At 43.1% G+C, this 72,089-nt stretch overlaps 3 protein-coding genes across 4 annotated transcripts; all 3 read left to right on the forward strand.

Moving 5' to 3' along the window:
- The first annotated feature begins 6,813 nt into the window (after positions 1 to 6,813).
- On the forward strand, positions 6,814 to 17,283 carry atp6ap1.2.S (ATPase, H+ transporting, lysosomal accessory protein 1, gene 2 S homeolog). 2 transcript variants are annotated; one of them, XM_018231902.2, is made up of 10 exons: positions 6,814 to 7,046; positions 8,356 to 8,482; positions 9,803 to 9,877; positions 11,216 to 11,409; positions 11,785 to 11,825; positions 12,352 to 12,437; positions 13,192 to 13,433; positions 14,577 to 14,627; positions 15,208 to 15,451; positions 16,450 to 17,283. In XM_018231902.2, exons 2-10 carry the CDS (start codon positions 8,441 to 8,443, stop codon positions 16,657 to 16,659), a joined length of 1,185 nt encoding a protein of 394 aa, XP_018087391.1. In that variant the 5' UTR covers positions 6,814 to 7,046; positions 8,356 to 8,440; the 3' UTR covers positions 16,660 to 17,283.
- Positions 17,284 to 18,585: 1,302 nt separating this feature from the next.
- gdi1.S (GDP dissociation inhibitor 1 S homeolog) lies at positions 18,586 to 29,094 on the forward strand. The gene is given in 11 exon segments (NM_001094284.1): positions 18,586 to 18,670; positions 23,721 to 23,828; positions 24,668 to 24,767; positions 24,931 to 25,065; positions 25,327 to 25,525; positions 25,641 to 25,772; positions 25,928 to 26,027; positions 26,569 to 26,740; positions 27,415 to 27,559; positions 27,755 to 27,809; positions 27,970 to 29,094. Coding segments are annotated over 11 exon segments (1,344 nt in total). The 5' UTR covers positions 18,586 to 18,625; the 3' UTR covers positions 28,123 to 29,094.
- Positions 29,095 to 39,786: 10,692 nt separating this feature from the next.
- On the forward strand, positions 39,787 to 58,365 carry fam50a.S (family with sequence similarity 50 member A S homeolog). The gene is given in 13 exon segments (NM_001096104.1): positions 39,787 to 39,950; positions 44,241 to 44,325; positions 44,604 to 44,703; positions 45,123 to 45,274; positions 45,748 to 45,833; positions 46,949 to 47,015; positions 47,299 to 47,360; positions 48,801 to 48,877; positions 49,089 to 49,143; positions 49,843 to 49,891; positions 52,115 to 52,185; positions 52,514 to 52,624; positions 57,073 to 58,365. Coding segments are annotated over 13 exon segments (1,035 nt in total). The 5' UTR covers positions 39,787 to 39,839; the 3' UTR covers positions 57,082 to 58,365.
- Positions 58,366 to 72,089: the final 13,724 nt, after the last annotated feature.

Here is a 72,089-nt window from a genome sequence, read left to right on the forward strand (position 1 = left end):
TTTTTTTAAAAATCCTTGGATAATTAGCTTGGAATAACCTGCTATATTCAGGAGTGATTTGAACTCTCAGGTATTTGATGCTCTTGGGTTGCCATTGAAATTCAAAATTTATCTTCAGTAATTTTTGGATGTGGGATGGGAATTTGATGGTTAGAGCTTCAGATTTCTGGGAATTAACTATTAGGCTGGAGATGGAGCCATAATCTGTGAACATTTTGTACAGGTTTGGGAGGGATGGCATGGGTTTGGTAGGTCCAGGACAATAAAAGGATTTATTTTCCTGTTCCTTCACATGGCAGTGGGCACCATTGGGTTAATCCCCAGTCACGTGATCTGACAGGATATGACAAGCAATCAATAAATGTTGGCTCCCTGCCCCGCCCTTCCATCCTCATTTCCTGTCACGAAGTTGAACTCACCCCAACTACCAGCGGGGTCTTAGGCCTCTACCTGCTGAAGCTCAGGGACCGGGTATTACTACCTATGTGCGTCCTTTGAGGGTCTGATCCAGACCATGGCCATCCGCTGCCTCACATCGCAATAAGCCGCAAAGCCATTTGGCACATGCGCAGTAAGTCAATGTTTGCATTTTGGGAGAAAAGTAACTCCGCATACAAGAGGGTAATGTATAGAGGGCTCTCCTCACTGTGCACTCTGTGGGATAGCATTGAACTGGAGATATTTGGACTGTTACTTGTAAGCTATCTGACTATATGGGCTTGATGCCCCATAGTGCTTTGTGGATTAACTCCCCTGATAGTGATATTGGGAGGAGAAGTGGGTGAGTTGCAGGAAATTCAGAGTGCCTAAATTCAGCAGTTTTCAATATTGCTCAGTTCAGGTAAGTAGTTAACAGAATCATCCCTTAAAGGGAGAAAGCAATGTCTTTCCATCATGTTATTAAGCACTTTCTGTGACTGGAAGCTTCTTTAACCATATAAGTCTTATGCTATATAAATGCACTATTATGGAGAAGCGTCTATGCTTGTGGCTGCAAGCTAGTGGTACTATTCTATTAAGGAATAACTCCGCATACAAGAGGCTTGTGCAACTAATTGCCATACAGCTGGGAGCTATCTGTGGCAAGGATCGAATAACTGTGGTCTTAAAGGAGCGAGAATGGAGAATCAGGTAAATAGTCTTATTTTTCATTTTAGGAAAAAATTCCTTTTATAATAGAAGCTTAACTACCTTCCAGCCTTTATGGCTTTATTAAAGACAGCTGTGGCTGAAGGATCGAGTACCCAAACTCGTTTGCTGTAAGCACACAAGCCTGGAGAAGCAGCTTATACCTCGAGAGAGACTTTATTGGAGCATCAGTATCCTACAAATATATGGCTGTTATATGGCGCTTACAGCAAATTGCCTGGATTCCCCCCTGAGGGCGTGGGTTTCAAGCCTTGGCTGGTACCTTTTGGCGTAAGTCGCCTTTAAATTATGTGCCCAAGTATGCAATTATTGAATGCATTTGAAACTTGCAAGGATGGTATATGTTTTTTCTTGCTGTAGTCAGAATACTGTTTGAAAAGCCATTGGTCTAAGTTAAGATAATAGTGCATGATGCACGTTTGCTGTCTTAACAAGAGGAATTTACTTATTTTGTCAGGACTCTGTATTACACAGTTATAATAATCAGGTGGAGTTTGCCTTGTAACATTATTAACATACTGCTACTATTCACTGTATTATACTATGCATTTATGCAGTCATAATTACCTTAAATGTGGTATATTCATAAATTAATTTGCCGTATCACATCATGTGACATATGTGCAATTATTCCTAAATTATATTGTGCACCTGTTCAGTATTTTATACTGTTTGCATTGGCAGTATATTGTTTAACCAGAGCATCTTTCCAGTGCAGCTCCTTTTCAGGTCACATCTTGCCAGAAATTATAGGTGTGTATGCCATCATCAATTTTACAGTAATACATTAATTACGTATCTTATACATGGTTCAGCATATTATCATGTTCAAAAGACATATATTAACAGTCTTTCTGTCAAGTTAAAATTCTAGGCTGCAACCCGGGAAGTCCTGGGGAACAAACTCCTATGTGGTAAGGGCATGGACTTAAAGAATCAACATGTTTCCAGCCATTAAGCATGCAATTATATGATGCATCAGGTAAATGATCAGCCTGCTGTGTATTTTGGTTTTACCAACTGCCTGATATATTAAATATTCAATCTGATATACAAGTAGTGGACAAAGTTACCAATATATATATATATATCTCCTTAAGCTTGCTGCGGCAAATCTGGCACAACTAACCAAATCAATAGTGGGGTTGCATTAAAGAGGTTTTCCTGTGTCCCTATTTATTATCTTAAGTCATTAAAATGAAATGCATAATCTTGCTGTATTACTACGTTCTTACAGTTGGTACTTGGTATACTTGTGCCTACATTAATCCACTCGTATATTACAGGTTGTTACTTTCAGTACAAACCTGTGGCATTTATAATCTCCTAACAGGTAATTTGGGGAGTACGTTCTCAATTTTATTGGTCTGTTCAGTGTAACTAGATGTTCCTGGGTCCCACAGCAAATTAATTTAGGGCCCCCAACATATCCAGAAGTTCCTGGTTTATCAAGAGAGGTTGCAATTGAGCCTCATGGGGCCCCTATACCTCCTGGGCCCCCCTGCAGCTGCAGGGTCTGCTTCCTCTGTAGTTACGCCCATGGTCCTGTTTCAACACAATTTTGAGCAAATCCATGCAGATTATCAGTAATCATTCTAAATGGTTATGGCTAAATGATTATGGCCACAAGCAGGATGTTATGTTTAGTGGTATTTGTGTAGTTTTTTCTTCATATTAATCTTAGTTCGAGGATATGAATGGGCTCTCACTCACTGGAACGTAGTGGGGTATTGCTAGACTCCACGGCAGATTTTTTCGGGGTCCCAAGGTGTCTAGGCACCTTTTTTGCCAACGTTTGTTGGATTATGTATGGATCAGTGTCTCCTGGGGCCTCTGTACCTCCTGGGCCCCCCTGCGGACATGGGTTCTGTTTCTTCTGTGATTATGCTAGAACTGTTTTGAAAGGCAGGTTCTGAAACTGAAGTCAAGCAAGGTTGTCTGGCTATTCAACATATTGCTAATTCCATTTCTGTGGGTTATTTTACACTTCAGTACAATACTTTGTGTATTTCTACATCAGGTTGTTGCTAAATGCTGTGTTTTAATAGCCGAGGATGGGCAGAGTATAACAGTGCTTTATTAACAGGCTCATGCAGCCATTACACAACAGTAACTTAAACTCTAGCACCTTAAGCAGCAGTGTATGCACAGGATAACTCTTGTGCACAGTGACATCTACAGGCCAGTGTATTAACACCACAGTAGGCACTAAGTTTGTATAATTATGCTTGTCTTCTATGGGCTGCTCACCATTTTAATGCTGCGGTCTCAATGCTACTTAGCTAATTTATGAAACTTCAGCAGAACATGGTGTTATTGCTTGGTCATCACTACCTTGCAGGTAGTTCTACCTATAAAGATGGTGCCTTGTAAATTACATCAATACATTATGGTACTGTATGAATAACTACTTTGTGTCTGAGGGGCTTCCTGTGGGAAATTGTACAGGGAACCTGGCAGTCTTGCTGTTTTCTCGGCACTACCTGTTATAATTGAAGTGTACTTAGTTCCAGGTGCTCTGTTCCTGCAACTGGGGTTCCTTTGATGTCTGCTACCTGTTCCTGTCCCATGGGAGACTCCTGGTTCTGACGCTGGCTGGTCATCCGGCTTTCAGTTTGCCTCAAGATTTTGATCCTGTTATCTGTTTTTGACCAGGACTATTACAAAAAATCCAAAAAGTTTCACGAGCGGCATAAATCTTAATGTATCATTAGGATAAGCTTACAGCTTTCCCAGTTGGGTCCGGGTGCACATGCCCCAGACCTTCAGCATAGGGGACTACTTCACAACAAATCACATTAGGCAGGCACCAATCCGGAACATCCAACGAAAGTAGATTCCAAGAGCCGGAAATTGTATGTGGGATATGGTACTTTATTTTACATCACATCTAAAAAAGGTGTGATGTGGGGTAGAGTATTGTATTTTATATGTAATTTTTGACCAGGACTAGTCTGTCTATTCACTGACTATTCATTAGGGCACTCTTGTGGCCCTGGTGGGAGGTGCTGGAGTCTCACACAATAAGTCCTGGCAGTACTCGATTAACCAAGGCTGGACACAAAAAAGAGTTTTTACAGGCAGATCAGTTTGCCAAGATAGGAATCCAGGCACTCCCTGGTGTTTAGATTGCCATATATGACAGTCTATATGGTTACTCTATCTAATGCATTATCTTTTCTAGTCTGCTCACAATTTGATTTGGTGTATTGCCTGCAATTTTAACAGTTATGAATTTATCTTGCAGCAGTTGAAAGTTCATTTACTCTGTTCTGCACTTCAAACTGTAAGTATACTTGTTCATTTCCTTCAATATTCTACTTCAAGAGTGCAGTTGAAAGTTATTTTATACATGCTGTACCTCAAGCTGTAAGTATACTCGTTCATTTTGGCTGAAACCTATAATACTTAAGGAATGCAATTGAAAGTTATTTAATACAGTTTCTGCATCTTAAACTGTGAGCATATTCGTTCATTCCTTTATTTAGTGTTGAACACTGTAATACTTCAAGAGTGGTGAGTATTGACATTTGGGTCAATATCATGATAAGATCAATTGTGATCCTCATTAGTTGGATTCTACTTTTCACTCTGCAATTGCAATAGGGTGTTTAAGGAACTTCTGTTCTTCATTGATTACAGTATATCGTCTGTGGTAGGGGGAGTATGCAGTTTACCTTAGCCTCAAATAAAAAGGCTGCTATTGCTCCTAGGTGCTGCTCTGATTAATAGGGGGCAATAGTCTGTATGAGGCTTAGCTTATTTTTCCCTCCCTATATGTAGATGTACTGCTTGGGAAGGTCCCAACGGTGCCCACTGCCATGTGAAGGAACAGGAAATAGGAAAATCATATCCTACTTACAGAGATTTTCTTTTCCTGGACTGTAACATGGCAGTGGGCACAGGTTCCCAGCCCTATGTGGGGAGAGCTCTCACCTTACAGTAAATGAGGATGGAGGGGCGGGGCAGGGAGCCAACATTTATTGATTGCTTGTCATATCCTGTCAGATCACGTGACTGGGGATTAACCCAACGGTGCCCACTGCCATGTTACAGTCCAGGAAAAGAAAATCTCTGTAAGTATGATATGATTTTCCTATTTGTAACAGAGTATAGCAAAGAATACAATGAAATTTGTAGAGTACTGAAAAAATATCTCCCGATCTTGTGTGGTGATGGAAAACTGGACAAAGTACTGACCTCCAATAAGATAAAATTTGTATCCAAAAGAGCCCCCACTTTGAGTAATATATTGATACCGAGTATGGTTTCCTCGCCCGTATAGGGGTGACTGGCTTTCTACCAAAGGCAATTACAAGTGCGGATCTACTAAATGCAAAACTTGCGGATACGGATAGTATATCTATTGGAATGTAAAGGTTGCAGAGAACAATATGTAGGGCGCTCCATACGATGTCTGAAAGACAGGATAAGAGAGTATATGAGAGCAATCGAAAAAAAGAGATGAAAAGACACGTATAGGTAAACATTTTCTAGTGGACACACAGGATCTGGGCATGCAAATCATCGAACAGGTTAAGACCCCCGTGAGAGGGGGGGTACCCTATGCCCCTTGAATCTTAGAGAAGCACACTGGATCCTGGAATGAGACACTAGAACACCAAAAGGCCTAAACACAAGACATGAGTTGATGTATCTTTATTAATAAAAGAGATAGGAACAAAGGGAACCTAAAAAATCTTTAGCTAAAAAAATATCCTTAGTCAAAATGACCATATGCTATACGTTAATTTAATTTATGCCAACATTGGGAAAAATAATATGGCTATAACATACCCCTAGTTATTTTACCCTGGGCTAATAATCATGGTGGAATGTGGCAGCCCTTATGTATGTCTTGCAGCAGGACCGGGTGGATTCCAAGAAGGAATTATTTGGATTCCAAGAAGGAATTATTTGACGCTAAAGCAGCTGTGAATACGTTTTTAGGCCAATAATGTATAGAATATTTATATGAACTCATTTTCAGTGGTTGTTGGTAACCCTGACAGATGTAAGAGGGCAGCTGTGATTTTCTACAATAAAGAGAGACTGTGCCTTGTGCTCTCAGTTCTGCACTTTATTCTATGAGGGTAAGAAGAGAGGGACAGAGCTAATGGCTACACATGTCTCTCAGTGTATTAATATGAGGGTAAGAAGAGAGGGACAGAGCTAATGGCTACACATGTCTCTCAGTCACATCGAGATTTACATCATCCTGAGCCTGTGCCACTTGCCATCAGGTCTCTTCTTATCCCTCATCATCATCATCATCACAAACCCCTCAGTCTGGCCCTGGGGCTGCTTCTCCTCACAGACCATCAAGTTGCCTAAATGGGAGCAGCAAAAATGGATGTGACGTTTCCTTTAGGGCAGAGTCAGGAGATTTGGGTCCCCGCTTAGTGAATAAATACACGTGGGAGGAGCCGAGGAAGAAGCAGCGTTTAGCTAATGAGCGTTGCTCCTGATTGTGCAGAGACTAAAGTGTGAGGTGATTGTGAGACTGTGTCGGCTTCCTGAAGCCTCACTGAGCCCAACAAGCAAAGCCGGCGGCAAATGAGTGAGACACTGCGGCGGGTACAACACAATTATGAGGCGAATGTGGGACCCGGCGCATGCGCTTCTCTCCCAGCGGAAATACAACCGTGTCACATGGGGGCGGGATCATTTCTTACAGCTGATATAAACGACATTGTTTTGTACTTTAGCCCTAGAAGGTCTCCGCTGCTTGAGCTTAATCCTACGGACTCCATTTCACTCTCCGTTTAATCCCCGCATGGAGGAACCCAGGCCTTATCACACTCACTGCCGGCCTTTCCAATACAGCATTTCCGCTTCTGTAAAGCTGACGACACAGGAGTTCCTGCCAATCAGCGGCTAGATCTGGCTTTTTGACAGTGAGTGGCGTTTTTAGCAACCAACCAGTTTGTGAGCTGTACCAGGGTCATGTGAGCCCAGTTGTGGGTGTCACATGACTCTTACAGAGATGGCAGCGATGGCGGAATGGGCTCTTCTCTCTCTTCTGTTCTTGGCGGGCCCCTTTCCTGCCGCCCCGTCCCAGCAAGTGCCCGTGCTGCTGTGGTCTAGCGAGAGGTGAGGCCAGTATTTCTACACACGTCTGTCTGCTGAACTATGGTGGGAGGCATTATGAAGGGGAATATGTGGGAAGGCGGGGCAGTTTGTCAGTGGGTGAGGGTTACTGGGCAGGAGTCAGACTACACTTCAGTACAGCTCAGGGCACAACCTATACACATACTAATATATATATATATATAATACACAAAAGCCATGAATATCCTGTAAATTATATCCTTATAAACGGTGAGTAGTGATGTCATCAGTTATAAACGGTGAGTAGTGATGTCATTTCTGTCACGACTCACTAAAATTTGTGTATTATAATAAATAAAGTACCCCCAGTTGTAAAATATGAGGATATTAGAAGTTACCTCGGAGTTCCATGACCTGTATAACTCGGCCTTCGGCCTCGTACTTTTATATGGTCATGAAACTCCTCGGTAACGTATAATATCCTTATATTTTACAAGAGGGGGTACTTTATTCACTATATATATATATATCTATCATACACAAAAGCCACCAATATCTTCTAAATGATATCCTTATAAACGGTGAGTTCTGATGTAATTTCTGTCACATGACTCAATGAAATTTGTGTATTATAATAAAGTACCCCAATTGCAAACGAGGCTTCATAAAGGACCAGTGGGATAAGCGGATCCTCTGAGGGAGAGAACAATTCCAGCTTCTTTCTTTGCGGCCCCTCCCACTTTATCATTGTGCAGCTTCCTCATATAGAGGATCATGTGATTCACACTGCAAACCTCCCAACGGTCCCTTTTTCTGGGGGTCACTCCCCATTTTGACAGCTCAGCCCACAGTCCCGGGTTTCTTACTGAAATGTCCCAACTTTCTAATTGTATCTTTTTACAATTGTAATTATTTAAAATAAGCAGGTCTCTTGGGAGAACTGAGACTTGCATCTTAAAGGGCAATCCACTTTCATTAGCAAAACTGATATAACACAAAAGATTGCATTAAAGTTCCCAGAAATGTGTTCAAATTTTCATAATCTGCCAAATTTTGTAATTGGTAATTAGGGGGTGTGGCCAGGAGGGAGGGGTTGGGGCAGTTGCAGGAAGGGATATGCTGTGTTTATATTGTGCTTTCTTTCTATATTGACAGCTCCCTGTGGAATTTCCAGCCTAGTATACACAGTGGACACATTACTACAGATATTCAGCTTGGACACTACCTTGACCCAGCTCTCATGAAGGGTCCCAGAAATATTCTGTTATTCCTCCAGGATAAGGTATCCACAATGTCTGTCAGCTGCTGCCTACATTGCACTGTATGGGGATAGTAGAGTGGGCTGGTGGCACAGATGTTCTGTCTGGATACATTGCTACAGAACGTGACTATAAAGATTTTAATTCATCTAGGTCATGGTATATCTAGTATAAGTAATGCTAAAACAACTGGTCTGTTCCAGTTTTTGCCTCAGTGTGTTGCCAGGTTGGACAAACACAGGGACGTGGTGGTGAAAATCCTCTGACACTCCAGCTACATATGGGATGACTATGTTTCACCTACTATGTGTCTCTGGGCAGTTGTTTCTTTTGGTGTTCCTGTTGGGCTTGGTTGCTATTGTTTTGCAAAGACCCAGTCTGGGTAGCCACACACTTTCAAAGCTGCTCAGAGATGTTCATGCTCCTTGTCCTTGGAAACAGAAGTATACAGGAAACCCACTCATACAGATCAATAGCTGTTGTTTGATTCCCACCATCCGCTGGAACACAAACTGTGAGTCATTAGAATGCTGCATGGCGGAGAATGTGACAACCGATACAGAGTCCAAGGACAAGGAGTGTTTTTCAATCCTGGCCACACACTGAGGCAAAAACTGGTACACCCAAAGGATCCAACACCTAAAGAAAAACAAAGCAATGTAGTATACGCAGTCTAGTGTAGCGAGAAGTGAACAGATCTATACATTGGGGAGACAAAACAACTACTCGCCAAGCGAATGGCTCGGCATAGGAGGGCACATTCTACAGGGCAAAACCCAGCTCTCTTTCTACACCAAAAAGACAAGGGACACTCCTTTGAAAATAACAATGTCCAAATCAAAAGGCGATTCATGTCAAGGTGGAGAAACCATCTCTGAACAGAGGAGGGGGCCTTCAACACCACCTGTCTGCTACATACAATGCTGTTCTAACATCTGTACCCCGGCAGTACACTTCACACATCCATTCATGCAACTCTCACAAGTAACACCTGTTTGTAGCAGTTGCATGACACATTGGTAATCCTATAACAGTAACTACACAGAATCAACACCTCTGTGAGTTTCCGATGTCACCTCTCTGAAGTGCTACAAAGTGCCGCTGTGATTGGATTAGTGGAAGAGTTTATATGCCGAGAATTTCCCACATCAGGCAGTTGAACTGAAGTAGCTGCTCGGATGAGATTACTCAGCAAGTCCAATGGTTTTAGAATTACTTATACTAGATATTGATAGGGAATATTATTGTTAGAGTTAATTGGTTTTGTATACGTCTATTTACATGGCTATTGTTAGGGAAACAGTTCTGTCTATGGAAATATCTTGTGCAACTTTGTCTTTCAGTTAAGTATCGAAGACTTTACAGCATTTGGGGGTGTCTATGGCAACAAACAAGACAGTGCATTTCCTAATCTACAGGTAAATCTTTCCCCCCACTGTATATTCCGTACTGACACTCTGCCTTTTACCCTTCTTAGTTTTACATAGTTACATAGTTAAATTGGGTTGAAAAAAGTCCATCAAGTTCAACCCCTCCAAATGAAAACCCAGCATCCATACACACACCCCTCCCTACTTTTAATTAAAATTCTATATACCTATACTAACTATAGAGTTTAGTATCGCAATAGCCTTTGATATTATGTCTGTCCAAAAAATCATCCAAGCCATTCTTAAAGTCATTAACTGAATCAGCCATCACAACATCACCCGGCAGTGCATTCCACAACCTCACTGTCCTGACTGTGAAGAACCCTCTACGTTGCTTCAAATGAAAGTTCTTTTCTTCTAGTCTAAAGGGGTGGCCTCTGGTACAGTGATCCACTTTATGGGTAAAAAGGTCCCCTGCCATTTGTCTATAATGTCCTCTAATGTACTTGTAAAGTGTAATCATGTCCTCTCGCAAGCGCCTTTTTTCCAGAGAAAACAACCCTCATAATTTAAGTCTTCCGTCCCTCTAACCAGTTTAGTTGCACTTAGTCTCTGCACTCTCTCCAGCTCATTTATATCCCTCTTAAGGACTGGAGTCCAAAACTGAACTGCATACTCCAGATGAGGCCTCACCAGGGACCTATAAAGAGACACAATTATGTTTCATCCCTTGAGTTAATGCCCTTTTTTATACAAGAACTTTATTTGCTTTAGTAGCCACAGAATGACACTGCCCAGAATTAGACAACTCGTTATCTACAAAAACCCCCAAATCCTTCTCATTTAAGGAAACTCCCAACACACTGCCATTTAGTGTATAACTTGCATTTATATTATTTTTGCCAAAGTGCATAACCTTGCATTTATCAACGTTGAACCTCATTTTCCAGTTTGCTGCCCAGTTTTCCAGTTTAGACAGATCACTTTGCAAAGTGGCAGCATCCTGCATGGAACCTATAGTTCTGCACAATTTAGTATCATCTGCAAAAATAGAAACAGTACTTTCAAGGCCCACCTCCAGGTCATTAATAAACAAGTTGAAAAGCAAGGGACCTAGTACAGAGCCCTGCGGTACTCCACTAACAACACTACTCCATAACTACTTCTCCTTTACTATTTTGATGGTGCAAAATAGTTTAGACTGACTATTCGTGGCAATTCAGGCTAAAATCATTTGAACCTTCAAGGCATTAATTACATTGCGTTCATTTAATTGTACAAATCTCAATTTAATCACTAAATATAGGAAATTAGCATTGTGAGAAAGTTGGGAATCATTTTTAATTCACATTTAGAACCCCTTTCATGAGAGTTTTGTACTTACAGAGCATTGTGGAGTCATCCCCTTCCTCCCTGGTTCTGCCTGCAGTGGACTGGTACGCTGCTAACATATTGCCCACATACCTGAAGGAGAAGCTTGGAGTCAGCCCCCTGCATGTAGACCAGTCCACTCTCCTGGAGCTGAAGCTGAATGAAAGTGTCCCCTCTCTGCTCGTTGTCCGGTTGCCTTATGCAAGCAGGTAAAATAATAACCTTTAGTTATTGCAGCAGACTGGGAGCTTATTAACTCAATATGCTGTTCTAGAATAATATGTCCTTTCCCTAGTACTGACAGTGGCTAGTGTATCTTATGGTTATATAGTAATGTGTCCTTTCCCTAGTACTGACCGTCACTAGTGTATCTAATATTTATACAGTATTATGTCCTTTTCCTAGTACTGACAGTCACTAGTGTATCTAATGGTTATACAGTAATGTGTCCCTTCCCTAGTACTGACAGTCGCTAGTGTATATAATGGTTATACAGTAACATGTCCTTTCCCTAGTACTGGCAGTCAGTAGTATAGATACAGGTTGTACAGTAACATTTCATGTCCCTGTGTGCTTTCTTGTAGTACTGGTTTGCTGGCAGCTAAAGATGTTCTGAGAGCTAATGGTAAGTTGTGCCCTCATGTAATAGTAACCAGATGGGCGTGGGTATATTTGAAGAAGGCCTATAACGAGCACCAGGAATGGCTCTATAATCCTGTTTAAAAGATCTAAAGAACATTTGGAGCAAATGTGATTATTACATAGCAACATAACATACCCTGGGCACTGAGCAGTGGATTTGGGACGAATACAAACAGTATGACAACCTAGAACATTCATAGCTTGTATACCGTCTCCTTCTCAGCTCATTTCCAATTTGTCCATCCCTCCCAATTTATGTCCTCACCCATCCACTATATATTTAACTTGTACTGATCCCGTCTTTGGACAGTACAGGTGCTGACCCCTCCTTCCTTATGACTCCATATGATGACCCATCCCTAGCTCATTACTCATATATTGGCTTCTTCCTTAATGGTTAGTGGGAGGAGCAGCACCACATGTGATCTTAAGAGGTGCCATGTTGAATATATTTAAGTTCATATATGTGTTTGGAACCGTCTGCAATCAGTCTGTCTTTCTCCCCACAGACCAAGCAATTGGACAAGTTCTGAGCACATTAAAGTCAGAGGGTGTGCCCTATACTGCTTTGCTGACTGCACTACGTCCCTCACGGGTAAGTGAAAGACACGCAGACATCATGTATAGCCAGTATGGAAGGCAAGCCGATGGTATAACAGTAGTGTCAATGTGGCACAAGCCATTACACTATTCCACTGCTACGTACCCTTCAGCTCCTGAGCCCATTGGCAAACTGTCAGGGGTGGTTATAGAGGCCAGAAAACCCTTCAGACAGACTAAATGTTTCTTAATAAGGTTAGGCGGTGGCCCACAGGACTTGTTCACTGAGGGACCATATCACTGGCCAACTTCATCTCCTTATATTTATGTAGGAAGCCTTTCACGTTTGTATGGACCAGTCCATCTTTGTCAACACTCAGATCTGGCTGTGCCTGTGGGCTGAACCTTCTCACTAGTTCTAGTAACTACTTTTGCTCTGGGAAAGATAGAAGACTTGGAGTGTTTGTGAGAAGTAATGGATTTAAAAGGATAGCAGCCTGTTACAGAGCTTCAGCTGTATTTCCGGACTGGTCGCCGTGTTTTGCAATTATATGTCTATTATTAGGGATTTTCTCTTCTTGTGGCGACTGAGCCCTCTCGAACCAGACTTGGAGACTGTATGGCAGCTCCTGTGAATAGGACCATGCAGGCTTGCTGTGCAGGTAGTAGCTGTACCTTTGGTTAATATTTTCCCTCATAAGTGAATTCCTTAGTAAGGGACAGTTAGTTTGCAGATAATAGGTGAAGTGGTGAGTGTGAATTGCACATCTTTGTATTGACCAAGACTTTGTTCTTCCATGTCTCTCCAGGTTATCAAAGAGGCCTCATTTGCTGTGGGAAACCTTGGGCGCCAGTTACTTGCCACTGAGCAGCCTATGCCAAGCTATCCTCCCGTGGCCTATAACAGTAGCCAGAACAGACCATGCATCCTATTTTGGGCCACCAATGTCTCTGTAACAGTGGATGACGTGCAGGTGGATCTAACTAGCCAAACCTTTACGGGCAGCGACCTCAATCTGACTGGGTCTCTCTGTAACAACCTCAATGCAGTGTGAGTGTTCAGCATGAAATGAAACCAAACTTGCACTATGTATGCACTAGGTGCCCTGATTTCATACAGTTGAACTGAGGGTGCTGCCAGCTTATCGTTCTCTCATGTGACATTTATCCAACGTGTGCTGTGTATAGTTGCTTTTTGTTTTCACTAATGGCATGAGGGTGTATGGCATATTATACTTATATCATCATGACATTTGAGCAGTATTTTATCCTAATATTTCCCCACCCCCTGTTTGAGCTGGGATGTAGGGCACAGGCACAGGCTGGCAGTCCAGTGAGGCTCACTGCAATGTTGTTCCTGCCTTGAACTTCCTAAGGCCACACTTGTGTACCCATTGTGTACCGAGGAGCAGGGCACTGGGAATCACTCTGTGGCTTATCTTTCTATCTTTGTGCTTCTGATAACATTGACATGCTGGTAAGGGGCCAACTGAGAACTAGTATTTGTGCTCATGTACATCCACAACTTAAACGGGTCGTTCACTTTCTAAACACTTTTTTCAGTTTGTTTTAATTTGTTCATCAGAAATAGGCTTTTTTTCAAATGCTTTCCATCCTTTATTTTTTTCCAGATGAAAGTTTAAAGTTGAATGTTCCTGTCTGTGGTTTGTGAGTTTGGCAGCTCAGTGATCTAGACACAGATTCTGTTACAATTTGCTCTTATTAGTTATTGTTTGTTCTGTGGGGGAATATTAGCAACTATTGTATCAAGTGTAACAGCTGCCTTTAATGAAGTTCCAGTGTATTCTGCTCAGCAGGGACAAACATAACAAATGGATCAACTAAATGTATCAATTTAGAGCAGTTTATAGAGTTGATGACCCCCTCTCAGAGGTGCAAAAGGAAACTTAAATATTAGAAAAACTGTCACAAATAGAAAGTAAATGAGAAAAAATCTTTAATTTTGAAAACAACTGAACTGAAAAAAAAAAGCGTTTTAAGGTGAACAACCCCTATAACTATATAAGTGGCAGTGGGGCTCCAATGCTAAAAGTTTAATTGCCCGGGGGAGCATCAGGGTTGCTGTCCCATGATCGCTTCTGATAACTGAAGTCGGTTATACCCATCTTAAAAGTTGATTCTGCTTATGTTTCTTTTTTGTGAGTAATAATCTCCTGTATATTGTGTGCCCTAGACTGGCGCTAACGTACAAAGATGCAGTGAAAGGACTGCCCCTGACTTTGCGGTAAGTGCAGGCTCCAGAGCACTAAGCACATTGTGTTTGGCCCTAAGAAACAAAGGGCCACTATATATTATTTTTTCTTTTCCCTTGCATCAACATAATGCAACTGTATCAATATTTTTCCTGTAATTCCACTCTAATTTCTTTGCAGCTTCAGCCTGTCCTAAATCGACATTGTTCTGGGCCAGCTTTCATCCCCTAATGTGATAAACTCATAGCAGTGCTCTGAGCTGATAATCTGATGCACAAATTAGTGTGGCCGGTTAAAAGAAAAGATGACACATTTAGATTGTAAAATGTTGTGAGTTGGGCCCTGTGATAGTATTTTTACTCTGTAAACCTTGTTTGTTGTATTATTGCAAGATCCCTGTTTGTTATAAATTAAAGTAAAGAACTTACTGGCTCTAAATAAATGATGATTATCATGATACACAAAGGGAATTGATCCCAGGTTTAGTTCCCTAGCCAGCAGCATCTTGGGTGGGGGGGGGTCCTTCTTTATTGACAAGATCTTAGCCCTGGGAATTGGTCTGATCTTGGTGAATTAAGATGGTCTGTATTAACTGGCACTGTCTGTGTGCAGGTTCCTCCTTCAGCGAAGATTTTACCCTGTCTCTGGCCGCTTCTGGTTCATTCTGAGCCACGTGGAGATGATCCACGGTCAAAACACGGCTGTTTTTCTTGCTCCTCAAGTGAATGCTCCCAGCAACTACTCCTTCCACTGCCAGTACATCAGTAGTTGGCAGACCTTTGGTTCTCTTCTTGTGAGCAACACCAGCAAGGATTTGCCCTCCTCTCGATGGCAGCTTCACATTGCTGACTTCCAGGTAGGCACTGTCCCTGCAGCAGAGTACTTGACAAGTGTATTGTGTCCTGGAGGGGCCAGAATAGATAAACACCCTTTATTTTATTTCCAAGGGTATGACCTGGGTTATTTATACAACAAGGCTTCTTATTCTAGGACAGTGCTGTCTAACCCAACTTTTTTTCTGGCCTCAGTGGTCGAAGGCCAATAATGGAAGTCAGTGTTGACCACTCCCCTTTTGTTAATTCACACCTACATTAAATCACACCTATGTTATCACAAGAAACATTAAGTCAATACCCACATTGATGGTGGTAGCACACCAAAAAAACAAATGTTTGGTGCCCACTGCAGGGATATAGCCCAGCACTCCTATGTGTGGATAGGACAGCAAACCCCCAACACATGATCAAACATCTTGGGGATCCCCTATTAAGTATTTGCAAATGCCAGCCATAACCCTAATAAACCAGGTTCACTCCCTGCAGACCGGGTCAGGCACAGGCAGGGTAAGAGACAGGGAGACTTATCAGGACCACTCTTAGATGAACAGTAGGTGCAGTATTATGTATAGTGATACACTGCCAGTACTTCTTTACAATCTGTCAGATGAGTGAACAGGGGAACAATGTGGGCACGGACAGTCTTGAGTCTGAGGTGTGATCAATGCAGGTCCTTACAGGTGGGAACAATGCAGGTCCTTACAGGTGGGAACAATGCAGGGCTTTTACAGCCTGAATGAGGTGTGAACAGTGCAGGGGCCAGGTGATCTCAGTTCTTTACCTTTAGTACCTTTTGAAGCCTACACAAGGTAAGCATACATTGCAGCTAAGCTTCAATGGAAGACCACACAAGAGGGACCACCAGTTGGACAACACTGTACTAGAAGATGGATAGACATTATAGAGTGGTACCTGTCTATGACTTGTGCCACTTTGGATAGGCAGCTGGCATTGATTACAGGATGACTTGCTGTGTTGGCATACAATCCTTAATAACTGTACCTTTTTCCATTTCCAGATCCAGGGTTTCAATGTGACTGGGATGGCATTTTCATACGCCAGTGACTGTGCAGGCTTCTTCTCCCCGGGCATCTGGATGGGGCTCATCACCACCTTGCTCTTTGTCTTTATCCTGACCTATGGACTGCACATGGTTATGAGCCTGAAGACTATGGATCGTTTTGATGATCCCAAGGGCCCAAGCATTGCTGTGCCCCAGACAGAGTGATTGGCATAGGGCAGTTTCCAAACATTGTTGTGCCCCAGACAGCAGTTAAAGTAGGGACAATTCTCTGATCTGTGATCAAGTACAGCAGTGATTATGTGTATGTGTTCCTGGAAAATAAATGGAGCCAGATTAGTAGGTGGCTTAATCCCGTGTCCATACCCAGACGCCATTGTGTTCTGGGTACAGGCTTAGGCCTCCACTGTACAGTTCCATCTGGAACCCCTAATTTATGCCCTTTCATGTGTGTTGAGTTGTCAGTTCACTGGATATTGATTCCTTTCTATTTCCGTAGCCTGAATTCATTCCTTTGCTTTGCATGCAGTCCCCACAAGGGAGGCCTTATGTCCATAGGTCCAGTACCCAGGCTGGCTGGAGGGGGCAGCAATCCATGTGATGTATATTTCTCTCTGCGTATATAGTACCAGGCCAATGGCTTGTATTTATTTCTTGTTGTGTGATGTCCAGCTAGAGCTCATGAATGTAAAGTCAGTGTATTTGCCCAAGCACTGTAGCTCATTACCCTCCAGGGCAGTGGGTTCAGCCAGCATCTCCAGGGATAGCAAATAAATGTTGCTGTGTAACCTTTCACTGTATAACCGCAAATAAAGTGTTTATGTGCTTTAAGTTTCTCTTCTGTGGACCCATTTATTTCCAATCAATTCTTTAACCTGTTGCCTGCGCACAACATAGAATGTGTGCCATTGGTGGGAGAGCCTTGTGGATAAATGGCAATGCATGCCCCTAACTGGCAGCGAAAGAGACACATGGATTGTTCTTCTTAAAGTTAACTTGTAGCCATTTCTACTTATTTGTCATATTTAACTTTTTTTGTTCTGCTCATGATAATACACTGGCTCTTCAGTAATCTGGTTGCTGAGGTTCCACTGACCTTCGCATCAGGTTCATGATAGACAAACATTAGAACCAATCAGTACTGAGTTTGTGACCGTAGCGCAACATGCACAAACCAATCAGGTACTTGCTTTCACTCAGGAAGTACAAGTTACCTCTCATGGGTCGTTATCAGCAGCAAATGTGCTTTGTCACTACCTAATCAGTGATCCCCAACCCCTTGGATGTTGCTCCTAGTGGCCTCAAAACAGGGGCTTATTTTTTATATTTCTGGCTTGGAGGCAAGTTTTGGTGCATAAAAACCAGGTGTACTGCCAAACAGAGTCTCTTGTAGCTGCCAGTCCACATAGGGGCTATCAATAGCCAATCACAGCCCTTATTTGGCACCTCCAGCAGCTTTGGAGGTAACTATTGGGGGTAATTGGGAAGATAGACAGGACTCCCAGTGAATAGGGGTCGTTGGGCAGGTAACAGGCAGGACCCCCAATGAGAAAGGACAATTGGACAGAGATGGCTCCAAATGAGAAGGGGTAATTGGGCAGATAGACAGGACTCCCAGTGAATAGGGGTCATTGGGCAGGTAACAGGCAGGACCCCCAATGAGAAGGGGTAATTGGGCAGATAACAAAGAAGGCTCCCAACAAGAAGGGGTAATTGGGCAGATAGACAGGACTCCCAATGAGAAGGGGCAATAGGGTAGTTAAAAGACAGGGGTAAAAAGGGTTGAAAAGTGCCAGAAGTCCATAATGGAAACGGGGCAATTAGACAGAGAACAGGCAGTGCCCCACCCTCCATCCTGCCCCTCCGGTTTCTCTGTAGTTGGGAAGATGCAGACGCGGAAGGATCTATTTTCACAGCCGCACAACTAAGGTCACACCCTCTACAGTAAAATCCCTCTGTGGTGCCGCCGGGCTTTGGAGCGGGGACTGTTTGTTATGAAGAAGGAGCAGGTGCCCGTCAGGCCGGGACGTTCCAGGCGGTATCGGCGGGGGTGGGGTAGGTGGGGGTTAGGGGACTATTTGGCGGCGCGGAGGGAGACTGGGCGGTGTAGCTCTTCCTCCATCTTTGGTCCAGCTCAGCTTCCAGCTCTGCACTAAAGTGTCGCACCGGCGCGATGGATGAGGAGTACGATGTGATAGTGCTCGGTACCGGCCTGACGGTGAGTCCTCTCCCCACCCTCCACTCTCCTGTCCCGGCCTCAAGTCATCGGGCGCTTGAGGACTCGGTGTTACTCTTATATGTGGCTACTGACTGGGCTACTGGCCAATGATTGTTACTGTACTGGCCTGGGGCCTTCATACTGGGACACTGATACCGGCGGGGCCCCTCTGACACAGCCTGTGGCCACTCACATGTACTGGGGGGCAATGACATGAGTATAGGGGGCAGTGACATGAGTATAGCGGGCAATGACATGTACTGGGGGGCACTGACATGTACTGGGGTCCAATGACATGTACTGGGGGGCACTGACATGTACTGGGGTGCACTGACATGTACAGGGGTGCAATGACATGTACTGGGGTGCACTGAGATGAGTATAGGGGGCAATGACATGTACTGGGGTCCAATGACATGTACTGGGGGGCACTGACATGTACTGGGGTCCAATGACATGTACTGGGGGACACTGACATGTACTGGGGTCCAATGACATGTACTGGGGTGCACTGACATGTACAGGGGTGCAATGACATGTACTGGGGTGCACTGAGATGAGTATAGGGGGCAATGACATGTACTGGGGTCCAATGACATGTACTGGGGGGCACTGACATGTACTGGGGGGCAATGACATGTACTGGGGTCCAATGACATGTACTGGGGGGCACTGACATGTACTGGGGTCCAATGACATGTACTGGGGGACACTGACATGTACTGGGGGGCACTGACATGTACTGGGGTCCAATGACATGTACTGGGGTGCACTGACATGTACAGGGGTGCAATGACATGTACTGGGGTGCACTGACATGAGTATAGGGGGCAATGACATGTACTGGGGGACACTGACATGTACTGGGGTCCAATGACATGTACTGGGGGGCACTGACATGTACTGGGGGGAAATTACGTACTGGGGTCCAATGACATGTACTGGGGTGCACTGACATGAGTATAGGGGACAATGACATGTACTGGGGTGCACTGACATGTACTGGGGTGCACTGACATGTACTGGGGTCCAATGACATGTACTGGGGGGCAATGACATGAGTATAGGGGGCACTGACGTACTGCGGGGCACTGACATGTACTGGGGGTCCAATGACATGTACTGGGGTGCACTGACATGTACTTGGGGTCCAATGACATGTACTGGGGGGCACTGACATGTACTGGGGTCCAATGACGTACTGGGGTGTACTGACATGTACTGGGGTGCACTGACATACTGGGGTCCAATGACATGTACTGGGGTGCACTGACATGTACAGGGGTGCAATGACATGTACTGGGGTGCACTGACATGAGTATAGGGGGCAATGACATGTACTGGGGGGCACTGACATGTACTGGGGTCCAATGACATGTACTGGGGTGCAATGACATGTACTGGGGGGCAATGACATGAGTATAGGGGGCACTGACGTACTGCGGGGCACTGACATGTACTGGGGGTCCAATGACATGTACTGGGGTGCACTGACATGTACTGGGGGTCCAATGACATGTACTGGGGGGCACTGACATGTACTGGGGTCCAATGACATGTACTGGTGTGTACTGACATGTACAGGGGTGCAATGACATGTACTGGGGTGCACTGACATGTACAGGGGTGCAATGACATGCACTGGGGTGCACTGACATGTACTGGGGTCCAATGACATGTACTGAGGTGCACTGACATGTACTGTGGGGCAGTGACATGAGTATAGGGGGCAATGACATGTATTGGGGGGCAATGACATTTACTGGGGTCCAATGACATGTACTGGGGGGCAATGACATGTACTGGGGTGCACTGACATGAGTATAGGGCGCAATGACATGAGTATAGGGGGCACTGATGTACTGGGTGCAATGACATGTACTGGGGTGCAATGACATGAGTATAGGGGGCACTGATATATACTGGGGTGCAATGACATGAGTATAGGGGGCACTGACATGTACTGGGGTGCAATGATATGAGTATAGGGGGCACTGACATGTACTGGGGTGCAATGACTAGTATAGGGAGCACTGACATGAATACAGAGACATTAATATAGTTTGAGAAAAAAGAAACCCCACCAAATAGAAGTTTCTATACCTATACCAAGTCAAATTGAACCGCAAATTGCAAAATCAGGCTAATTAATGATAATAATAATTCATTAATAAAAGTGCTAGTTATTAAGTTAAGTAAAGTGCTAGTGCAGATAAATAAAATGAAATTAATCAGTACCAAAGACTGATAACAAAATTAATTATTTCTGAGACCAATGGGTATATTACCCCACCAATAAATTCCAGTAATACCCCTTAGTAAATAAATTCATTAATTAATTCATATAGAATGTGATTACACCAGGTAAGTATAATAAATTAGTATAAGTTACAACAATAAAGTGCGGTGCAATAAATAGGTTAAAAAATGAGACTTGGTAATTAATTAGATGGTTAAAAAGGAATTGGTAAAAGGATGGCCAAAATTCAAAATGGGTTAAAAGGTTATTCGGTCTTATTCCAAGATTAGAGTTGTAAGAAATTGGAAAATATAGTGGGTGGAGTTGTCCCAAAAACTAACTGCCTATTTTGTTTCTAAAGCCTGGGACACCACAAAGTCAAGGCAGGACAGGGTAACCGGAGCTGTGGCCTTGTAATTAAATTGCCCTACCACTTAAAAGAGGCTAAATAGCCCTAAAAAACCACAAACTCACGGCCCCTTAGAATGGAAGGAAGATAGAAGAGGTGGTATAGTAAAGAGTTTAGACCAAAATTCCTGCCCCCATAAAGATATCCAGTATATTCCCCTAATGGAATTGTTGTTCAGAATCAATTTCGTTAGAATAAGGAGATCAATTTTCAAAGGAACGCCGACGCGCGTTTCGCTTAGAAGCTTTGTCAAGGCGAAAATGATTGGGTCCGTGTAGTATGCGTCTAGAAATAGACTTCCGCATTGGCGTCACTGTGCTCACTTCTCGCGAGATCTTGGTCATAGTGGACGCGTCGATCATGAACTGCGTCTTCGCCTCCCATGAATTGCGTCTCCGCCTCCCCACTATCACGTCAACAAGACCTACCAACACCAATGATAATGCCCACAGGTGCATCTTTATGGGCTTACCCAAACGGACCCATTTTATCCTGAACTTATATAAATGAATTTTATTATCTCTACACTGCTTTTATCTAATTTTTGTCTCTAATTAAAAAGTTTCTTCTCCTTTTAATTTTCAATTACTATATATAAATTTATTTATTTAGCGTTTATATACGGCCAGACTACCTCTCTATTAGGTGTTTATCAATTTTATATATAGTATTTACAAATAAACATTTTTTTAAAAAATAGACATTTTTTATTCTGATCTTCGTTTAATAAATAAATATATAAAATCGCCAAATGGTTAATTCATATTATTAATAAAATTCATTTATATAAGTTCAGGATAAAATGGGTCCGTTTGGGTAAGCCCATAAAGATGCACCTGTGGGCATTATCATTGGTGTTGGTAGGTCTTGTTGACGTGATAGTGGGGAGGCGGAGACGCAATTCATGGGAGGCGAAGACGCAGTTCATGATCGACGCGTCCACTATGACCAAGATCTCGCGAGAAGTGAGCACAGTGACGCCAATGCGGAAGTCTATTTCTAGACGCATACTACACGGACCCAATCATTTTCGCCTTGACAAAGCTTCTAAGCGAAACGCGCGTCGGCGTTCCTTTGAAAATTGATCTCCTTATTCTAACGAAATTGATTCTGAACAACAATTCCATTAGGGGAATATACTGGATATCTTTATGGGGGCAGGAATTTTGGTCTAAACTCTTTACTATACCACCTCTTCTATCTTCCTTCCATTCTAAGGGGCCGTGAGTTTGTGGTTTTTTAGGGCTATTTAGCCTCTTTTAAGTGGTAGGGCAATTTAATTACAAGGCCACAGCTCCGGTTACCCTGTCCTGCCTTGACTTTGTGGTGTCCCAGGCTTTAGAAACAAAATAGGCAGTTAGTTTTTGGGACAACTCCACCCACTATATTTTCCAATTTCTTACAACTCTAATCTTGGAATAAGACCGAATAACCTTTTAACCCATTTGAATTTTGGCCATCCTTTTACCAATTCCTTTTTAACCATCTAATTAATTACCAAGTCTCATTTTTTAACCTATTTATTGCACCGCACTTTATTGTTGTAACTTATACTAATTTATTATACTTACCTGGTGTAATCACATTCTATATGAATTAATTAATGAATTTATTTACTAAGGGGTATTACTGGAATTTATTGGTGGGGTAATATACCCATTGGTCTCAGAAATAATTAATTTTGTTATCAGTCTTTGGTACTGATTAATTTCATTTTATTTATCTGCACTAGCACTTTACTTAACTTAATAACTAGCACTTTTATTAATGAATTATTATTATCATTAATTAGCCTGATTTTGCAATTTGCGGTTCAATTTGACTTGGTATAGGTATAGAAACTTCTATTTGGTGGGGTTTCTTTTTTCTCAAACTATATTAATACTTTTTCATCTGACTTGGTCAGACCTCCACCTATAGTTTGGGTTAAATAAGGATTCAATATATCTACATAGACACACAGGGACACCAATCCGTGTTGTTTCATGAATACAGAGACATGTCACTTTGTGCATAGTGGCTACCTCTTTGCTCACCTGTTGGGGAGACTGAGGGGACCCCTTTAGTTTTAGGGTATATATTGTATATAAGGCTGTACACTGCCTGTATAAATAGGACTCAGGCCTTGCTCCCTCCTCCTATTCCTAGCACTCGGTAATCTGTATGAACTTCAGGGGGGTCTCTGGGGTACAATGGAGGCTGGGGGCACTTGCTTGAGTTTAAGTGGAATGTAGATGTAGTGGGGGTTGTGCATGGATACAGTGGGGCACAGATATGACTTGTGGAAAGCAACATTGGAGTATAGGAATGCCTGTAGGTGTTAGGGGTGCTCGCAGGGGTACAGGGGGCTAATGACATGGCTAAAGGCTACAGGCACGTCCTAATTATCTGCATTTTCACAGGAATGTATCCTGTCTGGCATCATGTCAGTGAATGGGAAGAAAGTTCTTCATATGGACCGGAACCCGTACTATGGAGGAGAGAGTTCATCCATCACTCCACTGGAAGAGGTATTGTCTACCCTACACTAATAGGAAATATTCTCTTCAGTAGCTCCAATAGTATCTGCTGTACCCACAATACCTCTTTAATCTTCTCACCACATTACTCAACAATTTGTGTGTGTTTCATTAAAATATAACTCACATTGATAAAGGCACCTCTGTCCTACACTAATTATCTTCCCCTCAGCATCGTTACTCCCATCAATAGCGCATACACTTTACAATATCCATGATTCAGAAGAAATGTTCCTGTCATCTTGACTTATTACCCAGCAACATTGCACCAATGAGCGACTTTACTTATTATTTACCCCTTCTTACTAGGAAATAGTCTCTTCAATGTGTCCAGTTGGATCCTCCTCCCTCTCAGGTTCTTATTCTGGTATCAGTTTGCTTTCGAACTCCTGTAAATATACTGAAGGCCAACTAATGACCAAAGGGAACAAACAGATACTGCTCCACCATGGGGCCTTAGTCCTATGAGCTGACATTTCTTGTGGCAATAGGTATGCCAGATGAGATACTGTCTTTGGTGAGGACAATTCCTTAATGCCAACTACGTTTTGCCTTGGACATCTTCCACCTAAGGTCCATTTCTGTTCCCCGAGGCCAATGCATTTCACTCCTATATGTATGTTGCAAGGCCAATGGTGACAGCAGTTTGGGGATGCACAGCCTAATGACAACTCACACAGTTGGGGGGGGGGGGGTGGAGACTTTTATTTCTTTAAGTGATATTTTGTTTCCTTGAGCTTAGACAGAAGGTTCCCATTCCACCTTAGTTGTACCTTTACTGATCTTTACCAACATCTCCCTTACACTGTGCCTGGCTTTTCCATTAACAGCTCTATAAACGATTTGACATGGCTGACGGCCCCCCAGAGAGCATGGGGAGGGGACGAGACTGGAATGTGGATCTGATCCCTAAATTCCTCATGGCTAATGGTAAGCTTGTGTGCAGAGGTTGGGAATGCGTCTGTGTGTGCCTGAAGGGCCTTGATTGTAAACACATCGGCAAACACACGATCCTCCTGGGGAGTCACTTCCATCATGACAGACTGGTATCTTTGTGCACAGTGAATGTAGGGGAGCCCTCTCTCTTTTTCAGGTCAGCTTGTGAAAATGCTGCTTTACACAGAAGTTACCCGTTACCTGGACTTCAAGGTTATAGAAGGAAGCTTTGTATATAAAGGTGGAAAAATCTACAAGGTGCCATCTACAGAGACAGAAGCACTTGCATCTAGTGAGTGTCCTACAGTTTCAAGATGGTGGCTGGGCTTAGACATGATTACATTTGGTGCTCGGTTAGGCAATGGCAGATTTCTAGGGGTTAAATATGGGCCTAGAAGAAGAATCTGACTTGTGCTCAGTGTTGTACAAAGGCAGTTTCCTAGGTTTCCAAAATGGTGGTTGGGCCTACGCAATAATAAGATATGGGGCCATTATCATCATCCAAGCTGGTCCTTTTTTCCTAACTTTGGTCTTTTCTGTAACTTTAACCCAGATCTCATGGGGATGTTTGAGAAGCGACGGTTCCGTAAATTCTTGGTATTTGTAGCCAATTTTGATGAGAATGATCCCAAGACATTTGAAGGGGTGGACCCAATGGACACAAACATGCGTGATGTATACAAGAAGTTTGATTTGGGACAGGATGTCATTGACTTCACTGGCCACGCCCTGGCACTCTACCGAACTGATGAGTAAGCTGGGGCAGGATAATAGTGGCTTCAGTAGGGATTGGGCACACACCAGGTTAATTCTACTCATACTCAGAATTAAATGTCATCTAACAAGCTATTTTGTCCCTAATTTCAGCTATTTGGACCAACCCTGCCTAGAAACTATCAATCGCATTAAGCTTTACAGCGAGTCTTTGGCAAGATATGGCAAGAGTCCATACTTGTACCCTCTGTACGGGCTAGGGGAGCTGCCCCAGGGCTTTGCCAGGTATGTATATAGCCATTCTCATTATTTTATTGCCATTGAACAGTGACTGACTGGCAAGGACAAGGAAGACGCATGGCATTTCTTTAATCAGTGCTAGGGTTAAGTGGTTGCATTATGGAGAGTACACTGAAAGGCCTGATTTCTTTGTGTCATAGGTTAAGTGCAATATATGGAGGAACCTACATGCTGAACAAATCTGTGGATGAGATTGTAATGGAGAAAGGAACAGTGGTTGGTGTGAAGTCTGAGGGAGAGGTAAGTTTCAAGCACAATTCCAGTAACACAGTCTCTCCTAGTAGCCAGTGAGGTTGTTGCAGTCAAGGCTGTTAGTGGGTGCTGGTAGATATAACTACTCCCCATTCTCACCACCTTGCTCTACTGCCCTGCTGCATTGACTTTGCCACAATATCTCTATCTTGCCCTTGTTGCCATTTGTTTTGCTGTTGTCATCTTGCAATACCATCACCATTTTGCTCTACTGTCGGCATCTTGCTTCCATCTTGTCCTGCTGTCTCCATCTTATCACGCTGCCTTCATCTTGTCCTACTGTCTCCATCTTGTCCTACTGTCTCCATCTTGCTCTACTGTGTCTGTCTTGCCCTGCTGTCTCCATCTTGCTCTACTTTTTCTGACTTGGATTTTAGGATTTTGTGACTGCATGCATGACAGGAATGATGGAAAGGAGGCCACTTTCATTTTGGATACATTCCCCATGACTATTGGAGGAAGGAAGCCATCTTTGTAAGTATTTGGTGGAAGCCATCTTTATAAGCCTGTGTCTTTGTTTCATGTAAAGGTGGCACGATGCAAGCAGCTGATCTGTGACCCCAGTTATGTTCCTGATCGAGTGCACAAGGCAGGCCAGGTCATCCGCGTCATCTGCATCTTGAACCATCCCATTAAGAATACAAATGATGCAAACTCCTGCCAAATTATCATCCCCCAAAACCAGGTCAACAGAAAATCAGGTGAGACAAAGGGTAGAGGAGTCAAATGGAGCTAAGGAGAGACAGGAGAAACTGGCGGATCAGAATGAAGTAGTACTGGAGAGATGAATCTGGGTGGTAGTGGCTTGACATGGCACACTATGGGTTTTTTAAAGGAAAACTATACCCCCAAAATAAATACTTAAGCAACAGATAGTTTATATCAAATTGAATGACATATTAAAGAATCTTACCAAACTGGAATATACATTTACATAAATATTGCCCTTTTACATCTCTTGCCTTGAACCACCATTTCGTGACTGTATCTGTGCTGCCTCAGAGATCACCTGACCAGAAATACTGCAACACTAACTTTAACAGGAAGAAGTGAGGAAGCAAAAGGCAGAACTCTGTCTGTTAATTGGCTCATGTGACCTGACATGTGGTTTGTATGTGTGCACAGTGAATCTTACGATCTCTATTTATGATTACCCAATGGCACATACTACTAAAAAAGTATATTATTATGATAATGGTTCATTTACATGAAGCAGGGTTTTACACATGAGCTGTTTTACTCAGTATCTTTTAATAGAGACCTACATTGTTTGGGGGGTATAGTTTTCCTTTAAGGCACCGGAGGCATGGGTAGATGGCAGGAAAATCTGCAGTGAGGGGTTGAGAATTGTGATTGTAAGTGTTTATTCTTGCAGATATTTACGTGTGCATGATCTCCTACGCACACAATGTGGCAGCTCAGGGCAAGTACATTGCTATTGTCAGCACCACGGTGGAGACTGCAGAGCCAGAGAAAGAGATTGAACCAGCACTGGAACTTTTGGAGCCCATTGAACAGAAGTGAGTAAAATAAATCAGACAAAGTCAGGGGTTTGTTTAACCCTTTTGTGTGCCCATGTAGCCATACACGCAATGGGACAGTGCAGATCCACTGATCATCAGTGTTGGACCTGATGCCTCTAAGGTGAATGAATGGATCATGCTAACAGAACTGGCCTCTGTGCAGGGAGTTTCATGCAATGTTTCTTTTTGTAGATTTATGGCCATCAGTGATCTGTATGAATCCACCGAGGATGGGACAGAAAGCCAAGTAAGTCTCTTATTGGGCCGGGATTGGGCCCAGCTGTTCCTTTGTTACTAGATAGACCCTCTTATTTCCCCTTCTTTTGTTCCACCGAAAGTGCTGTAATGAACGCAGAGCAGACAGTTCTGTTGCTAAAGGAAAGTTAACTGTTTCCTCTACCTCCTAGATTTTCTGCTCCCGCTCCTATGATGCCACCACACACTTTGAGACCACGTGCAATGACATCAAGGACATCTACAAGAGGATGACTGGAACAGACTTTGACTTTGAGAACATGAAACGCAAACAGAATGATGTTTTTGGGGAGGATGAGCAGTGAGGAGATGAAGAGGGTGGGGAAATCAGTTGGGGGGGGAGATAGCAGACAGAAGGGGGACCTTACAGGGGACTGGTTGGGGGGTCTGGTACAAGAGAACTCTGCTAGTAGGAAAAAGGGGTGAAATGACAGGGGGCAGCAAAAGGAATCCATGTAATTTAAGATAGGGGGATCTGGAAAGGGAGGAAGAATTTTGAGGGGGTAGAGGTTATAACACAAGCTGGTAGGAATAGGGGATTGATAATGATTCCATGTTGTTTTTCAATGTAATCCCAGTTTAACTTCTCAAGCCTTGTGCTCTTTGGTATCCTGATGTTGGCACGACCGTATTGCTCTATTGGCAATTCAAAAATTATGTCTGAGAAATGAAGCTGCACACTTTCACCGTCATTAATGTCATTAATGTCTATGTCTTGACCCCATTCTTCACTGCCACCTATTTGCCCTGTGCCCAGAGACTGGCAGAGAAAACTATAACATGATATGTATATCCTGAGCTGGATAGAACTCTTATGCCAGCTCTTTTCCCAATACCAATGGTCTGGCAGAGAACACTATATAATAATGTGTATAACCTGAGCTGGATAGAACTCTCACCCCCTCATGCCAGCTCTTTCCCAATATCAGGGGACTGGCAGAGAACACTATATCATGTTAGTTAAACTGAAATCCCTTTACCCATAACTAATTTATTGAATTAATTTATTAGAGTAATAGAAATGGGAGTGGAGAATGCCCGTTGGATCAAATGCAGGAGTGGAGTAGAGGAACGGAGGAGCAGACATTGTAGCAGATTTTTTACTTGATGTTGCCGTTATTACAGTTTTCATTGTGTCACCACTTTCTATCTATGTTTTGATTCTTTCCTCTCTGATAATATTCTGCTCTCTGCATTGTCCACCCCTCTGAGGATCTCTGAAGCAACATATTCATTCCTATATTTGGCAAAAATCATAACATGTTACAAAATGGAAACTTGGTGTCCTGTCCTTCCTTGTTCATTTATTCAATAACCTTTGCTCGTAGTGTGACATGTTGCAAGTCCTGGGTACCTGTCCTGTTCAGATGAATGGGACTTTCCCAACCTGAAGAGCTACTGCTCAGACAGTGGGGTAGTTAAGTCTATTGTAGCTATCCTGAGTACACAATGAAAAGCTCTGTTCTTTTTGGGAGTAGCCACTGCTCAGAGAGAGGTGAGAAACTGTAGGTGCAAGACCTGGTTTCTGGGTATGTGTCCTTTTTAGGTGGAGTAAAGTGGAAACTGCTCTAAAACAGGCGTGTGTATTTGGATTAGGGTAACACAATTACTCAGTAATAAAAACATATGAACAATTGAGTGGTGTCACCAGGGAGGGAGAAAGTGCAGGTAGTTACTGGCTGGTTGCACTATGCCCAAGCCAGTGAAAAGGTGTGCTTTACTGGGCAGAGTCTTTGGCACAAGTGAGGGCAGCTAAAGATGGTGGATTGATTAGAAAGTGTAAGTAAAGTAGCAGAAGCTTTGCGAGTAAGCAGAGCAAACAGCAGTATTTACATGGTGATGAACACAGCAGGACACACATCCAGGTGTCCAAATACTGAGCATTTTCCAGGCTTATTATAAAGGACACAGTTGAGTGAGCCAGGTTATGCACTGAATCATCTGCTCAGCTTGGGGCAATAAAGGCAAAGAAATATACAGTGACACCTTATGTATACCTACAGTCTACAAAATGGGGGTGTGGAAGCACTCTAAAGGCTAAGTAATAGAATATTTAAGTATAATGGAAGTGCTAGTTTTAATGCACATTCCCTGGTCCCCTGTCTCAAAAGTAAGTTTACAAAACAGGGGTTTTTAGTTACAAAGGTATGATCATAAAGTTGAAAAGCCACCATACCACGTCAAGGTAAACCCCACATGGCGGTCCCTAACTTGTTTGCCTTTCGGCCATAGTAGAAAAAGTCTTACTGCATAGTAGCATTCAGTGTAATCAGTGTCTGTTGAACCTTGGTTTCAGTGAAAAGGATCTATCCTCGCCCGCCAGTATGTGGCTTTTAAGGGAGAGGAATTGTCCAACCAACGCCCATTTTTAAAAGTATAGGGCCCCTTTAGTTTAAGGGGGGGTATGGGGTGGTATTAAAAACCACATGAAGCTCAGCTACAGCTTCTGGCAACAATACAATGCCACCTGCCTGCCCCAGCCTTAGTCATTCCACTTTATTCTTACGAGACACTGATTTCTCTGGGCCTGATTCCTTACAGACATCAGTATTTGTGCTCCATTCAGGATTCATTCGAAACAGAGGAACAAGGTGCAAAAACAGATGTGACGCTTGCACTCACAGAATGGGGTTGGGGAAGTAAGAATCTACTCACAGGAAAAGACAAGCACTTCACCACTTCTTGCTGTGCAAATAATTCTTTACTTTAGCCAGTTTTACCACTACACAAGTACAGAACAACGTTTCGTCGATAAAGAGAGGTGCAAACCCCTGAAACGTTGTTCTGTACTTGGAGTGGTAAAACTGGCTAAAATAAAGAATTATTTGCACAGCAAGAAGTGGTGAAGTGTTTGTCCTTCCTGTGAATAGATTGTTGAATGTGGACATGGCCGTACGTCTAAGGAATAGCACCACCATATGCAACAACACCTGAAGAGTGTAAGTAGTGCTCCCCATATCTCTTATTTGTTGGGGAAGTAAGGCCTATACATAATACCAGCACAAGGCAAACTGGTGCTCTGTGTTTGGCCACCAGATAATCTGGAAAACCAGGGACACGTCTGAAGTGCAGCCAGCAGGGCCACACCCATTGCTATTATATGCAGTGACTTTGCACTCAGCCCTGTCACATGCATTTCCTATAAGTGCTTTCTTTAGAAAAGAATTCTGATATTGTAGTTAAAAAAGATGACAAGGTAAGTGGGATTGTAATTCTTAATCGCAGTGACTATGTTAATGAGGCAAACCTGAAACTTGAAAGGGATCCCACTTGGGACATAAAGAAATATATTGACAAAATTATACACCGTGCTTTTGAATCAGGTATTATATGTAAGAATAATAGGGATTTCCTGATTACTGAACATCCCTGTATTCCAGTATTATACTTGTTGCCCAAAAATGTCAAATGTCTTGACAATCCCCCCGGAAAAACAAATGTCTCTGGTATGGGATCTATTTTACAACCCCTTTCTCAGTTTGTAGATGCATTTTTGCAGGATATTGTAAAAAAACATATCAGAATGATTTTTTTAAGTTGGTTATCTGACGTCACATTAGTGGGATCGGATATTGTGTAGTACAGATGTTCAATCACTGTACATGTCCATCCCACATGACGAGGGTATTCATTATATTGAAGAAGCACTTTTGTCCACAAACATGCCACATAATATGATTTACTTTCTGATTGAATTACTGTCATTAGTTCTTAAGAAAAGCTATTTTCGGTTTGATACTGAACATTGTATTCAAACACAGGGGATAGTGATGTGAAGCAACCTCGCTCCTAGTTATGCTAACATATTCATGCATTACATTGAACCAGAAACGTAACTAGAGGGGGGCGGGCCCTGGCGCTGGACGTGCAGCCGGGCAGCCGGGCCCCCCGCCCCCTCCGTACGCCCGGAACTGGCCGGGAATTAGCGGCGCGTGAACTGCCGCTACATCTCCCACACCAGTAGCCTAAAAGCAGAGTCGGACTGGGATGCCTGGGGCCCACCAGAAAACCTTTGAGTGCGGGCCCACTCTCCAAATTATTTTTCCTTTTTTTTTCTTTATTCACTTTTCTTCTTTCTTTATTATTTTAATCACTTCTCCTTACATATTATCATCCATTCTTCCCTCCATTCCCTCTCTTCTCTCTTAGAAATGAGGGAATGGCTGTGGCATAGACATACAAGGCAAATAATTGGGTGAGCAGAAGGACCCACTGATACCTGGGCCCACCGGGAGCTTTCCTGGTATCCCGGTGGGCCAGTCCGACACTGCCTAAAAGGGACATCCGCTGCCTAAAGGAGGAAAAACTGGCTCTCTAGCACACACAGAGCCAGAGAACAAAACGGGGCCGAAATCCTTGAAAGAGGCAGGGGACTCGAGTAGTTGAGGTACCCGGGACCGAGCTGGGGCCTGAGCTACAGGGAGAATGCTGGCCTGTTGACATGGGGCACCTCGGGGGAGACTGTGGGCCTAGTGGCGGACCAGATGGCGGCGTGACAGTAGATTACATCGGCCTCTCCAGATCACAAGGTGCTTTCTGTGGTTTTTTTGTGGTTTTTGTGCTTTTTTACCTTGCTTTTTGTGAAGCTATGGACGTCAGAACAACTAAGTCCAGGTCTATAATCGCCAGACACTCCTTCGGTACAGCCATCATGCATATCTTATGATAAAGGATGGCTTATTGCACACACTACGTGATCTCGGCCTACTACGTGAGCCGGATCTTCTGACCACGGTCTCGCTTGGGGCCAATGGCGGGAGGAGAAGCACTCGGAAACAGTGTACGAGGATGTGAAAGCGCGGAAAGTGAGCAGGAGTCCAGGCTAGGCTAAAAACTAACTCCAGTTCATCGAAAGAGTCCCGGATGCCGCCATTCAGCTGGATGGGCTCGTCACTGTTCGAGCTGACAGAGTCGCTGCTCTGAGCGGTAAGAATCGCGGTGGTGGTCTGTGTGTTTACATCAACTCTGTGTGTCCAGTCACTGCTCAGCGCTGGTGGAGTTTGTTGTTGTGAAGTGCAGACCCTTTTATTTACCCCGTGAGATTGTCTCCATTCATATGATTGGCATTTACATTCCTCCCAGCGCGAACACCAAAGATGCGCTCTGGGAGCTGTACAGCGCTATCACGGACATACAAAACACTCACCCAGATGGACTGATTATCATCGTTGGAGATTTTAACCATGCGAATCTCAGGTCGGTGCTCCCTAAATTCCATCAGCATGTGGAATTTGCTACGAGAGGGCCAAACACGCTGGATCAGGTTTACACAAACATTTCCAGTGCATAACGGGAAGAGCCCTGCCCACACTTCAGATACTCAGACCACAGCTCTGTTATGCTAATTCCAGCATACAGACCACTCGTCAGGCACTCTAAACCGGTTCTGAAGCAGGTGAAAACATGGCCAGCAGGAGCCACGACTGCTCTTCACGACTGTTTTGAGTGCACTGACTGGAACATGTTTAGGGAGGCTGCAACCTACAGCGACTACATCAGCTTGGATGAGTATACGTCATCTGTAATCAGCTACATCACAAAGTGCATTGATGATGTCACTGTCTCCAAGTGCATCACTACACGCATCAACCAGAAGCCGTGGTTCACTGGAGAGGTACGTGGGTTACTGAGGGCCCGAGACTCTGCTTTCAGAGAAGGTGACAAAGTTGCCCTGAGAACAGTGAGAGAGAAACTTTCCTGTTCCATCAGAGTAGCTAAATGCGCATAAACTCAGAGAATACACAGTTTCTTCCAGGAGAATGGTGACACACGGCGCATGTGGCAGGGCATCCAGTGGATCACAAACTACAGGTCAACACCATCTGCCTGTGACAGTGACGCCTCCATTGCAGATGCGCTGAACCACTTCTATGCACTTCTACACATATCCCTATATGTTTGGCCACATGATGGAGCTGACATGCTTGTTGGTGTTAAAGGGGTTGTTCACCTTCCAAACACTTTTTTCAGTTCAGTTGTCTTTAGATTGTTCCCCAGAAATAAAGACTTTTTTCAATTACTTTCCATTATTAATTTTTTACAGTTTTTCCAAAATCTAAATTTAAAGTTGAATGTTCGTGTCTCTGGTGTTTGAGTCTGACAGCTCAGTAATTCAGGTGCAGATTCTGAACTGTTACAGTTTTGCAACGTTGAGTTGATCCATTTCTCAGCAGCATCTCTGGAGTATTAGTAAATATTGTATCAATTCTAACAGCTGCCTGTAACGAAACCCAGAGATTCTGCTCAGCAGGGACAAAGATAACAAATGTATCAACTAAATGAATCAATTTAGAACAATTTACAGGGTCGGCGACCCCCCCCTTCCCAGGGCTGCTTCAGAAGGTGAAAAATGACACTTTACACTTCAATATTAGAAAAACAGTCACACATAGAAAATACAAAGTCAGTGGAAAAAGTCGTTATTTCTGGTGATCCATCCGAAACCAACTAGTTGTTTGAAGATAAACCACCCCTTTAAGGGTTTTATAAATGGTTTTGGGTTAGATGCAGTGTAAAATAAGCACCTGAGGAAGGATCACTCGAACCGAAACATGGTGTGCAATAAAAATAATAATAAAACAACACTAAACTTTTTGCTATTCTCCAGAGGGAATTTTTATTTGCATTACTACAGTACCCTTATAAACAATCACAAATCCAACCCACAACGCCTGTTTTCTCAATTCAATACTCTTCTCAATCCCTCATCAACACTATCGGTCAACCTGACACACTCTCCTCAGGACTTTGCTGATTTCTTTAAAGACAAAGTAGACCATCCGATCTCTACCTCTACTAATGTAAACCAGCTCCTCCTTCCCAAGCCCCTTCTGCATGTCTTAATTCCTGCCCTCCTGTAACAATGTCTGAAGTCTCTAAGCTTCTCTTGTCCTTCCCACTCACAACTTGCCCTCTTGACCCTATGCCCTCTTCTCTACTCAAACACTGTGTTGCAGAGCTTACCCCACTACTTACTCACATCTTCAATTCTTTTCTAGCTTCTGGAACCTTCCCTTCTCCTTTCAAACAAGCCTGTATAAAGCCTATTCTTAAAAAGGCCACCCATCCTGTCTATCAAATTACCCTCCTGTCTCCCTTCTACCACTCGTGACTAAACTCCTAGAGCGTATTGTGTTCTTCCCTATTACTACTAACTTTCTACACACCCATGATCTGTTGGACCCTCTACAATCTGGTTTCCGGCCTGGTCACTCTACTGAGACTGCTTTGTGCAGAGTTACAAATGATCTTCAGGTGTCAAAGCCAAAGGTCACTTCTCCATCCTTATCATCTGCATTTGATACAGTTGACCACTCTCTCCTGATGCAGATTCTCTATTCACTTGGCTCTTTTCTTACCTCTCTCTAGGATAACAAAACCTGATCTCCAGTTCCGCTTAATGTGGGGGTGCCGCAAGGCTTTGTACTTGGTCCGCTGTTGTTCTCCCTGTACTCTCTGTCTTTGGGAGATCTCATCCGATCATTTGGCTTTAATTATCATCTGTATGCTGATGTACCCAAATATATTTATCCACCCCTTCATTAACAGCTGAAACAGAGGCTCAGATCTCTAACTGCCTCCTGGTTATCTCAAATTGGATGAACCAGCGCCACCTCAAACTCAACCTAACACTGAACTTATCATCTTTCCCCCTAAGCCTGGTCCTACTCCCCTATTTACTATCTCTATTGATGGCTCATTAATCCTGCACAAAGAATGTGTGACTGGGGAATGGTAGCTGGTGCTCTCAATCTCAGTAGACTCCCCCGCTCCAGGTGTGAAACTTTAACCAATATTGTCAGATGACTGAGAGAAAGCAATCAGAGCAGAGCTTGCTGCTAAGTGTTCTTACACTGTCTAATAAAGTAAATAAAATAAAACACTTAGCAGCAGGCTCTGCTCTGATTGCTTTCTCTCAGTCATCTGACAATATTGGCTCATTAATCCTGTCAACTCAGCTCACTGTCTGGGGGGAATCTTTGACTCCTCTCTCTCCTTCTCTGATCATATTAACACCACTGTCAAAACCTGTCCCTTTTTCTTACACAATATTGCCAAAATCTGTCCCTTCCTTTCACCTGATACATCCAAGACGCTCATGCATGCTCTCATCCTATCCCAACTAGATTACTGTAACCTTCTACTAACTGGCCTACCTAACTGCCATCTCTCCCCTCTACAGTCTGTATTAAACACTGCTGCCAGAATTCTCCTCCTCTCATCCAAAAGGTACAGGCCCCTCCGCTGCTGAAGTCCTTATCATGGCTTCCTATAAAACAAAGAATAACTTATAAACTCCTCCTCCTCATAACCTTCCCTTCATTCCTCTGCACCTCACTACATCTCATCTCTTGTCTCTCTATATGTTCCTGACCGAAACCTCCGCTCCTCTCAGAGCAACCGCTTGCTTGTACCCCCCACTACTACTGCTGTTTCCCGTATCAAACCCTTCTCTCTTGCGACTCCTTATATTTGGAATGTCATTCCTGAATCTCTCAGGAGAGAATCCTCCTTCAGTGTTTTTAAAACAAAACTCAAAGACTACCTCTGGGAGCACCTGGATAACACCTGAACTGGCACTTATAGAACAGTGTAACAAACTGTAACTCACAGCACCTTAATACCCCTCTGAATTGTGTCTGTATGTTACCCTCCCATTTAGACTGTAAGCTCTATGGGTTAGGGTCCTCTAGCCTTTTGTTTCCTTGACACTAAGCACTTAATCTATATAGTAATTATATTTTATATTTATGTGAATAATGTTCTAATAATGCACCTATTGTAACTTTTTACTTCAATGTTACTACTAATTTATTGTTTTGTTGTATGGTGCTTTGCCCTCAAGGAGCGCTATACAAATAAAAATATACATACATACATACATTTCTTATGTGTCTGTACTTAGAGTAAATGAGCCCCACAAGGCTTGCCTTAGTAAACTGGGGCACGATTATCCACCCGGTGTTAGAATGCGTTCATTTCCTAAATAAATCTACAAAGCAGCAACATCTTTTCTTCAGAGAAGGAAAGAACCAGCAGAAGTGTGCAAGACCAACCTTTAGGCTTCCAGCACATCTAGAGGATCCTGAAGAGATCTCACTCACTGCTGCTTCCTGGTAGGACAGGTACATAGTAACATAACAAGGAAAAGGTGTCTAAGTGAAAGCTAAATGCTAGTGGGCCAAACCCCATATTCAATTTGCCCGAGAGGGAGGGAAAAAGATTCCTTTGTGACTATAAGATGTCAATGGGAGCAGTCCGTAGATTTGTGCTGTGAGTTCACTTCAGGAGCCCTCTATTTTCTCACTTGCTAAAAGGGCATCATGGGACCCTCTGATAGCCGTGTCTCTGGTTCCATCTGAAAGCAAATACTGGGCCTGTATGGAAGTGATCCAGTACATCTGGGCCCGAAGCAAAGGTGTTGCTTAATGTAGTGATCATGCTCACAGCTGCCATACGAGGAGGCCTTGGAAGCAGAAGATGGCGTGTGTTATGAATAAGGGTTTCTATGTGATAATGGGAGCTGCGCTATATGGGAGATGTGCTATAAAATATATCAAATGTATGTGCGCGTGTGTGTAAATGTCTCTTTTTCTTTTAAACCCCCCGGCCCTCAGTCAGACACTTGTAGCCAGGCAAAACCCAGGGGTGGAGCTGACTGGGAAGCAGGTCTGGACTGAGAATCAAAATAGGCCCTGGCATTTCAGGTACCCAGAGGCCCCAACAGGCCACACAAAGGCCCAAACAGACCCCCCCCCCACCAGCCAACTACATAGTGAGTGTCTATGGCATCTTACAGCGGCCCCTCTGGCATTTGCCAGAACCCACAGATTGCCTGTCCGGGCCTGCTGGGAAGGTAGTTTGACCTGTCTCCCAATCAATCAGTACCCGTGCATAGACTGTATTGTTGATTAGGATAGTGGTGGGTAATCCCTAGGGCAGCACCAATATGATAATCTTTTGGATGCCCTAAACTGTGCCAAGCTGGCTACAGATCATTTGCGCAAGGGCCATTCATCTGCGCATCATCATCATCAGGGCAAAGACTTGTATCTCACATCACTTGGCACTCTTCATCGTCTTATCCAGAAAGACATTTTGTATCCTAATTCCACTTTCTAATTGGTTGACTTGAAGGTGATATGACTGAAGTCGTTTGGCTAGAGAGGCCACGGGGAGATGTTCTAGATCTAGAGGCTCTACGTTCTATACAATACAGACCACGTGACTCTTCCCATGACATGACAAATCAGAATACAAGAACATGGACTTTGGGTGCCAGTCTTCAGCGGGGCAAATTTATCTTCAACAACAGACTAATGGGTGCCGAGGGTAAAACACTGGCATGGTGCAAGTTGGAGCCCGTTGGCTGACCTTTCTATCATTCCTGCTGCCCATCTACTAGTCAGAAGGTTCTTTTCGGCAAACTCACAGAGAGCCAGGAAGAACACAACACTAGCCGGAGGAGTGGGAGGAATATTAGGTTTGGGAGCATGTGAGTCACACACGGGATAGTCGCAAGTTTGTCTGATTAAAGTCACTTTGCAACACTGATGAACACTTGACTTTCTCTGTAACACAACTGCACAAATGGGGGAGTCTGGAAACCTCAGTGGGAAAACAGAGGTAATAATTCCCTGAAAAAGCTCTATTTCCAGATGGACAAAAGGGGTACATAACTGGGAGACAAGGAACCAATCAGTGGCATTTCCCTAAATACAGTGGCATTTGGCTCAAATACACTAATCATGTGTCATGTGACAGTTCTAGAGCTGTGGAGTAGCTTCTCTTGTTATACACCTAAAGTTGCCCATAGACGCAAAGATCAGGCGACAGAAATTTTCTAACCTGTCCAATCGACCAAACGACCGATCTCCGCCGGACAAAAAATGTCGGGACTCTCCACACGCGGTCCGAAAAACGCACAAATGCACCATTCGTACAATCGGATCGTTGCGTCTATGGCCAGCTTAAGGAAAGGGAAGAGTGGCTGGAGGAGGAGTGTAAAGCTGCCCATAGACGCACATCCTATCGAGGATTCGTACGATTTTCGGATTGTGTGTGGAGAGTGTCGACAGCTTTCGTCCGGCGGAGATCGGTCATTTGGTCAATCGGTTGTTTGGTCGATTGGTCAGGTTTGATTTTGACCCGACCAATCCCGCCGGAGCCCATTTTTACATCATAATCAGATCGTTCGGCCATACGATCAGATTACCCCCGATATAGCCATGCTCGTTAATGACATATCAGGGAAAGATCCGCTCGTTTGGTGATCTTTGTGTCTTTGGCCAACAAGCATGGCTGTGACTGATAACACTGAGCTGATCTTCAGCAGCTTCCAGTCACTCAAGGCAAACAGGGAACTGCTCTAATGCGCATGTGCACAATGAATGATGGGCGTGAGCTGACGTTTAAAGGGACAGAATCCCCTCCTTGTACAACATGAATGGAGACACATATGAAATACAATTCAAATACAATTCAGCAAAGAAGATGAACGGCTGATTCAACCCTTTTTATTACGCTTTATTGTCCAGCACCTAAACTATTGCGCCAGGATCATTCCCAACACAACCTTCGCTCGCCTACCACCCCTTCAACCTGCTCTAATACGCCGCTTTGTTGGTGACGTACATAAAAGACGCGGACGTTGTGGTTGGAAGGCGCCTCTGTAGGGTGGGGCCAGTGGTTTGGTTGGCAGACGCCTCTGTAGGGCGGGGCCAGTGGTTTGGTTGGTAGGCGCCTCTGTAGGGCGGGGCCAGTGGTTTGGTTGGCAGACGCCTCTGTAGGGCGGGGCCAGTGGTTTGGTTGGCAGGCGCCTTTTTAGGACGGGGCCAGAGGTTTGGTTGGCAGACGCCTATGTAGGGCGGAGCCAGTGGTTTGGTTGGCAGACGCCTCTGTAGGGCGGGGCCAGTGGTTTGGTTGGCAGGCGCAGTTGGTGACGTTATAATATTGCGCTAGTGTTTTCCCTGGAAGCTGGTGGGAGACGCAGAGAGAGCCTTGCGGAGCAGCAGCAGCAGACATGGCGCAGTACAAGGGGGCCGCCAGTGAGGCGGGGAGGGCGATGCAGCTTATGAAGAAGCGGGAGAAGCAGCGAGAGCAGCTGGAACAGATGAAGCTGAAAATAGCGGAGGTACCTCGGCGGCAGGGCCGGAACTAGGGGCGGGCACAAGAGACACAGGGCGCAAAGCATCAGGCACGTGACTCATAAGCAGCCCCACCCCCAGTCCAACAATGAGACTGTTAAATGGGTAGTTCACCTTTAATTTAACTGTTAGTAGGATGTACAGAGTGATATTGTGAGACAATTTGCTATTGGTTTTCATTTTTTATTTTTTGTGGTTTTTGACTTATTTAGCTTTTTATTCAGCAGCTCTCCAGTTTGCGATTTCCACAGTCTTGTTGCTATGGTCCAAATTCCCCTAGTAACCATACACTGATTTGAATAAGAGACTGGAATATGAATAGGAGAGGCCTGAATAGAAAGACACATAATAAAAACTAGCAATAACAATACATTTAGAGCATTTGTTTTTAGATGGGGTCCATGCCCCCCATTTGAAAGCTGGAAAGTGTTAGCAGAAAAAGGCAAATCATTAAAAAAAACTATAAAAAATAATGAAAACCAATTGAAAGGTTGTTTAGGATTAACCATTCTATAACCTACTAAAAGTTAACTTAAAGCTGAAGCCCCCCTTTAAGCTGATGCTGGCTCGTGTGCCTGTTTGTGTGCAGGGGTTGCTTGGGGTGCACAGCCGGTACTGACCCCGGGCAACTCATCCTTCTCCCTTGGGACCCCCAGCTTTAGGAAGCTTTTAGTTGGGGTGTGTAGGTAAATGGCAGTTGGTGGGGTAAGACACAGAGCCACTAACAGCAGCCCCAGACTGTATCACTGAGCAACACTGGGGGGCACTGTATGGCCACAGCATCACCATTGATTTATACACTGCCAGCAGCTTCCACAGCTATAACATACACAGCACTACGTACACTGACATGAATATGAATTCCTAGTTTGTAACTGGGCAAGAGGGTGAGATAAAAGAAAATTAATATCATCTTTTCCTGGCCATCCTCCCCGTCAACATGAAAATTCACTAATGGGTTAATCTCCTCCTACTCCCAGCCTGGACAGAAGATAGTTCATTTTAAGAACCCATGAAGCCCACCCCCTCCTGACTCACATCAGTCTGTTTATAAAGCCACCATAGGGTGGGCATGTTGACGGGGAGGATGGCCAGAAAAAGAAAATTCTGGTAAGTATGATATTAATTTTCTTTTTTTCCTGGCCATCCCCCGTCAACATGAAAATTCGCTAATGGGTCATACCCAAGCAATTAAACCACAAGGGAGGGAAGATAATTATACTTCAATTTATATGGCCCAACAGGCTAAAAAATAAGAGAACTGATTGGTCTGAGAAATACTTTCTCCTCATGGAACATCCTGTAAGGAGCATTGAAGGGCCTGGCCCTCGAAGGGCTGATGTCAAAAACTTTTCAGAGTAAGCAACCACAAAGAACTTGATCGAAATGCTCAGTCGTGCAGTAGAGAGGGATCTCAGATCAAGAGGAAGACCCCAGGTTAGACAAATAGACCAATTCGTCGGTGGACGAATTTTGAGTTTTGATTGGAAAAATGTATCTATTAATGGATCTCTCGACCACCTCTTCTCCAAATCGCCAGATCAGAACATTCATACTCTCTTATGATCCTCCTTTCAACCTCCACACTATCAGTTTGAGGTTGATTGGGTTTGGATGCTTTCAGCTGCCCTGGAGAAGGAGACCTCTGGTTTGTGGAAGTAGTAACAAACACAATTGACAGTCTTCTCAGGAGTAGATACCAAGGTCTCCTTGGCCAAGTGGAAGAATGGTCATCATGTCCATCCTCAACAATAAGACTCTCAATATTATCTGTACTGGAGGAAAGATGTAAGCAAACAGACCCTCCCAACTCTGGGAGAAGGCATCCACTGCCACAGTCCCACACAAGGGACCCTGAAGAGGAAGATCTGAAGCTTGGAGTTCAGATCTATCGCCATCATATTCAGCTCCGAACAGTCCCAATAGATGATGGCTGAGATAATCTGCCTCAAGATATTGCGCTCCTGGAATGTACAGAGCAGTTAAATCTTGAAGGTTGATCTAAACCCATTCCATGATTGGGACAGTCTCTTTGAGCAAGAACTTGCTCCTTGTTCCCCTTGATTTCTAAAATAAGCTGCAGCCGCTGCATTGTCTGATCTTCACTGCAGACCCTAGGAGAACCACCCTGAGCTGCAGGATATTGGTCCGTATCTCTACCTGCCCCTAAGCATCTGCGAACACCTCTATCCAAGCTGGTTTCCCGAGGGGAAACTCCTTGCAGGGATTGCTGGGTATTTTCCACCAGGCTAGATGTCTCTTGCACTCTTGTGTTGATCTGTATTGCCACATTACCTGAAGGACAATAAAAAAATAGTATTTTCTGTTTTTATTTTTTTTATTTTTACCAAAATGGTGTCAATTTGAGCTCTGACTTTTGATCCAGCCAAACTTCTCTAAAACCTCCTTTTTGTGAGTTTGGATGATGATGTTGCTGGATCACTCACCCCTAAAGTTTTTTTTTGCCAAGCCACTCGTATTATTGCCAATAGATGGATTTAGTAAGTGGCCATGAGCAAGCCAGAGGAGCAGCTCGATGAGCTACAGGAACATTAAATTCAAATATATATGTTGACATGGAACCACAGCCATATCAGCAACTTAGGGCCAAAAATAGAAATCCCAAAACACTTTTCAACTCAAAATCCAACCAAAATCAACTACTTCATGTAAATATTCTATTGGATATGACAGACTTGGCAGTGGCACACATATCATCACATTAAAACGTCCTAAACATTAATAAGGACAAATGGTTGCATGATATTTCATAAGAGACAAGATGCAGGAATGAATAACTGTACCATGCTCAGGACACAGCTAGGAAACCTATCAACCTTACAGAAGGATTATGCTGCAAAAAGAATGGGACTCTTTCCACACTGTAATTTCAGAATACCCCAATTACAGGATATTTCGAATTTGGTCCAGACTTAGGTAGCCAGACTTTTAAAAGATGGCAGCCAATTTAAAAATAATCCATTTTAAATGAAAGCTGTTGTTAAAGACAACCAGGCAATTATGGGAAACATCCTAGGGGCCGATGGACAGGGGTCCCCAACCTTTTTTTTACCCATGAGCCACATTCAAATGTAAAAAAGTTGGAGCAAAATAGGCATGAAAAATGTTCCTGGGTTGCCACATTTGGGCTGTGATTGTCTTATTGGTAGCCTCTATATGGGCTTGCAGCCCACAGGAGCCTCTGTTTTGCAATACACACGGTTTGTATGCAACTAAAACAGGGGTGTCCAAACTTTTGGCACGCAGGGCCACATTGGAAAAAGAAAAATTGTCTGGGGCCACACATGAAATACACAAACATGTTTGGTTTGTAAAAGTAAAGGAAATGCACACAAAAGAACTACAATGCCAGTTGGATAACCAGATGGAGCTATACACTGAAATATGGGACACCTGGATATTAAATAGACTTATTATTATATTATTATTACTAACTGGGCAATGGGCAGAGTCCCCCCTCTTCCTATATCTTTTGCGACATGACGTTTCCTTGGGAACCAAGCTGGGCCGCATTCATATGCATCCTGGGCCGCATGTGGCCCTCGGGCCGCAGTTTGGACACCCCTGAACTAAAACTTGCCTCCAAGCCTGGAATTCAAAAATAATAACCTGCTTTAAGGCCACTAAGCGCAACATGGTTGGGGATCACTGGGGATCACTGCCACAGATGAATAATCACCAATAGTAAATCTTTTGTAAAACCCAATTGTTCTATATCTGCAACCAATCGTAAAAGCACGTGTGGTTTGAGTTTATTTTTGTAACAAATCCTACATAGGGGTCATTTTATGTATCTCTTTTCTCAATATCTCGAAACTACCAAGAGGGCAATTATACTGGAAGTATACTCACCTTTGCTGTTGCCCCGGCCTTGCCTGATCTGAGAGCGGTGGAGATGATACAGATGGTCATGTAGGGTTACCTACATTGGAGAAACTTCACGTTTAGTCCATTTACATTCTGGATTTCGTCAACTCCCTTCTCCCCTCATTCCTCCTCATGCCTTACTAACCCCACCCCTTCCATCTTCCCCTCTAATTTAGTACTTTACCTGCTTATAATGAACTACAAGTTTTTCAGTCACTGTTTATAATATGAAATATTGGGCAGTTAATAAGGAAGTGAGTGTTGCCAGTACAGAAAGCAGTGGGTATCAGTTTGGTGGGTATATTATTGGGAAGTTAATTAGGAAATGGGTTTGGGTTGCTTTTTACAGGTCAGTTTAATATTTATATTTCTGTATTTGTATCCTGCAGGAGAATGTGGTTAAAGCAAATATCAATAAGAAATTCTCTGCGCATTATGATGCGGTTGAGGCAGAGCTGAAATCAAGCACTGTGGGTAAGTAAATAGATCATCCCTATTGGCATTTTTACATATTGTAATACTTCAAAGTATGGTATTGCCCAGGCCCAAGGATCTTCCCCGTTTCCTTGGTTCCCTATAGCTATGGGTCACTAGTATCTATATTAACACTAGCTTGTTCTGATACTGTATTGTCCAGAGGACTGCCCCTTGCCATGGCAGTTGTTTGGGATACTCTAAGGATCACGCCGTTTATTTTGTCATTCTCTTGCCTCGTGCCCCTAAACTGACTCCAACCCTGTGTTTGCCCCAAGGATTGGTTACCCTTAATGACATGAAAGCAAAACAAGAGGCTCTGGTGAAAGAGAGAGAAAAGCAGCTTGCAAAGAAGGAGCAATTCAAGGACCTCCAGTTGTGAGTAATGTTTGCGATTCTATGTGCCTGTGTGGCAACAATATTGCCTCCTGTATGGGATGCATCGGGCATAAGATGGCCACATGCTTTAATATGTTCGTGGAACTCCTTACAATAGGCTGTACTTCACTATAATAATTCACTATATGTGTTATATTATGATAGTAATGTTTTAACTAACAAGTACTTATAATAACTATGATTATACTTTGCAACTATGTTTTATGTGATCATTTGTGCCCTTCAACTGATTATAGATCTTTATCTATAAATTATGCAAACAAATGATCTATCTATTCTAATCCTAATGTTGTGGCCTATTATAAACTCCAATTACATAGTTGGGGGGAAAAAAGACAAAATATGTTTAACTGCTGCAGGTTAATGGGTTAAGTGTTGCATTTGTTATTTTCTGACAGAAAGCTTGAAAAGCAGAGGGAAAGAGAGCGAAAAAAAGAGCAGAAGCGCAAAATAGCCAGCTTGTCTTTCAACTTAGAGGAAGATGAGGAATGTGAGGACGAGGAGAGTGAAGAAGAAGACGAAGAAGAAGAATACGTAGCAGACAAAGAGGGTAAAGAAGGCAAATTACACATCTGGTACTAGGGGATTGTGGTCAGTGTATGCTAAAGTGATCCATTCCAAGTATGCTAAAGTGATCCATTCCTATGTAACATAGGACTGTGCAGGCTTCTTATAAGCACCTGATGAAGAGTCCTTGGACTCGAAACATGTTGTGTATATCGAAATAAACAATACTATTGTTTGAAGGTTCTCCAGGGTAAGCTTTATTTATTGATCTGTGCAGGCTTCTTATACCCCGGTGCATGCTGGGCTGGATGGTGCCTTGTGCTACCTCTAGCCCAGCTGTGGGAGGTGCTGAGTGCAGCCATGGGATTTAAAAGAAAGGCAGGCCTTGGCTCTGGGCTATGTGGGACTATACATACATAATTCCTATATTACATAGGAATTTGCAGAGGGAAAAGCCTGCCAGGCCAGTCTGTAAATAAGAAACCCTGAATTCTCATTTTTCCTCCCTGCTTCTAGACCTGCCTAAGAAGAAGAAGAAGAAGAAGCAGCTTGGGAAAAATCCAGATGTGGATACAAGTTTCCTGCCAGACAGAGACCGCGAGGTACTGCGACTTCTGGTTTGTCTGGGAAACTGTAATCTGAAAGTAGGGCCTTTTTAAGGCCTTGGTGGGCAAGAGCCAGTTGGTGGGTTTACTTCATTGTGCAGAAGGTGGCAAAAATGCCAACTTACATTGAAATGAGAGCAGAAGAAAGTGTGGCACACTGCTGAAAATTGTGGCGTGGCTTCTGGGGGATTTAAATTGGGATACAATCCACCCAATTACCCCCCTTCCAACACTGGGCAAAAGCTAAGGAGATACAGTGGGCCCTAAGCAGATGCCCCCTTTTAAAGTAGACAAGTGGAACTTGTTAGTCAGACAGCTTCTCTATGCTTTTAATGTACCACACAATCATTTGTATCACTAACTGGTTGGTTGAGGAGTTTATATGTTGCATTTATTAAAGCTAATAAAAGTTTTTGACGGAGATGCTAAATCACTACCCTTCTGCCTATCTCTAAAGCCTAAATCTATAAATCTTGGCTTTCTATATGGCAAACAATCTAGAGGTTTAGCATGAGCTCAGTAAGCACACAGGACTCTTGGCAGGTTCAGACTTTATTTGTAAGCCCTGATGCCTGGAGAGATCTATGGCTGCTTTAGCAAAAAGAGTGTAAGGTAAGAAAGCTTAGCGAAAGCAGAGCAAATGACTGTTACTTAACATGAATATAATCACTCAAAACGTCTTGTGACAAATGATAGCACCTTTAAGGCACAAGACAATTGAAAAAGACCCTTTTATAATCTTTCACTAGGATTCTGTCCTTGCTGTCTCTGCAGTTATTACTTTAAGTGCCTGGGCTCACACTGACAGAAGTCTCATTTTGAGCCCTAATTTGTGGGAGCATGAGCAATTTCCTTCTTCAACAATGTATGGCAATTTATTTCTGCCCTCTATATGCTGTTCAATTGCAGTTTTCAGTCATGTTTTAGAAGATGCTGGGCGATGTATGTCAACAATTGCTAAAATGCCAGAGCTGTTGAGTGTTTGTAGATTGCTTTTCCTACACCAGCCCTTTATATTTTGTTGCCTCTGTAATCTTAATGCTGTGTAGATGTTATCTTCTTATAGAACAAATAGAAACCTGGATCCAACCTTGGTTTGATTTTATCTTCAGGAAGAAGAGAACCGACTTCGAGAAGAACTGAGACAGGAGTGGGAGTGCAAGCAGGAGAAGATAAAAAGTGAGTCTGTCCCTGTGACAGGGTTATTGGAGAATGTGCCCTAATGACGGGTATGCTGTAATAAAGGTGGGAGTATTGGGTTGGTCAAGTGGGGCAGTAAGTGATTGTCCCAATGGTTTGGTGGCATGTGAGTCCCAATTAAAAAGGAAGTTGGTATACTGGGACAGTAAATGAGGGATCATTTTACTGGGAGGTGGGAATACTGAGTCAATGATTTCAGTTTATTTTAGCACCTAAAACAAATACACTACTGTGAAACTTGTGTGCTGTTTTTTTTTATCAGGTGAAGAAATTGAAATCACCTTTAGCTACTGGGATGGCTCTGGGCACCGCCGCACAGTAAAGGTACAGTCTAATTATGCTGTATACAACCTTAACCACCCACACACTTGCTTATTCATACAACAGCACACCTCCTCTTCCACTAGCAGTTGCCCTTTAGGAGGACAGAACTGTGCACAACACAAGTGCTGCAGTCACTTCCCAATCCATTCCATGGGAGAGCTGCTACATTCTACTTGTATGTAGGAGAGCCTGGGAATGCTCAGGAACAGGCTCCCAATTGCTGACATTGCTAGTGTCACCCATAGGAATATGTACAGTGATACCCAGTCAACTAGTGTTTTAGAAATAAAGATATATGCACACCTGCCAAAAATGGGAAGTAAAAAGGAAGTGAGGCTCCTGTACCTGAGAGTTAAGAGCCAAGGCAGGTAATGGTACAGAGATAATAGTGGCATGTGCAGTTATGAGGGGAACAGACTGCAGTAGTGTTAGAGCTCCCCACTTACCCCCAAAATTAATACTTAAGCAACAGATGGTTTATATTGTATTAAGTGGCATATTAAAGAATCTTAGCAAACTGGTGTGTATATATATATATATATTTATTTATTTATTTATTTAAGTAAATATTCCCCTTTTACATCTCTTGCCTTGAACCACCATTTTGTGATTGCCTGTGCACTGCCTCAGAGATCACCTGACCAGAATACTGCAGCTCTAACTGTAACAGGAAGAGATCACCTAACCAGAATACTGCAGCTCTAACTGTAACAGGAAGAGATCACCTAACCAGAAAAACTGCAGCTCTAACTGTAACAGGAAGAGATCACCTGACCAGAAATACTGCAGCTCTAACTGTAACAGGAAGAGATCACCTGACCAGAAATACTGCAGCTCTAACTGTAACAGGAAGAGATCACCTGACCAGAAATACTGCAGCTCTAACTGTAACAGGAAGAGATCACCTGACCAGAAATACTGCAGCTCTAACTGGAACAGGAAGAAGTGTGGAAGCAAAAGACAGAACTCTGTCTGTTAATTGGCTCATGTGACCTAACATGTATGATTTGTTTGTGTGCTACGATCCCAGGGGGCGGCCCTTATTTTTTTAAATGCTAATTTTCTATTTAGGATTACCCAATGGCACATACTACGAAAAAAGTATATTGTTATGAAAATGGGTTATTTACATGAAACAGGGTTTTACATATGAGCTGTTTTATGCAATATCTTTTTCTATAGACCTACATTGTTCAGGGCATATAGTTTTCCTTTAAGATGTAGTGCTGATAGAGGTGGGTAATACCAATCTCTATTAAGATACTCAATGGTCCCTCGCCATGAGTGCTGAAAATTTGGCATTACTGCCACTTGCTATACTGACTAGAAGCGAGATGCAGCACACACCCACCTACTTAGCATTAGTAACGCCCATGTAATCAGTCAGAGGTCCATAGATTGTCTTCCATAACCAATAACTTGTTTTTTCTTTGGAAATAGATGAAGAAAGGAAACAGTATCCAACAATTCCTGCAGAAAGCACTGGAGATCCTACGGAAAGACTTTAGTGAGCTCCGGTAAGCTCCCTGAACTCACACTTTCTCCTGGCTCCGCCATCCTCGCACATCCTTCCCTAGCTGCAACTCAAAATACTATTCAGGTTTCCTAAAAGCAGCAGAGCATGTGCTTTGTTTGCGGGGGCTTTATATGGCAGTACAATACCTATGTTTGATATAAGGTTAGTGTTCTGTATATAAGTGTGGTGCTGATATACTGTGTGTCCCCTAGATCTGCAGGCGTGGAACAGCTCATGTACATTAAAGAAGATCTCATCATTCCACATGTAAGTATGGCAGTTAATGAAACAGATTTCCCAGTGTGCTGTCAGTGCAGGTATCTGGGGGTCATCTGGATCGTAGGACAAGAGATGGCAGAAAGGTTCAGGTGACATGTTAAATGGCAAGCAAAGGACTGGGTTGTACTAGAGGGATGTCACCTAGTTGTGCTTTCCTTGTGGCACAATGCAACTTCCTTCCATTGAGAATGTATGGTTACAGCCTTCCTCTTCCTGATCCTCAGGGCTGAAGTTCCTCTGCTGTCTATTCCATAAGGGAAGCATTGGGGCGTTTATTTACTGTAATCTTGCCTCTTTTTCCCCATAGGTATTTTTTATGGAATCATATTTGCACAGACAAAATGTACTGGGTGCCATAAGTTTTTAGCTTGTGGCCAGTACTGAAGGGTTTCTTATATCGTTGTCTTTCATTTCTCTTTTCCTTTCAGGTTTGGAGTGACCGAGTGTAATTATGTGATTACTTTAGAGTTTGGAAACCTTTTACCTTTTGTAGCCTTCTTTAATCAAGGCTAGGCACAAAATACACTCAGTCTGCTTCTGGGGAAAATGTAGGTGTCCCAAGAACACTACAGGGCCTATAAGTGTAGTATTGTCATTGTACCGCTCTTGTAAAGACTGCTGCCCAGTTAATCTAGTACTGGTTAGAGGCATATAACCCTGCACTTACACTATGTAACTCTCTTTCAGCATCACAGCTTTTATGACTTCATTGTGACAAAGGCGAGAGGCAAAAGTGGTGAGTTTAACATAGGAATATAATACGTTTAGACAAAATGTTGTGGTGTTTGCACAGTGTGGTACGTGTGCTTGGTCCTGGAGCAGAGACTACAATAGCAGCTGTCATTAGCTGGGACAGATGAAAAAGTGACATATGAGCAGTGTACAGGGTCATAAGGTATGTTTGCAATAAGCCTTGATACCAGTCAAGTTCAATAAATACAATACACTACGTACATAAGAAAATGCATACCAAAAAAAATTGCCCTGTGTGTACAAATGACATGGCACTTGCTAAACATCTGCTTTCTCCATACATTTTGTGTACTAAGGGCAATCTTTGTATTTGCCTATGTACAGTGCGTATTGTGTTTATTGAACTTGACTGATATAAAAGACTTTTTGCAAACATACAGTTGTGTTCCGAATACCCCTAATGAAAACCCCTACCCTCCATAGCCCCCCCCCCTCCCCGGGGGCGTATTGCCGCATGTGCAGTTGTAGCAATTTTCCTGTCCTGAACAACTGTGCATGTGCCAACAGCCACGGAAATTGCCAAAGATTCCCGAAGTGGTGAAGATGGCGTCCTTGAGCTCCACTGTGCTGACTGCATCAAGGGGTATTCAAAGACTTTTGCACGGGCAAAGATTTTTAGGGGCATCTACAGGTATGAACACCTGTGCGGGGTGGGGGATAGGGAGGGGGGACTATGCAGGGTAGGGGTTTTCATTAGTTTGGGGTTTAGTTTCCTTTAAGGTGCAGATATTTGGCCACTCCATAACGTCAATCTTGTTGGTGTGGAACCAATATGTTGCTGGTTTACTGGTGAGTTTGGGCTCGTTGTCTTGTTAAAACCCCCATTTCAAGGGCATTTCCTCTTCGGCATAAGGCAACATGACCTCTTCAAGTATTTGGATTGAAACTGATCCATGATCCCTGGTACTGGATAAATAGGCCCAACACCATAGTATGAGGAACATCCCATATCATGATGCTTGTGCCACCAACTTTACTCTGTACTGTGGCTTCATTTCAGTGTTTGGGGGCGTGTGATAAACTGTCTGTGACCCCTACACCCAAAAAGAACAATTTTGCTTTCATCAGGCCACACAATGTTGTGCCATTTCTCTTCGGGCAAGTCAGTGTTTTCTTTGGCAAATTGTAAGCTCTTCAGCACAATATCAACAATGGGACTTTGCAGGGGCTTCTTGCCGATAACATGGCTTCACATAGGCGCTTTTTAATTGTAACATTATCACAGGTAACTTTGCTCCTTCTTTCATCTTCCTGGAGCTGATCATTGGCTGAGTCTGTGCCATTTTGGCTAATCTTCTATCCATTCCAATGGGCGTTTTCCCTTTTCTTCCACTTCTTTCAGGTTTTGGCTGCCATTTGAAAGCATTTGAGATAATTTTAGCTGAGCAGCCTGTGTGTTTTATGCACTTCTTTATATGTTTCCCCTCTCAACTTTTTAATCAAAGTTGGCTGTTCTTCTGAACAATGTCTGGAAGGATCCAATTGACTCAGATTTTCAGAGAGAAATGCGCTATAACCAGCAGTGCAACATTAGCTCATTCCTTCATTAAAGAAGGAATGGAATTGACTCCTATATTTTTCACAGAATGAATGAGCTCACTAATTGAACTCCATACTGCTATTATTTGGAACAAGCTATTATTTTGAATAAGCCTAAAATAATTATTCAGTTATACAGAATCTGCAGCAGTATGACATGACTGTTGGGTCTGTTGGTTTTCTATTACTCTACTACACCTACTAGTAAATTATTTGCCATGTAGAAATATAATCAAAACAGTGATTGATCAGGTTATTGATGTTGGACTGATATTATTCTGAACACAACTGTACATTATGCTTGGTGTTTTCCAAGTGGTGTGCGTTATTTGGGTATATATATTTCTGGTCCATTGGCCAGACATGGTCTGTACGATTTATATATATATATATATAATTACATCCGTAATAATAATTTCTATAGTTTGCAGTTTAGTGTCAAATGATATTGGTGTGCCCCCCCCCCTGACACTGGTGACACCACTTGGAATGACTACTACCGTCACCCCCCCCCCCACACACACACACACACTGCTCATATTTTATTTGGCTGAACCCTAAACATTGTAAAGGGCTTTCTTCAGCTGAGCTGCTAATGAGGGTTCATTATTTCTAAAACCAAAAGGACATCTTGGCTTCAAGCACTTCTCTTTTTTTTCTCTTTTAGGTCCACTTTTTAACTTTGATGTTCACGAAGATGTGCGACTGCTGAGTGATGCCAGTGTAGAAAAGGATGAGGTTAGACCCTTGTTCCTATACATGTCTTTACTTCCTACAAGTTGGGCCCCACCATCTGTCTCTAAGCACCTGTTCTGTTGTAGCTATGAGCATATTCTGTTCATAGCTGGGCCTTCTGTCATTAGGTGGGCATGGGTTATGGTTGTTGCATGGCATCTTTAGCTGAAATTGTGCATAGTCCCACTATCCATGTCATACCAAATGTAGTCTTGTAATTTTGCTTGTGCCAATGAACACAAACATTTATATATTTTAGTCCAAAGATGGTCAGTATAGAGTTGTTTAGAAAGCATTGACATTTCATTTTTCCCCTTATATTGTGCTTTAGTCTCATGCTGGAAAAGTTGTCCTGAGGAGCTGGTATGAGAAGAACAAGCACATATTCCCAGCAAGTCGGTGGGAACCTTATGATCCAGAGAAGAAATGGGATAAGTATACGGTAAGGGTAGCAATCCATTCTCCCCTTGTTGCTAAATGAACCTTAACTTTCAACTATTTTTGTGCTCATTGTCTTGCCCCTGTGCAAAGCAATTATGTAGTTACATAAAGACAAGGCATTTGCATCCCAAAACCTTACATGAAGGCCAGAAGATACAAAGCAAAACATTGTGTGATTGAATTTCAGCATCTATTATATCAAGCCCTATTATTATTTTCTCGTCACCTATGACCTGCATTCACCCACCGGGCCCACGGACAGGAACCTCCCCCAAGCAAGTTAAAACCACCAGCCCACCCTCTACTCAGTCCTTTTTTTTTTTTTTTTTTTTTAACCTGTCCGTGGCTGATGGATAGTCATGGCCAGTAATGTTCCCAGTATCAGGTGAGATCTCTCTCGGTGTCCGTCCCCCCCCCCGGAAGCCTTTCACTCCCCATAAGAGGGTTAGCAAGGGAGAGCCGGGAGGTTGCGTAGAAGCAGCCCGGGGGCCAAGCCATACCTTCTGTTGTGCAGGTTACGGAGGCGATGCGAGCAGCAGGAAGGAGAAGGTTTCGCTGCCGGGACTCGGCGAAACCCGGAAGTGACGTCCGGACGGCTTGGTGCAGAGGACCATTTTTTAGTTTCATGTTTCAGAACATGTATCGGAAGAACTGGAAACCATGCCTCCTCAAAAGAGAAGGAGGGGGTCTTACTCAACACTGTTCCTGATAAAAAAAGGCCTTGGGTACGATGAGGCCAGTATTGGATATGAGGAGTCTAAAGAACTTCCTACAAAAGAGAAAATTCAAAATGGAATCGTTTGCTTCAATCCTCCAAGCAATCGCTGTGGGAGATTGGCTCACGAAAATAGATTTAAAGGATGCGTATTTTCATGTACCAATTTGCCAAGAGCACAGGAAATACCTGAGGTTCACAGGAGGGGAAATTCATGTTCAGTTCAAATGTCTCCCTTTTGGCCTGTCACAATCTCCCAAGAGTTTTCACAAAAATTCTAGTCACGTTGTTGGTCGAATTGAGAAAAGAGGGGATATCGGGCTTTCACTATCTAGACGTCATGTAAGTGACGGCAAAGACAGAGGAGAAGCAGACGCTCACACAAGAAGGATGTTGGAGTTCTTACAACTATATGGTTGGATAATAAACAAGGAGAAAAGCAATCTGCTTCCAACAAAGTCCCTTACTTTTCTGGGTACACACTTCCAAACGCAAAGGAGTAAGTATGCCTGCCTGTCGAACAGCAGAAAATGATTCAGGCAGTAGAAGAGTTCAGAAGTCAGGAGGTGGTGACAGTGCGTCAGCGTTTAAGGATCCAAGGCCTAATGTCCTCAACGATCCAGGTGGTGAAGTGGGCAAGATGGCATTCAAGGCCATTGCAAAAATTTTTGTTAAAAAGGATCCTGTCATGGGAAACGGTTTTTTCAAAACGCATCAGTTAATAGTTCTACTCCAGCAGAATTCTGCACTGAAATCCATTTCTCAAAAGAGCAGATTTTTTTATATTCAATTTTGAAATCTGACATGGGGCTAGACATTTTGTCAATTTTCCAGCTGCCCCCAGTCATGTGACTTGTGCCTGCACTTTAGGAGAGAAATGCTTTCTGGCAGGCTGCTGTCTTTCCTTCTATACTGTATGTAACTAAATGTGTCTCAGTGGGACCTGGATTTTACTATTGAGTACTGTTCTTAGATCTATCAGGCAGCTGTTATCTTGTGTTAGGGAGCTGCTATCTGGTTACCTTCCCATTGTTCTGTTGTTAGGCTGCTGGGGGGGAAAAAAACAGAACAATGGGAAAAATCTGTACAAATCTGCAATAGCAGGGGATCAAGATACCTGTTGTTTCCGACAGCCTCTATGGTGATAGATTTCTTTTTCTCCGGTTATGAGAAGGGGCTTCAGATGAGTACTCTCAAGGTACAAGCCTCTGCCATTTCAGCACTAACTGGAATATCATGAGCTCTAGATCTGTTGGTCTAGCGGTTTTTCAATGAATTTATGAGAGTAAGACCTAGCATTTGAAAATGCAAACCACCTTGGGATTTACCTTTTGTCTTGAACATGTTGACAAAACCACCCTTGAGCCAATAGAGGATATTTTATTGTGGAATGTTACTCTGAAAGTGGTGTTGCTGTGACTTCAGCATGTAGGTTGGGTTTGCTGGCTGAATTATTTTCCGCTGAGCCATTTACAATGTTCTTCAAAGATAAAGTGGTGCTTAGGCCCGCTTTCAAGTTTCTACCAAAAGTAGTATCAAAATTTCATATGGATTTGGAGATGTCTCTTCCCTCCTTTTGTCCATCCCCAAAGTCAGAAAAGGAGAAGCAGTGGCATATGCTTGAGCACTCACTATATACCTGGAGAGAACAAAATCATGGAGAAAATCTGAACATTTATTTGTTATTCCATGTGGATCAGGAAAGGAAAAGCTCCTTCTAAAAAGACAGTTAGTTCCTGGATTGTGGCGGCAATTGCAAAAGCATACAACACAGAAGGCAGGGAAATTCCCTAGGGGCTAAAAGCCCATTCTACCATGGCGTTGGCGAGTTCCTGTGCGATGGAAGCCAAAGCATCGTCAGAAGCAAATCTGCAGAGTGGCAAGATGGTCATCCGTCAATACATTTATTAAGCATTATAAACGTGATGTCCTTGCCTCCCAGGAAGCGAGATTTGGGTTTTAATTGTTCAGGTTACTGAATAAAGTGTGTTGAGTTAACTGCATTATGTCTAAGTCCCTCCCTCTTAGCTTTGGAAGTTTCCATTGGTGAATGCAGTGCATGAGGAAAACAGGAAATTGTTTCTTACTTACTGTAATTTCTATTTCCTGGTCAACTTCCATGGCAGCATTTACCAGGGAATTCCCACCCCGGTGACAAGCTGTATAACTAAGACGGTGAGTAGAGGGTGGGCTCATGGTTTTAACTTGCTTGGGGGGAGGTTCCCATCCGTCGGCCTGGTGGGAGGATTAACCCATTGGTGAATGCTGCCATGGAAAGGTGGCCAGGAAACAGAAATTACGGTAAGTAAGAAACAGTTTCCTCTTTTCCCAAGATGAAGCTGTTATAAAATAGCTAACGTTTCCATTCCTCCAAGCAAACAGCCAACCTCTGTCCTTTTCTCAATATTTAACCCCCCCCATAATCCCTTTCTGCATGTATGTGCCACTGAAATTTTGTAAGGGAGTGTAAGTGTTTGCATTATTATTTTATGTAAACATGTAAAGTGCTATGTTAGTAAAGATATACATAAAGTTCACGTCAGGGTTTTTTTTATAATTATTTTTTTATTGGAAAATTTAGAGTGATAAATAAAGTATTGTAATACATTTAAGAAGATTAAGGTCTTAGAACAAACCAAAAAAAAAAAAAATGTATATTAAGCCTGAGTTGTCTTATATTATATATTAGTATATTAAGCCTGAGTTGTCTTACCACTGGTAATTGGAGAAAGTTGAATGTCTATTGTGCCAATTGTAACAACAGGGATTTTAACAGAAAATTTACTTGTCAATTGTATATTGGAGGGTCCTCAAATTGTAGCCATCGGCCTTAAATCTTTTCAAATATATGTTGGCAGCCTCTCCTTATGTGTCACCTCTTTGGTCTGCGCAAACAACCCACGTAGACCCCCTGAGAGGACCTGCAACTAAAAGCCATGCACTCCAATGCCAGGGCAAATAGCAGTGGTGACAATTGACATCTCTAACTTGTGCCTCTGGATATGGGAAAAGGGGAATATATCATGTTGTTTGCCTATTCCACTGACTCAAAGTCCTTTTCATTATCAAGTGCTGCCACTCTTCTATTCCAGGGGTTGTCATATGTAATTGAAAGTTTGGTATAAAGCCTTATATTTGTGTTGATCTGCCAGGCATGATGCCAATTCAATTGTGCTGGCAACCAGTTTCTTTGTCATCATTAATGAAGGAGATGGGTCTAAAAGATGAACATTCTAAGAAGTCCTTACTCATCCTTGTTACTTTCGTGGGTCCATTCGGACTAGTCATGTTTAAAGAGATAGAGACACCTGAAATTAAACCTTTTTTTACATCTATGATAACATTGTCTTTGCATGCTATTTATAATTTTGCCATCAAGTATTTACTGATGATTTTACATTACATATCTGATTCCCCATGTTTCTCTGAGCATTAGAAACTCTTAACTGACAGATTGAAAAGGGACAGTCAGGTTAGTAAAACAGTCAGGTTTAGGAACTTTAAATAACAAATACTTACAAAAGCAGATGTATTAGTGAAAAACAGTCTACATGACACAGGTCATTTTTTGTGTACATTCATTTTGAAAAGTTGTTTTTTAGTATTGGTATCACTTTATTCACAGTATCCTGAATCCTTTAGCAGCATTAAACTGTAGCCTTTGGGGCCAGACAGGGATGAACAGATTTCACTATTAGCTAATGTTATCTCCTTTGTTTATTTGCCTTGCACAGATCCGGTAAGAAGCCTGGAAGGAATAGACGTAGACTGACCTGCACTGTGTCTCTGTTCCTGTCTGCCTTTGTATTCTGCATCCAAATTGTTGTACAGTCTTCCCTTCTGCCTACTCAACTGGATAATATATTTGTCTTGTGTCAAATGAATTGTGTGTCCCTGTTAAAGCCTTTACAGATTTGGTGCATGTGAGGGTGGTGGCACACGTGGCTACTGGGGGAGATTACTTGGCCATTGACAAATTGCCTCTTCTTCGGGGCGACTAATCTCCCCTAAATGCCTTCCCGCTGGCTAGAATGTCAATCTCCAGCGGGATGGCACTAGGATCGCTTTGGCTTTCCGAAATTGCCTCATGAGGAAACTTTGAGCGATTTTGGAAAGCAGAATCGATCCGAGTGCCATCCCGCCGACGATTTACATTGTAGCCAGCGAGAAGGGAGATTAGTCGCATGAAGAAGAGGTGATTTGTCGCTGGCCGATTTATCTCTCCCAGTAGCCTTGTGTGCCACTACCCTAACAGAGTATTCTATTATATTGTTATTCATTTCAGTAACTGCTTTAACTTATGGCAATCGGTGTGACTTCTGAAGAACTGTAATGCTAGTGTGATACATAGTGCTTGGAGCTGATGGGGCTCAGCTAGGGTTGCCACCTTGGGGATTGCGCCTTGCCTGGAAGAACCAGTTGCCGGCTATGTGCCTGGCTAAGGTCCCAGTCTTACTCATGGTTCCAGAGTATTTTCCAAGGAACGAGACGGTATATACCCTGTGTGTAACTAGGATTCGGAATCACAATCCCTGTTAATGTTCAGGAAATCTTTATGTACTTTATTTCAGTAATTCTGTACTGTTCAGAGGGAAGCATTGCTAAGACGGGCTACTATGTGTACAAATGACATTGTTCCATTTGGTCTGGGTTGTATTCCTAACAGCACTATTGTGAGATTGACAGGCCTTACCTGTGTGACAGAACCACTCATTTGGTATCACGTGTGTCCATGCTCTCGTCTGTCTTTCGCCCATTTATAAAACCCATTCGCTTCTGGAAATTCAAATAGGGAAAGGTTCCCATCCGTATCAATAGCAACTGTAAAGGCTGCCTAACTGGGGTCATATCTCCCTTGATTAATAATGCCCTATACTTCTCCCACTCTTGGAAGCAGATATCAGCAGAGAGAGTAGTTTTGCACACTTTCCAGTGGCATCAATTTCTATGTAGGTTTTCTATTTTCCCAAATCCCTGCTGTAGGTAAAATTATAGGGGCTGCTTTCAAAGTGCCATAGATTTTAGTTGTTTGCGTTGCTGGGCTTATTAAACATGATTCTGCTACTGACTGGACATCTTTTGCTAGAGCATGTGTGTTACTTAGGGAAACACAGGCATTGATTGATGCCTTCCCTGCAACTTGTACAATTAGGACAGACTCTTTTAGTCCAAGGAATTGGAGATAGAGGGTAGAGACTGATCTAATGAGCCTGTTCACAGTCTGGATCAGGAGAAGCTCTGCTTTGCTGCAATCCCAGTGTGCAAAGTTCCACTCAGCGACAGGAGAGTATCTATATAGTTAGAATGCGTTCCTTATGGTCACATATATGGCCCTTAAACATCACGGAGATGCAGTGCAGCACAATATGCAGTAGGTGGCACACAGGTGCCATTGTGTTAAACTATGGACGCCACATGAGTCAGTCGTGTTAGTAATTGTATATGTTTTCACCACAGCATTTTATTTATACGTGTATATATTTAGTGTAATACATGTTAAGGTGGGAAATATTGCAGCAAGTGCCCCTTGCACAACCAATTATAGAACTATGATAACTGTAGCTACTGACAAGGTAATATTTAGTAAGGTTTTTATATATGCAGAAGGTTAATGTAGTGCCCCTGTGCTGCCAGTCGTACCATTGCATATAATACTTGGTGCTCCCAACAGGAATGGAGTTCTGTACTGAATGAACAACTCATTTGGCTCAGAAAATGCAGTATATATATTGCACTGGCACCATGCTGGCTTTACTACAAGCAACGTGAGCCTGCTCGTGTGGAGGCCTCTATAGCCTCATATTAATAGTGAGCCAGTGTGCCTTATGTACAAGTGCACGGGGATTGGTCAGTGGCCCTTAGGCATAGCCCCAGGCACAGCAACAGATGGAAAGAGAATGGGGCAGTGGAGGGTTGTGTTATGGGTGGGGGGATGGCTAGAGGCTCATATCACTTAGCACCAACTGTCAACTTCTGCCCAGCCAGCTCAGCCCTTGAACGGGTCAGTGTGACATCTGCTCCAGAGAGGGAGAAGGCAATGGAGAATGGCACATTGTTATTGCCTTCAGTTATTACCATTATCTGGAAAAGAAACACTGCCATCGTTGCACCCCATTACCTGTACCCCTACATATTCAATGTTTTTACTATTTACACTCATTTGGAATTTATTTTACTGCAATTGCCTATTCCACTGGCCAAGCTTTTCTTTTTAGCAACCTGAAAACAGGTTCTCTTGCCTTCTAGTTCTGTATGTTGCACCACCTTTTTTTCTTCCTGATTAGATGCCTAGTCCCTGCCAATGCAAGGGAGTGAAGCTCGCACCAACCACCAATGAAAGCTGTAATACTTATGTAAAATGAAAATATATTTTAATGTTTTCCTAATGTGTTTTGAATACCTTTCAATGTCGGGACTTGTGTGCACATTCTAGGGAGATGGAGACTGGGCTTTCACTGTGGATGATTGGTGGGGGCGGGGGTTAAAATAGGGTAATTTCTGGATTTTAATACTTGGGAACTAGATATTTTTCCTGGCAGACTTCCTGCTACTTGGCCAGAAAGATTTGGGGGAACAGAACCCAGAGACCTATATTATGTGGGCCAATGCTGGGTGCCCCTCCCCCATCATCTCAACACAAAGGCAAGTTCTTTAGAGGCTGCAGCACTGGTGAGTCACCTGCTAGTTACACTGCTCCCAAATAGGCAACCCTACTCCCGAAAGAACAATAAACACCTTACTTTGCACCATATTGGGGCTCTGGCATTCTTGGGGGTTAGACACCTGTATCATGTTCCCACACCAAGAACTACACCAATGTAAAGGCACCAAGATATTATAATTGTGCCTCCATCTTGGCAGCTCTGGGTGCTGATGCAAAAAGAACCATGAAGAGTAGAAGTCAAAGCACTGAAAGAATGTTCACATTGGGTGCATGATGGTTGAGCAGAGTGGTTACTGGTTGCCTTGCAGCAATGAGTGCTAAGTTAATTAGTGTGAATGTTCACCATTGGTTATTTCAAGTTTACTCCAGGTACTTCCAAATACACTACATAACAAGGTGCATATCCTCCATAAAATGCCTGATCATAGCTTCCACTCCACAAGGTGCCAGAGCCTCCCTTCCACTTTACATGTACTGGCCCTCTCTTCGTCCCCACAAGGTGCCTGATCCTCTGTGGCTCCTTACAAGATGCCTAATTATCTATTTTTTCCTACAAGGTGCCTAATCCACCTTTCCCCTCAACAAGGTGCCTGGTCCTCTTTTCCTCTCCACAAGGTGAACAATCCTTTTCCACAGGGTGCCTGATTATCTATTCTTCCTCACAAAATGTCTGTGTGACAGAGTTATGTCACTTAAATAAATGTTTCTTTTTTTTGTTCTTGAGATATGTGTGGAGGACAGTACTTTCTTACTTTCTTCTCTGTCTTTTCTACCTCTGCTGGCCAGCGCAAACTCTCTTTCTTAATCTGTCTTTCATTACTTCTTGTGTCTGTCCTACACCATTCTCAGCCTTGAAACATATTTTTTCTCCTGTGTTCAACATGGCAACAACAGGGTTAAAAGCCATGTGAAAGCAGTCTGTTTTGCAGCTCTATAAAGTTAGATTTAAACATTAGTTTTTCCTCTTAGAAAAGCAACTTGCCACTAAAAAATACCCTTTATATATGAGTTCAAACTTTAACATTTAAAGTTTAAAATACTTACCTGAGTTTCCCAAGTTGATGAGTCTGCACAGGGTTTGGTGAAACACACGGGTGTAGCCTGATTGTTGTCAGCTGTGCACAGACATTTCACAGCTTGGAATTCAAACTTTGTTTAAATGTGAGTTTCTTTTTACCTTTTTTATGTTGTAATCCATGAAGACTAATATGTAAATGTATATGTGGAAATTGCAATTATTGTTAAAATGTAACATTTTGTTTAATGTGAGATGTATGATGTCACAGAACCACAAAGCATTCTGGGAGCCTTGGGTATAAAAGGCCGCTCGCAGTCAGCAAGAGTCTCTCTGTCTGATGTTGGCTCTCTTCAAGGAAAGACCTAGAGAAACTGCTCTGCTGTTCTGATGCCATGCTGAAATTGAGCTGTGTAATACTTTTCCTGCTGCTTTAAAGAAATAAAGCTACCTTTTTCATTGCCAAGCAAGCTTCAGCAACCTCTGTTAAAGGGCCCACACCACAGTCTGATTTTCTCTTGTTCTACACAAGGTGCTTGATTATCTCTTCTTCACCCTAAGGTGCTTGAGCCTCGTCTCCTACTGACATGGTGCCCAATACTCTACAATGTGCCAGGTCCTCTCTTCTTCCCTACAAAGTGCCAGATCTTTAATTGTGCCTCACAGAGTCCCTGATCCTCTCTTCCTCTCCAGAGACTGCCAGATGCTCATTTCCTTCCTATAATGTCTCTAATCCTTTTTCCTTAGGGTCCACAGGGTGCCAGGTTCTCACTTCCTCTTTACAATGTGGCAGGTCCTTTCTTCCTCTCCACAAGGTGCCACATTCTTGCTTCTTCCCCACAAGGTGTCTGATCTTCTCCACGAGGTCCCTCGTCCTCTCTGCCTCTCCACAAGGTGCCAGATCCTCTCTGTCTGTACTAGGGATGCACCAAATCCACTTTTTTGGATTTGGCCGAACCCCCAAATTGCAAAAGATTCAGTCGAATATTGGTGCAGATTCTGTGCATTTGTGTATGCAAATTAGGGATGGGAAGGGGAAAACATTTTTACTTCCTTGTTTTGTGACAAAAAGTAATGTGATTTCCCTCCCCACCCCTAATTTGCATATGCAAATTAGGATTTGGATCGGCCGGGCAGAAGGATTCGGTGCATCCCTAGTCTGTACACAAGGTGCCAGAGTCTCTTTTACTCCACAGAAGATGCCAGATTTCTTCTTCTAAAGAAGATGCTTGGGTCTTTCTTTCCCCTGATGTGGAAACAGCTCCTTCTCACATGGTGCTTAATCATCACAACCTTCGTTGTGAAAAATCCACTTTTCAGACTCACAAGGCAAATAATACACTATCACAGTGCCGTCCAACTTCTGTGGTACCGCCCGCATGCTACTAAGGGGCATAAGCAGATGAATTTTGCTGTCTGGATCCAATATATTTTTTTAATGTGTGTGATGAGGTGACCATACATTTTTGATGGTCAGGCAGTAATGATGAAATTGACCAAATATGTCTTTATGTCCACCTGAATAAGTGTAGATATATGTGAAGGGTACAATTTTGGGGAAAGAAAAGTAACATATAGAGGATGTGTTACGCAGAGTATCAATCTTGTGTGAATCGAGGAGAAATCAGTTAGCTGTTAGGAGGTGTAGGTTAAGATGTCAAGTACTTTGATAGAATAATCATTATGTCTTTAAATACTTAGACACAAGGTACAGACAGTGCTTAAGTCCTTCATGTTACTGGTTGTTTAAATGTACCCTGAATACACACACACATATACTATAAAGCTCTCTGGCTTCCATCTCTGCCTCTCACCATGATTTGTCCATCACACTAGCTGAGAGCTTGCTTCTTTCTCTGCCATCTTATCCTCTAATCGTGTTTCTATAGTAACATGCTGGCAATAGCTCAATCCCAGCTTTTACTCTCTGTGGGGAGATGGGCTACAGCAGCTGAGAAGTAACTGCCAGAAATGTCGTGTCTCCCTCTTGTTAAAAGCCTGGCAGTGTCCCTTGCCCTCCTATTACTGCTCAGTGCTGGGAAACACAGGGAAGTACAGCAGCAACCTACGTACTGTCTATTAAAACACTATCAGTACAGGATCCATTAGGCTTACACTTATATCATTAGATAATGAAAGCCATGGACATCTCACAGTAATACAATTCAATAGTATTAGAAACTATGATCATGTCCTATATCCCCACACTCTAAGGGGCAGATTTATCAAAGGTCGAGGTGAATTTTCGAATGCAAAAAATTCTAATTTCCAGCTATTTTTTGTGTACTTCGACTAGGGAGTAGTGCAAATTCAATTCAAAATTTGAAAAAAATTTGAAAATTCAAATATCGAAATGTACTGTCTCTTTAAAAATTCGTCTTCAACCATTCCCATCTAAACCCTGCCAAATTGCTGTTTTAGCCTATCGGTGACCTCCTAGAACATATCTGGAGTCAATTGGTGGACTTTGAATAATCAAAGTTTTTTTTGGGAAAAACTTTGAATCATATTCTATCAAATGCGCTTTTCCTTCAATTCGTATGATTCAAATTCGTCCGAATGCTGAACTATTCGATCGAAAACTGACTTATTCAACTTCATTTCAGCTGGTCTTTTTGAATTGGAATTTTGAAGTTTTTTCAATTCGAAATTTGACCCATGATAAATCTGCCCCTAAGTAACAACATGAATTCTTGATTGGAGCTGATAATCAGATATAACATATGGGAGCAGTATTCTCCATCTAAAACCTGCCACATTGCTGTTTAGCCTATGGGGGACCTCCTAGAACCTGTCTGGAGTCAATTGGTGGACTTTGAAAAATCAAAGTTTTTTTTGGGAAAAACTTTGAATCAAATTAGATCGAATGGGAGCAGTAGATACAGCCAACACCTGTCATCACACATTACTGGCCCTAGTGTCTGATACGCTTGTTTTTTTATTATGGGATTGTCAATAGAATGCTATTATTCATACATTACAAGAAAAAGAGTTTTGTGTGTAAATAGATATATATATATATATATATATATATATATATATATATATACAGATATCACATGTTGGCTTCAGCACTCTGATCTGGATTCTTTATATTATTGTGGGTGCTGAATCAAATTTTACACATAAATCTCCACATAGATCACAATATTCAGTGAATCACATCACATTTTATTCACAAAATATATCATATCTGTTACAACTATCTCCTAGCTCTCTAGCTCAACATTTTGGGGCCCCCCAAATCACCATTGCTATTATTAGGGATGCACCGAATCCAGGATTCAGTTCAGGATTTGGCCTTTTTCAGTAGGATTCGGATTCGGCCGAATCCTTCTGTCTGGACTGAACCGAATCCGAATCCTTATATGCATATGCAAATTAGGGGTGGCCCTCCTCCCCCAGAGGAGGGCCACTGTACCACCAGTTTGTGGTTTCTTTGGAAATTGCTTGTAGAATTCCCTTACCAGTCGAGAAGCATGGGCATCAGCCTATTTTATCCAAGAGAACCTCTCGGGACTGAAACACTTCCATTGGATCAGGAATTGTAGAGACCCTCTAGAGAGAAGAGAAGCAATTAACGATTGCCGGTTTCACCAGGGATACATGGAACACATTAGGGATTCGCATCTCAGGGGGAAACAGAAGTCTGACAGCAACAGGATTAACGATCTCCATTAAGAAAGAATGGACCAACAAATTTTGGACCCAATTTGGGAGAAGGAATTTTGAGATGAATGTTTCTCGTTGAAAGCCACACTTGTCCCCAACTTTATATAAAGGAGAAGATTTCCATCTTTGGTCAGCATAATTCTTGTGGGACAAGGAACTTTTCTCCAAGTTGGCTTTGGTAGCCGACCAAATGGCCAACATGTTGGCTACATGATCATCGGCTGCTGGAACATCAGACAAGAGGAAGTCTTGAGGTAAGGCTTGTTGCCCATAAACGGTCAAGAAGGGCAATCCACCAGCGGTGGCATGACAAGCGTTATTATGAGAGAAATCTGCTCAGGGAATTGGCCCAATCATCCTGACAGAGGGATACATGACTTCTCAGAAACTGTTCCAGTGCTTGGTTTACCCTCTCCGCTGCCCCGTTGGATTGAAGGTGATTGAAGAATTGGAGGGTGTTATGATACAGGCCTGTAAAAGTTAATAAAACAGGCCAAGGTATCATGAAAAAAATATTTGTGCCAGTTCCTAAATCAGACACATAACAGGCCTCTCTTCACTAAGGTCTGGAGTCAGCCACTTGTAACAGGGTCTCAACGTATTATGCCCTTCTCCAAACAGTGGCTGGTAAGAGCCATTCCATGTGGAGGGGGGAAGCCCAAGGAGGGAGAGCTTAAAGTTCCCAGTAAGGCCCCTCACAGATGAAGTGAAGGTCACACATAACATATCCTCAAACATATTTATCCTTACAGAACCCAGATCTTATACCAACAGTATTAAAACCTGGTGATGGGTTCAAGGTAATTTCAGCTTTCAGATGAGTCCAAACATGACTAGGTTTGGTACTCTGTATATCAAATGTGAATATCTGTGCAGGGGCAGGTCACACAGTATTGATGTTTAGTATCTATGGAATTCATGAAAGAATTAACAACAAAATGAATATAATCTCTCTCCTATGTTCCTATAAGGAGTTATGGTCATTATATTCTTGGTCCAGTTCCAACTCACAGAAGGTCATAAAAACTCAATCTGTGTCCTGCTGGGCCACACCCCCTTGCATTCCTGAGGGTGGGGCAAGTGTGCAGTTACCGGACGCCCTGAAATCAATAATAAATAGTCCGTTCTTCTGACTAAAGTTTGCCAAACGAGCGGATCTTAACCCGATATGCCCACTAACGGCTGGGCAATATGGGCAATACGATCATATTACAATACTATGAATGGGCTACGACAGGTCGCAGGACCACATGAACTAGCAGATGCAGTCCTGGATTGTATGAAAAATCAAACTTGACTGATTGATATCTGGCCGATTTTGGCCTGATATCGATCGGGAGGACCCGTCGGGAGCCCCCAAACATGGGCAGATAAGCTGTCGAATCGGTCTAAAGGACCAATATCGGCAGCTTTAATCGGCCCATGTATGGCCACCTTAAGAGTTGGATTTACTTAGGAAGACCAATTGCGATTGGAAGTTATCCCATTTATTTCCCCATGCCTCCAGGACCAGGAATTCTATACATTTGAAGCTAATGCTGGCCATAGATGCAAAGGTCCAATTGTACGAATCGAGAATTGATACGATTTTCAGACCGTGTGCGGAGAGTCCCAACATTTTTCGTCCCACGGAGATCGGTTGTTTGGTCGGACAGGTTAAAAGATTTCTGTCGGCTGCCGATAATATCTCTGAATGTATTGACGATATCAGTAGGAGACTGTCACTAACTTTGTCGGACATAAACTTTCATACGATTGCTCTCAGGGGCAGAACATCGGCTCATCTGTTCTTTTCTACTTTATTTGATCGGAATGGTTAGTGGCAGGTCGGGAGACGGTGAAGTCCGATAGTTCCAGCATTCGAACGATCGGATCTTTGCATCTATGGGCAGCTTAAAGGGGACCAGTCACCCAAAAAAATTATTCCAAATCCTATTTTATCACATTAGTCAAGCAAAATGAACTTTAATTACACTATATAAATTATTTGAATCTTGATTCCTTCAGTCTGGGAATTCAAAATGATAGCAAGCAGGCAGCAGCCATTTTGTGGACAATATTATTAAGGCAAGTCTTGTATCATCTCAGAATCTTGTTTGTGCACCAGAATGGGGGACCTGATGTCCATCCTCATGTCCTGGCTACACAATTAAATGGTGAAGAGATTGGGGGGAATGTGGGGAGAGCAGTGACATGTAGGAAGTGCTGAATGGAAAGTGAAAGTAATTGTCTGCCCCGCCTCTATGCCACTGGCATAGAGGACAGCTGAGATTTTTAAATGAGCTTACAACAGCTATGAATGCTTTAATAAAAAAAAGAAATTGGATTTCATGTTTAATTTGAAAAGGACTTTTATTATACAGATTTTTGTGTCTGGGTGACAGATCCACTTTAAGTATAGGTTTTCCATGTTCTCCCTTTTATTTTATGAACTGTTTGTAATTGTATTACTGAATGTATGTCTCTTTTTATAACATCTTTTTGTTAATTGCACTTATACCTTTTATAATATTAAAGAGATAACTTTAAATAAGTTTGTCTTTGGTGCTCTAAACAAACCTAGCCTGAAAGAGTGTAACTGTGAGCCTTAACCCTCTGCATGCTGAATGGAAATGCTAGTCTGTCTGTATGCTGATTAACCCTTTGTGTGCTGGAGTACTGGTTGAATCAGTAGGATTATAGTGAGAGAGTGTTTAAAACATTGGTGTATTGTGAGTTATTAAGTGTTAGAGAGAGCAGGGAAGTTGCAGGGAATGAGTTTTGTGGGTGTTGGCTGGTGTTTGGGGTGCTGTTATGCTAGTCTAACCTGTGTGCAAGGTGGGTGAGAGACTGAGTGAGTGACCCCTGATAGCCACACCTAAAGTGCGGCTGGAAGTACCGTATCAGTGACAGAGGGCGATACCCAGATTCTTACACAACGATTGCCAAAACTTGGACACATACTGGGAACCTCTGTCAGATACAATCTCTGCTGGAAATTCATGAAGTCAGAAGATATATTGAATGAACAACTGAGAGAATTCAATGGCAGAGGGATGTTTACGAAGAGGGATAAAGTGTGCCATCTTACTGAAGCGGTTAATAACTACCCATATTATCGTGTTCCCCTTGGAAGGTGGTAGTTCGACAATAAAGTCCATAGCTAAATGAGTCCAAGGACGGAAAGGAATGGGTAGAGGTTGCAATAGCCCACTATGGCGAGAATGAATAGATTTAGAAGAAGCACAAATGGCACAGGCCACCACAAAGTCTTTCACATCCTTCTGAAGGTTTGGCCACCAAAGGAGATGATTAACAAGCTTAAAAGTCTTTTGAACACCTGGATGTCCAGCTTGCTTGGAACTGTGGCTTTGCTGAAGGAAGGGTATGCGGAATTCGGGTGGCATGTATACCATGCCTATAGGGGTCTCAGCAGAACAGAGGACTGGACAGATAGGATCTGCCTGGCCAGTTGCGGGAAGAGGGAAGCAATTATTTTTGGGAGGAACAATTGGTTCTTGATCTTCACTGATGCGACCCTCAGGTACAATGCTTCGGGATAAGGCATCTGCCTTCCGATTCGTGCAGGGCAGCATGTAAGGACAAAGTTGAATCGTGTGAAGAAGAGTGCCCGCCAACCCTGACGAGGGTTCAGTCTCTTGAGAGTCTGGATGAAGTTTTTATGATCAGTGTAAATGGTGACAGGATGAGGTGCTCCTTCCAGGAAATGTCGCCACTCCTCGAGTACAAGTTTAACTGCCCGAAGCTCAAGATTCCTGACCTTGTAATTTTGCTAATATTTTTCAAGAAATAAGCACGAGGGCAGAGTTTCCCATCTGTGACTTGTCTCTGAGAGAGGATAGGTTTAGCCCCGACGTAGGAAGCATCTACTTCAATTAAGAAGGGTTGCAGAAGGTCAGGATGTCGAAGGACAGGAGTAGAGGCAAACGAGTCTTTCAGGGACTGGAAGGCCTCCAAACCGGGGGGGGCAGGCATTAGGTTTTCCTCCCTTCCGAATGAGAGCCATGACGGGTGCAATATGGGAGGACAACCCCTTGATAAATTGTCGGTAGTAGTTAGTAAAACTGACAAATCATTGTATAGCCTTGGTACTTGTGGGAAGAGGCCAGTCTTGGATTGCCGTGACTTTAGAAGGATCCAGCTCGAATCCCTCAGAAGAGATAATGTAACCCAGTAAGGGAATCTTGTACACAGTTTGGCGAATAGGGATTTTTCTCTCAGATGGGAGAGGACCTCTTTCCCAAAACACATTTTTCTTCAGCACACCACTTTTCTTTCCATAGGGTGCATTCAACTCCTCAGGCTACCTCCAAGCCAATTTCTCATACATGAATTCCCATAGGAAGGAAGCACACCAGACACTTGGCTTTGCCTTTTAGAACATTTATTCCAGCAGAGTTGGCACAAGCTTTCGGGGTCAACCCCCTCCTCAGGTGCAAGGACTTCTTTCACCCGGGTTTGGTGACTTTCCAAGTCTTTAGAGAAGATTAAAATGTCGTCTAAGTACACGACTACAGATTGCCCCAGTCGATCTCTGAAGATGGCATTTACAAATTCTTAGAAGACAGCAGGGGTATTGCAGAGGCCGAAGGCAATTGGCAGGTATTCATAATGCCCATCTCTGGTGTTGAAAATGGTGTTCGCCATTCATCGCCCTCTGGAATGCGGATGAGGTTGTAAGCTCCTCGAAGATCCAACTTAGTGAATATCTAAGCCCCTCTGAGTTGATCGAAGAGCTCAGAGATAAGCGGCACAGGGTATCGGTTTTCATGATCTTGTTTAGGCCCCTGTAATCTATACAGAGACGCAATCCATCATCCTTCTTCTCCACAAAGAAGAACCCAGCCCCTGCAGGAGAAGATGAAGGTCTAATGAATCCTCACTGGAGGTTTTCGTGGATATATTCCTTCATCTCGGAAGTCTCAGCAGGAGACAAGGGGTAGGTTGACAGACCAGTCAATAGAAGGATTATGCAGACGGAGACAGGGTATACCCAAAACTACAGGAGCCGAGGGACAGTTTATTAAAAGAAAAGACGGTTTCTCTCGATGTAGGGGTCCGACCGTCAGTGGAAGTTCTCCAGTTGTCTTTGAGATTAACTCAGAAGTTAGCGGTCGATCATTAATCGCCAAAACCCTCAGGGGATGAGATAGAGGTAATAGGGGAATTCTCAGGAACTTGGCAAAAGCGACATTCATGAAATTTCCTACAGCTCCGGAATCAAGAAAAGTGGATACATCGATAGTCTTATCAGGTAGCCAAATCTGTAATGGCACAAGAAATTGATGACTTCTTTTGGGGCGCAGGCTTGACGCCACTGGTAAAATTCCCCAGTTCTACCTGTGCTTGGAGATTCTCCCAACTTCAAGAGACAACGATTGATTGGGCTTTTCCGCCACAAAATAGGCATAGACCAGCCAAACGTCTCCGGAGCTTTTCTTGTTCAGAAAGACACATCCGACCAATCTGCATAGGTTCCTCTGAGGGAGTGACAGGAGTAGGAGTGACAGAATAAGTAAGAAGGGGTCTCTGAAAGCATGGTGCCAGAACAGGCAGGAATCTTTTGCTTTGCTCCTTATCGGACTGGTGCTCCCTGAGACGGGTGTCTACTTTGATGGCAAGAGCAAATCGGGTCTTCCAATAGTTCAGTACGATCCCTGGAGACTAAGTCATCTTTGAGTCTAGTTGACAAGCCTTGATAGAATACCGCTCCATAAGCCTCGTTGTTCCAGTTAGTTTCAGCTATTGATTACGTTTTGAAATCAATGTGTACTCACTGGCACTGGGGTTCCCTTGCCGGATCTGTAGAAGTCGGGAAGAGGCATTAGCGGCACGACCAGGGGCGTTAAAAACAGTACCGAGGGCTTTGAGGAAAGCGTTGGCATCGAAGGTCAGGGACACAGAGTAATGAAACCTCTGCAGGCTTGAGGATCCCCATTATAGCAGGGCGGTGGAGGAAAGCAGGGCTCACCAGCCGATGAGGAGGAGCAACTGCAGCAGGGCGATTTCTAGCTAGTGAAGAAGCGGACAGCATAAAGAAGTGTATCAAGTACTTTCCCAATGCGGAACTGCTGAGCTTCATAAGTTTCCATGCGGGACGCCAACCCTCGGAGAGCTCTTCCGACATCACGGTTAACCCTAACCTCAGTGGAGTCCATGGCCCTAATATATTGTCACAGGGCCCTACGATTCCCAGCAGAAGTCCCGACCAAGGAGAAAGCTTTGGGTAAAAGTCTATTTTCAGCGGTATCCAAAAGGGGTTGTAAGGACTCAACCTGGTGGTCTAATGGCTGACGGGGATAGCCGATGCGCCTCCGGCGGGGACGCCCGCCATGCCATTCTTTCTCTTGTGCGCCGGTCTCTCCTATGGCTTTCACTGCACACTCTTCCGGGTTTTACGCGCCAGCGGAATGACATCATTGCGCATTGGTACAAATTCAAAAGGTATTTAAAGGGAATTTGGAATTGAAGTAGTTGCCCGTTGTTATGTCTATCTTATTTTGTGTAGTTCCTGGGTGTCTTTTCCTTGAGAATCCTGCTTGATTATACTGACCCTTGCCTGCTTGCTGATTATTCTGAACTCTAGAATCTGACCCTTGCCTGCCTGCTGACTATTCTACCCTCTCCAATCCTGATCATAGCCTGTCTAACCATTCATTGTACTCTGCCTGTACCGACCTGGCCTGTCTGGTTATTCTTGTAAGCTGCTTGTGCTGGCCCAGTCTGCCTGACCACTCTTTCCCGTCTGGCCCGTCTTCTTAGCTGTGTTGCCTTCTGTCCAATATCCTTGGTAAAACTATTGTGTCCCTTTGCTTGGCTCCTCTCTTATTAAGACCTGGCGGCATCCAATTAGTGGAGGGCTCCTCCCGAAGTGAAAGGCGGCTGTTAAAGGCAGAAGCAAGAGCCGAGACCGGGAGCCTAGCATTGGTTCTGGATTTAGGGTGCCGAACATGGGGGTCAGGCGAAAGTTAGGCCCATAAATCTTTGGACAGAGAAAACTTTTTTCTAATTTTGGTTCTGTACATTACCACAATGCATTTTAAATGAAACAACTCAGACTGCAGACTTTCAGCTTTAATTCAGTGGGTTGAACAAAAAGATTGCATAAAAATGTGAGGAACTAAAGACTTTTTTTTAACTCAATCACTTCATTTCAGGGGCTCAAAAGTAATTGAACAAATTAAAAAACAGAAATAAAATGTTCATTTCTAATACTTGGTTGAAACCCCTTTGCTGGCAATGACAGGCTGAAGTGTTGAACTCATGGACATCACCAGATTCTGGGTTTGCTCCTGTTTAATGCTCTGCCAGGCCTTTACTGCAGCCTCTTTCACTTACTGTTTGTTTGTGGCCGTTCTGTCCCAAGTTTAGTCAAGTAAAATGCAGCTCAATTGGGTTCA

This window comes from Xenopus laevis, chromosome 8S, assembly GCF_017654675.1.
Source record: "Xenopus laevis strain J_2021 chromosome 8S, Xenopus_laevis_v10.1, whole genome shotgun sequence".
Lineage (NCBI taxonomy): Eukaryota > Metazoa > Chordata > Amphibia > Anura > Pipidae > Xenopus > Xenopus laevis.

What these genes read in the sequence shown, in the direction of transcription:
- atp6ap1.2.S (XM_018231902.2), top strand. Translation starts at nt 8,441, where the DNA reads ATGAAGGGTCCCAGAAATATTCTGTTATTCCTCCAGGATAAG. An exon ending in CGGTTGCCTTATGCAAGCAG is followed by an intron (nt 11,410 to 11,784) that starts GTAAAATAATAA and finishes GCTTTCTTGTAG; the next exon opens with TACTGGTTTGCTGGCAGCTA. An exon ending in TTCACATTGCTGACTTCCAG is followed by an intron (nt 15,452 to 16,449) that starts GTAGGCACTGTC and finishes TTCCATTTCCAG; the next exon opens with ATCCAGGGTTTCAATGTGAC.